The 72089-nt window shown below is 29.6% G+C and overlaps 5 protein-coding genes across 9 annotated transcripts; 4 read left to right on the top strand and 1 right to left on the bottom strand.

Moving 5' to 3' along the window:
* Nucleotides 1–9351: 9351 nt before the first annotated feature.
* LOC113849135 lies at nt 9352–11042 on the top strand. Its single transcript, XM_027478805.1, has 3 exons — nt 9352–9625; nt 9718–10605; nt 10719–11042. Exons 1-2 carry the CDS (start codon nt 9484–9486, stop codon nt 10176–10178), a joined length of 603 nt encoding a protein of 200 aa, XP_027334606.1. The 5' UTR covers nt 9352–9483; the 3' UTR covers nt 10179–10605; nt 10719–11042.
* A 15796-nt stretch (nt 11043–26838) lies between these two features.
* Nucleotides 26839–28150, bottom strand: LOC113852988. Its single transcript, XM_027483417.1, has 2 exons — nt 27910–28150; nt 26839–27111 (listed from the first exon to the last, which is right to left on the bottom strand). The coding sequence occupies exons 1-2, from the start codon at nt 28051–28053 to the stop codon at nt 26956–26958; spliced, it is 300 nt and encodes a 99-aa protein (XP_027339218.1). The 5' UTR covers nt 28054–28150; the 3' UTR covers nt 26839–26955.
* A 13819-nt stretch (nt 28151–41969) lies between these two features.
* LOC113851061 (C2 and GRAM domain-containing protein At5g50170) lies at nt 41970–46615 on the top strand. The gene is made up of 9 exons (XM_027481551.1): nt 41970–42324; nt 42649–43836; nt 43939–44121; nt 44223–44506; nt 44723–44839; nt 45057–45319; nt 45415–45583; nt 46046–46318; nt 46406–46615. The coding sequence occupies exons 1-9, from the start codon at nt 41970–41972 to the stop codon at nt 46613–46615; spliced, it is 3042 nt and encodes a 1013-aa protein (XP_027337352.1).
* A 2043-nt stretch (nt 46616–48658) lies between these two features.
* LOC113848717 (plant intracellular Ras-group-related LRR protein 9-like) lies at nt 48659–52088 on the top strand. Its single transcript, XM_027478186.1, has 3 exons — nt 48659–49592; nt 50343–50509; nt 51043–52088. The coding sequence occupies exons 1-3, from the start codon at nt 48873–48875 to the stop codon at nt 51698–51700; spliced, it is 1545 nt and encodes a 514-aa protein (XP_027333987.1). The 5' UTR covers nt 48659–48872; the 3' UTR covers nt 51701–52088.
* A 9531-nt stretch (nt 52089–61619) lies between these two features.
* Nucleotides 61620–65771, top strand: LOC113870636 (serine/threonine-protein kinase STY13-like). Of its 5 annotated transcripts, XM_027507100.1 has the most exons (7): nt 61629–61915; nt 62159–62196; nt 62744–62876; nt 63055–63250; nt 64322–64446; nt 64534–64692; nt 64800–65771. In XM_027507100.1, the coding sequence occupies exons 3-7, from the start codon at nt 62841–62843 to the stop codon at nt 65109–65111; spliced, it is 828 nt and encodes a 275-aa protein (XP_027362901.1). In that variant the 5' UTR covers nt 61629–61915; nt 62159–62196; nt 62744–62840; the 3' UTR covers nt 65112–65771. The 5 variants fall into 5 exon arrangements, with proteins under 5 accessions (XP_027362899.1, XP_027362898.1, XP_027362901.1 ...); XM_027507098.1 differs by having other exon boundaries at nt 61620–62196; nt 64534–64707; XM_027507097.1 differs by having other exon boundaries at nt 61628–62196.
* The last annotated feature ends 6318 nt before the right edge of the window (nt 65772–72089 follow it).

The following is a 72089-nucleotide window of genomic DNA, read 5'->3' as shown; positions in this document are numbered from 1 at the left end:
ACTCAAAATCACTCGAACCGAATACCCCTCCGGTATATTCAAATTCACTCTAACCGAATACCCCCCTCAGTATAGTCAAAGACATCTTAACCGACTACCTATTGTAGCCTTAACACTGATATTTAAAGCTCTCGCTTCGTACCTCTTCGGGCTTGGGGGGCTAGTGTACTGGATAAAGATCAACTTGGTCCTACTTGTAGGAAAAAGAAACCGAGTACCTATTCAGCATAATAGGCCGGATACCCCTTGTCAGGATTAAAAGGTAATTAACCCAATTAAGGTAATAATCAAGATATTATTTACTTTAAATAAAGGGCTAAAATGAAGACTAGCTCGATAGGCCCATTGGGCCCATTACAGTGCCTATATAAGGAAGGTAAAAGCACAGGTAAAGGGTTGACTTTTCATTATTAAATAGCATTTATTGCTCAGAACCGAATCCTGACTTCAGCATCGAAATGCTTTTTGCAGGTACCCTCCCACATCAGCAACAGTTAGAGAAACGTCAATACGTCAGAGCAGAGATTTGAAGACCTGTGCTACCTTAACAGGAACAGATGTCAAATTCATATTCAAGTTCAAATGATTTTGCGATTTCCATGATCGTATTAGAAATTGTGACATTTTTGCAAAATTTATTGTTTTGCTAAATAACTTTACTTTGGTTTTAGAGTGAAGGTTATAAATGGAATCATGGACTGATCGTATAAAAGTAATCCATTTAATTAATAATAACAATGCTAACTTTTCATAAGTATGATGCTATTATTAGACAAATTTAAAGTTTTCTCTACAAAGATTGAAAATTTGCATTTATCATACACTTAAATAAGATAATGTGTATGTTAATTCTTTATTGAAGTTTTAGGTGTTTAAAACTAACAAACTATGTTCTTAGACACTCCTCAGTTAATGATGAATAATTGACTCTTTATTAACATATCTTTAATCTTCTTTATTAAGATTTAGCATTTATTTTCTCTCTTTTTGTAACAAAGAAAAGTCACTAATTAAAATATGTAATTTTATTTTATATTAAAAGGTGACACATTTTTTTATCTTTGAAACCTTAACCTTATATTATATAAATTATTTTAAATTTGATCAAATTTTCATTTTAAGCCTTTTAAACATTATATATCTCAACTTCTATTTACAAGCCTATAATTATTTGAATAATAAAATAGATATAAAAGTTACAAAAAAATATAAGTACCAAATAATAACAATTTGAAAAATTTAGGAGATTCATTTAAAATGTTATGGAATTGAAATTGTACATAAATCATAATAAAAAAATATTTAAAACAAAATCTATAGTGTAGTTCGTTAGTTACTTCACTTATAATGTCAATGTTAGTGTATGCACTAGAAGTGTATATTTTAAAAATATATTTATATTGTATTTATTTAATAAAGGTAAGTACTTCAATTTAATATTTTATTTAGAAGAATATATTAATAACTTTAAAATAATAAATGTAATTTTGTATAAAGTTAAGTAGTGACTTAACCATGATATTTTATAAAATAATATTCTTAAATACTTCCTAGTTGAGTAATTAATATTAAGATAAATTCTTAAACATTAATCACTAATATTATTATCTAAATTAGTTTGCCAAAACCTAGAAAAATAATTTGTTCGGCTGTGAGATTTAACAATTAATATAACACTTTAAAGTTAGTTAATGAATTTTTTTTAAAACTATTTAATTATTGACTTTAAATTTCGCAACTAATATGACACTTTAAAGTTAGTTAAGACTTTAGAATTGTTTATTACTACAAATAATTTAGACATAATTTTTAACATAGAAAAAGTAGTAGATATACATAAAAAAATTAATTAACACGTTACATTATAAATTTTCTTCATTATGTAATTTGTGTGAGATCCAATGATTAATTAAATATATTTCATTTTTTAATTTTATCTTATTATTTTTCAATTTCAACTAATACCTAGTTTTTTATATCTTAAAGTTAGATCTATCAAATTAACTCATTTAATTCAACTCAATTCTAACTCATAAATAATGCATTAATCCTAAAAGTTCATAATATAGAAACTCGTAAATTATAAAAAAAAAAAAAAAACCTCGTAAAGCTAGAAGGACTAAAAAATGTATTAATTGACTTGATTTAAAGGCTAAATACTTAATCTTAATTTTTTCTTTCATTAAATTATTTTTTCTCTCTTTATAAACTCTTTCCCTATCTCTAAAAGTTTTATTTTTCTAAAAAATAATTTCTCTCTTATAATTTTTCATTCTAAACTTTAAATTTCTCATTGAAATTTTCTTAAATTTTCTTTCTCTAAATTTATTCTCTCTCCATAAAAAGTTTCTCTTTAAATTCTTTCTAACTTTTTTCTCTATTTTTTTATATAAATTATTTTTCTCAAGTTCTTTCTCTTCCTCAAAATTTCTTTCTGTCTTTAGTTAATTTTTTTTGTCTTTAATTTATCTTTCTAAATTACTTTATTTATCTATATAAAATTTATTTTTCTCTCTATCTTCTTTTTTTTCTATTTAATAAACCAGAGAGAAGAAAAAAATTGGACAAAAAAATAATTAGAGAAAAAACTTCACAAAGAAAAAAAAATTTAGGGAGAAATTTTTCTCTCTCCCATTTTTCAAAATTTTCCCCCTTAATTGTTATATATATATCTCTCTCTCTTTTTATATATATATATATAATTTTTTCTTTTTCTCAAACTCCCTCTATCTTCTTTTTATAATTTTTTTTATTCTTTAAATGATTTGTATTTCATTTTAAATCTTTATTAAATATATTTAAAACTTTAATTATATTATAATATATTTAAATTTTTAAAATAAATATAATCAATTTAAAATGATAAATTTTAAACAAATTTCACTTTATAATTATAACCGTGACAATATAATGCTTACATGGGAAACAAATTTAACACAATTCAATTTATTATATTAATTATTTTTATTTTAATGTTAATTATCTTATTTTAGAATTTTTTGGTGATATGTATGAAGCATTTTCAATCATAAAATTAAACGAGCCACGATAATATAATTATTACAAAATATTAACAATGATTTTTTAAAATTCGGCAAGATTTTCAAAACTCTATACAATATATATTTTTATAATCTATGTAATGTTAAAATGATAATAAGTTATTGATGTACTGTGTGGATCAAGATTCAAAAGCTCATATAATTAATTTTATAGATTGTAAAACATAAAACTAGGATCCAAGGCTAAATGGGTTGAGTCATAGCCCAAAGGCCTAATTGACAATTCTACTTAAAGTAACTTTTCCATCGTCAATTGTTTTAGTTGACCAGAAAAAAAAAATAAAAAATAATATATATATATATATATATATATATATATATATATATATATATATATACTTTATCCAATAGAGTTCTTTTTTAGTGTAAGCATGATATGTGGATTAGACAAATCCAAACAATTGAGTTTAGTCAATTTTAGTGAAAAATAAATGTTAAATTATAACATTGGAAATGACTTCATTTCATTGTTATTCTTAAAAGTTAGTCACACAGCCCTACATTTAAAATTGAAACAAAATAAAATCGTCAAAAGCTTGTAGAATTAAAGTCTCTATTTGAAGCTATTATATATACCGAGCATAAAACTCAATTACTAGTGAGATTATGTATACCATATTTGATTATGGAAATGATAAAACGATTTTAGATCTTAAATAGTTAAATAGAGTATTTGATAAAATTAGTAGATAAGATAGTCAAAAGTTGAAATATTAATCGAAAGCTACAAGATAAATGTTAACAAAATCACTTGTTTTAATTGAAAGTGTTTTAAAAAAATTAACTATTAACCTAACTAATAATTATAAAATAATAGATAAAGACATAATTACATAATGAACTAGAGCTCAAAATTTGATTAGATATATATATTTTAAATTTTTATTTATAAATATTTATATTAAATGAAATGAGATAAACACATTTGTATTATTATTTTGGCAATTTTATTTATAAATAAGTAAAATTTAATAATTTTATTAATTATTTTCAAGACATTAGCATTATGACCTTTTGATTTTTCTTTTTACCTCTTTTATCATCCTTCCAAAAGTTTTACATTCAATAAATCTTATCATTTATGCCAGCTCATCCCTCTACTTTTTATGCATAAATCAACATATTTAAATATTTAAAAAATATATATATAATCTAATAATAATAATAATAATAATAATAATAATATCTATTTTATTTTAAAAAAAAAGCTTTAGCTAACAGCTTTGCTTACCTTACATTCAACCTAGGCTAAGCCCAAGTCTTCGAAGAATAGTTTGACCTATTTTTAGCCTTATCTTAAATTTAAATTAATATTATTTCTCTTTATTAAATCTCTTCATATCTTGTAACCAATGTTCTTTTTCAGCTTATTATTTGTAGGCATATTGGAGTACATTTTAAATGGTAATTTTTCGAAGGCTTTCAAAATGATTGTGTTTGATAACACATGTTTACAATTTTATTTTAAAAAAACTAGTAAAGTTAGTTCATAACCACAATATAAAAGGAGCTTATAATTGTTAAAAACCAATTTTTAGAAATCTTTTTAAAGTATCATTCACCTTATATTTTGACTACTAATAATTTTATCTTATTAATTTTGTTATTATATTAATATAATATAATACATTTTAGCATTTTTATTAAAAACCTTTAATTCAATTAGCTATTTATAAACTACATGCTTTCAATTATTTTGTCTGCTAAAAGTTCTAATCTTTCATCTAATTTCATCAAATAAACCATATATAAGTAAATACTTTTTTATTAAATTCAGATCATATAATTAAAAAAGTATTTTTTTTATTCAGACCATTAGAGATTGATATAGTTATGATGATTTTTCAAAGTTTTGCTGTAAAAAATAGTTTATAAGTCTTCTAGTCCTGTTAAATTATTTTCTTTCATCAAACATAAAAAACAAATTAAATGGTGATTGGCTTTTCAAATCCACAAGAAAGTGAAAAAAGGGAAGATGCTGGCATGTTCAAATTAAAATTTAAAAGAAAAGAAATTGAAGCGTGATTGGCGTCACTTGGTTTTATGTCAAGTCAAAATAAACCTAAACTGAACCAACTTAAGCAATAAAAATTCACATAATCTTCTGGTTTGTGAGTGACGCACTTAATATTTTTTTCACCCGCAATGAAGCAGCACCTCATAATTTTTGAGTTAAAAAGCCCAACTGTAAATAAAAACACTTTATATACAAAATTTATTTTAAAATGTGATATTACAATAACTATTTTTCAATCCACTTTCATATTTACGATTTTATTTTTTATATATATTATTGTTTATAAATTTTTTTTGTTATCATTATTTTGAAATTTAATTGATGAATACGATAAATTTATCAATAAATATGGTGAGGGAGAATATAATAAAACTCATTGACAGTTTAGAAAATAAAATATTTATTTTATTTTAAAATAAACATATATAAAACTATTTTTCAACCCATTTTTATATTTATGATTTTATTTTTCATATATATATATAGGAGAGGCTAAAAGCTCAATCAAGAAACACAACTAGCAGTTAATAGTCCAAATAAAAGTAAAGAAAGAGAGAACTATCTAAACAAATATAGGGAGCTTAACTTTCAGTCCCAAACTTAACAAGTCACTCATCATATTGATTGACTTCTTTATAAGTATAGTTAAATCTAACAAATTTAATATGTTTAAGTAAAGATCTAATGTCAGAAAGAAGGGAAGCCAAGGAGTTGAAACACAATTGAATATTTAAGACAAGAGATAGAACTTACTTGGAGTCCCCTTCAATCCAAATATATTAAAATTGCTTATGGATGACTAGCTTGATTTTCCAAAAAAAATGTCCATTACTCAGCAACCAGAGGAACACAAGGAGGAATGCTTTCGTAGAATCTAGCAATGAAGTTCCCCTTGTAATCTCTTATGAGGCCACTATATCTAGCAGATCTCTTATCATAGGGGATTGAGCCATCCACATTGAGTTCAAAATGTCCATAGCTAGGAGAAACCCATTTTATCTAAATATGTTGATCAACAAAACCAGAAACAAGTTTAGTATTCTTCCTATAAAAGCAATTAAAGTAATCAAAATCCCATATCATTTTTTGAACCAACTAATTAGGAAAGATGGAAAATAAAAGTATTTTTATCTCTCCATAAGTACCAAATCACAAAACCAAACAAACTATTCCACTCAGAAAATTTACTAGGATAATGTTTGAAAAGGTTGCTATAATCCAATTATAAATACTACTGCTAAAGAACATATATCAGTTATTACAAAAAATAAAATGCTTCCACACTTGTCTAACATAGAAACAATCACGAAAGACATGAATAATAAATTTAGTATCCTCCCCACACCTAGGCATTACACCAGAAAGAGATATGAGAGCAGTTTTATTTTAAATTAGATAGTATTTAGAATTACTCTAAAATCTCGTGCTATCTAATGTGTTATATTTAAGAGAGCGATTAAACAACTGCTCTCAAATGTTAAGATTGGAGAGCCGTTCCATATGAAACCGTTCTCCAAAGTATAGGTGTTAAGATTGGAGAGTGGTCCCACAACTACATGAACCAAACACAAGTAAGCAGAGAAAAGAAAAATAAATTAGTAGGATGCGTTAATAAAAAAAAAAAAGGAAAGAGAGAATGAATGATTCACTGATAATAAAAAAAAAGAATGGAGAGAACTGTAAAAAAGGTAAAGACTTTGTTAGCAACTTACAAAACTTACAGAAGTAAAATAGACTAACTTTGTTAGCAAGATGAAGAGATTCATGAGTTGAGTGTGCTTCATTTATAAAAGTTAAAGACTTTGGAGAGCGATTCTCTATTAACCGCTCTTTAAGAGTAATTTTAGAGAGTTGTTCTTTATTTAGAAGTATAAATCTGAGAACGATTCAATACTAATATCTCTCTAAATGTATTATTACAAAACAATTTCTACTAACTGCTATCTAAGTTAGTGTTCCAAAAGCTTATTTCTGACGTAGTGAGGGCAGGTAGGAAAGGTTGTCATCCCCCTATCAAATCTTTCTAAATTAGTCAGTAGCCTACTATGGTCAATTTTCCATAAAAACATATTGATTTTAAGGAGCTTTCCATTTCCAAATCAACTTAAAAGAATAAGTGAAAGGTGCAGGTTCCAAGAGAGCCTCAGATAAGAGAAAATAAGCAAATTTTATAGAAATTTTTTTATTATTAGTTAAGTTCCAAAAAAAATAGATCCTAATCTCTAGAAGTAGAAAGAAAATTCATATTATTAATTAAGTTACACAATTGAATAGGAAGAGAAGTTTTAACATTAAAAAGGGTCACAAATTTGTCTAAATCAGATTCAGATACAGGGAAGATGAATAATTAAAAAGAGAATCATGGTTAGAGATCCATATATCAATACAAAATTTTATAGTTGAACCATCTCCTTAAATTTATCCTAAACCTATTTTTCATATATCTATATATATATATATTATTGTTTATAAATTTTGTTGTCATTATTTTGAAATTTAATTAATGAATATGATAAATTTATCAATAAATAGTGAAGAAGAATGTAATAAAATTTGTTGGGAGATTAGAAAATGAAACATTATATATATATATATATATATATATATCTAATTTAATAATTAAACATTAAAATTTTATAAACATGAAATATTATAATATAATATAAAGATAAAAAGACATAAAAATTAATAAATTTTATTTATAAAATTAATCAAATATAACACGTTAATAAAAATTAGATCAATGATGTATAACTCAATAAAAGAATAAAAGTATAATTTATATATATTATGTTTTAAAAAATATATATGTTAAAAAGTATACACATTTTATATGTTTAATAATGTAATAGTATGAGAAGAATAAAAAATAATTTAATGTTAAAATAAATTATTATAATTAACTAAAAAAATCATAAAATATAATATTTGCAATTGTATAACTTTTGAGAAATAAATAAATAAATAAAATAATAAACTCTACATATGATTTTATTTATTATATTTACTAAAATTTATATTTTTTATTATTATGATTTTGTGTAGTATTTGTCTAATTTTAATGTTCAACATTTATATTTTAAACAAGTGAGCATACTTTTTTGAAAAAAAAAAGCTATTTTTATAAATTTTTATTTTTAACCAAAAAGTCATCTTTATATAAATAAAATACATTTTATTACTATTTTATTTTAATTTTTAACATAAAAATATTTATTAACTAAAAAATTAATAAATTTTTTTTCAAAAAATATAAAAAAACTATAAGCAATTAACGAATCAAATTTGAATTTTAAAATTATTAATCAAATCAAACTCAAATTAAATAATTTAAATAAAATTTAAACATTTTTTCAATTTCACCAATCAATCTTGAACTCTAAATACTTAACTGATTTACGCCTTACCTAATCTATAAATAACTTCTTAAAATACAAATATGGAAACGATTAAAATAATGGTCTACCCGATCTTGACCCCATTGTGACTCCAAATTTTGGAATCGCGTGGGCCACGAAGCGGGGCTTATCACTACACCACAATGGGCCACACATCCCAACTTCATTGGGTACTCGCGCAGCCACGCTCCTACCTTTTAATTCCTTTCCAGACCTAAATAATCACTTCCTTTCCTTTTTATTTTTTTTATTTTTTTATTATTATTATAAATATTTTATTTTTAATCTGAACTTTGGCTTTGGCTTTCCTTCAACTAAAGCAAAAAGAAAAGAATATCCGCATTTATGGGAATAGTCCGAATTGACCGTCATTGCTTGTTATGCACTTAACAAACACACCAACTTGGTTCCCACTTTTATTTTTATTTCACCAGTACTATTAATTGACCAACATTTTTAAGATATTAATTAAGTAAATAAGCATAAAAAATACCTACTCAAAATATGACCTTATTAAAAATATATTAAATTAAATACTTATTAACTGCTATTTGTCTCTTTGTAGTGAGATAACTTAAAAAAATTTAACCAACCAAAGATAAAAAAATGTTAATTTTAATACTTATGAGTAAATTAGACATCTAAAAATTATAAATTTTAATATAATAAATAAATTTTTAATAAAATTTAATAATTTTATATTCTTAAACTCAATTTAAGTACCGAAGTTAACTAAATCTGAAAATTAAATACTTGTTAACTACTGTCAACAACCTTATTATTACGTCATTAGGAAAAAGATAGTGTTAACGCGTGGTACTGGTCTCCGAATTCCGCCTATAAATACACCTCAAAATCACAGCCCAGAGTTTTCAAGCCCTAACCCTCTAACGCCGGAGGAGCCCGAGTTCCTTCCTATCTCTTCTGTTCTCCCTTTCTAGAATCTTCTAAACCTTCTTTTATTTCCACACAACTCACTCAACTCACTGAGTAGCGGGAACGAGTCATGGAATCCAAACCGTGTCATACTATAAAGCTCCTCTGTAGCTACGGCGGCAAGATCCTTCCCCGTGCCACCGACGGCGAACTCCGCTACGTCGGCGGCCACACAAGAGTTCTCACCGTCGATCGTTCCATTTCGTTTTCAGGTTTTTTCCTTAGCCTTTGTTTCCGTATATTTTTATTTGTTTTTATCTTCCTATGTTTTGTTCGTTAATCGATTTGTTGCGTTGTTGTGCAGAATTGATGGTGAAGCTTGGAGAGTTGTGTGGTTCGTCTGTGACATTGAGGTGTCAATTGCCCAAGGGAGACTTGGAGACCTTGATCTCCGTCACCAACGACGAAGATTTGGCGAACATAATCGAGGAATACGATCGTGCCTCATTGAAATTGGCTCATCCGTTGAAGATCAGAGCCGTTCTTTCGCCGCCGAAGTCTCTTAACAAAATTTCTTCTGCTACATCGTCGTCTTCGTCCAGCGCCAGTCACTCTCCGTCCAGATCGCCTCACACTTCAGCTGAATCATTGCCGTACGCCGCGGCGTATCGCCTCGTCCGTCGCAATAGAACGCCGCCGGCAACAATTGCATGTCCGATCGGCGTCCGTAACGGCTCGGCGAAAACTTGTTGCTACACAGGCCAGTTCGACGGAAGCCCTAGGTTCCTGTATTATGGACCTCACTGCAATAATTACTGTCACTGAGGAGAACAAATAAAATATACACAGTAAATATAAGGAACAAAAAAACGCGAATACGAAGCCGATTCAGTATATGATGACGAAAAATATGAAAGGACACAAAAAAAAAATAAAAAGTAGAGAGATAAGTGGATTATGAAATACGATGGTTCTTTAATTTTGATGAATTTTAGATGTGGTTGAGTTGAGGTTCTAATTTTGAATTGAGCCTGATTTTCTTGTTGGACATGGTGGTTGCCTTTGCCTGGGACTCTCTTTTTTAACAGTTAGGGTTCCGTTAACCGTCGTACGAGATGTCGACATAATTTCCGTGACGTGTCCTATGCGTGCCGCTTTTGGTGGGTTTGATTCCGTTAACTCAAGTCAGACGTCGTTTCTTGTGTTAACTGTGGACTTGCGTTCGTCACTTGATTATATGATTATTGGGTTGGTACGTATGTTTTCCTTAAATTTTTTTAATGAAATTATTATAATTGATTTTCATTATTATCGTACTAATCTTTTTGTATAAATTGGTGGTCTATTATTTTTTTCAATTTGCAGGTCAATAAAAGGGGACCGAGACATTATTTTGGAATTGGTGGAGTAGGGATTCTCTGAAGCCAGAGAGAAGAAAAAAACCCTCTTATCATTTTTTTTTTAAATTAAAAAATTAAAAATATAAAAAAGATAAAGATAAATCATTTATGACAGTGCAGGAAACCGGATCCCATTTTATAGTAATGTGTGGCTTGTGGGACTCGGGGAAGAGGACAAAACGTCTGAACCTTCGTGATATTGGGCTACAGGTTAAGTGGATTAAGGAAATTGAATATATTATGGAAGACACGTGGCATGAATGATTGAATGTGGAGACCAGCTCAGAAGGGAGACAATATAACTATACTTAAAATTAAATAAAAAATATATAATTTTCAAATAATTCTCCTTAAAAGAAAAATTCAATAATGAAGAGTATTAAAAATAAATGTAATAATGAAATTAAGGACCGAAACAGAGAACCGCGGGTGGAGTAGTCGGCAAGTTGTTTAGTTGACAATGACATTATTGAGGCATATTTTTGGTGGCTTCTGCCTTCTGGTCGGTTCAACAGCTTACCTTTATCTTGTTGGATAGAGTCGAGGAATACTTGAAAAATACACAGATGTTTGGAAGAAAGAATCAACCCCACCACTGGAATGGAAGAGAAGATCCCAATTTAACCATAAAAAAGGGGGAAACACACATGGAGAACAAAATAAAATCAATCCTGGCCCAATAATCCACGAGGGTCGTGAATATTGAATTTGGGCTCAGAGAAATTTGGCAGAGGTAATCAAATTAACTGTATATATCATTATTTTTCATGACCATATATATATATATATAACTAAAATTATAAGGTGCTTCTACATTTTTCTAGTGTAGTATTAATTTAAGTTTGAAACCGAATGGATTCTGGCTACAGAATTATACATAATGTTATATTAAAACTGTTAAGGTGATAATGAATATTATTAAATTTGGCTTATGACTAATTCAATAGAAATACTAAATGATTTTTCTAATAATATATTTAAAGATATACAATAAAAAGTTATGTAAAGTAAATGTTTATTAAAAATCAAATGATTTAATACATTGATAATATTATAATTTTTAAAAAACTATTATTCATTAATTTTTTATTGTGTAAAAAATATTAAATTACAAATAGTTAGACATAGCAGTCTTGATTGATACGAAAATAAAAAAAAACTTCTGATAAAGGATATAACAAAAAGAAATAGTTTAGTTATGAATGCAAACTTAGGTCAAGTGGAATGAACATGATAAGTTAATCTTACGGCTGTTGCTTTGAAGTTGGGGATATTCTTTGTGTGGAAGGGAACACTCCAAAAAAACATGGAATATCAAGTCTTTAGGACGAAAGAAAGAACGTATCTTCTAAGAAACTCCAATTGCTTGATGTTAAAATTTGCAAATGCGTGTTCTCTCAAAAGTGTTGATAATTCTCTTAGACAATAATGACATGTTTTCTGGAACACAACACGAATGGAATCAAATTTGGCTGAAATTGAATTCCTTTTAGTTTATAATATTGTTAAGTCATTTTCTAGAATGCACTGCACATTGGCTTGAATTTTTATTAGTTTTGCCTTCAAATTTATCGACTCACTTACTTTTTTAAGTTGGTGTTAGTTTTAGTAAAAGAAAAAGAATATGTTTATTAATTATTTAGTTAAGTACAATGTGATCTCTGTAGTTATATAGAAATGGAATAATATTTTTCAATAGTGTTTTGGACGAGAGAGAAGTCTTAAATTCTATTATGTTGAGGTCCTTGAAATGACTATCATTTATTAGTAAGGGATAAGTTATTCTGTTAGCTCATTGATATCTAAATCCACAAAATTGTATCTGTCTTAACTTTATATAAATATATTTTTGCTTTTTATTTTTTTGAGTAAGTATTAGTTTTTTTTTTTTTTTTTTGTATATGAGTTTTGAGTTTCCTTTAAATTCTCTCTAATAATATATGTTTTGTCTATAAAAAAATAAATTATTTTTGTTCTATTAAAATTTTAAATTAAGATAATGCTTGTTTTTATGTAAAGTAAAATAAAGACCACAAACTCAAGCAAGGTTTTATGGCAAGGTTATATTTATCCATTAAAGATTTATCTTTAAATTAAACTCTTTTATTTCTAATTTTTTTTTTACTTTGAAGAAGCAGAATCCTGATAGAGTCAAATTTTTTAACGACACATGAATTAAAATTTCATATTAAAGATATAAAAAGTTTAAATAATAAAAAAATTTAAAATAAAAGATTGACTTTCTCACGTTACAGTGTTTGATAATAATTAACATTGTGTATAAAAGTAGAATAAAAATTGTTTGACACGTGAGAATGATAAATTAAATGTACATCATATTTTAAATAAGGTGATTTTAACAAAACTTGAGCAACTTATTTGTTTTATAATAAATTATTATTCTATCATTTTATTTATAAGATTTTATTTGTTTTTGTAATTATATTTGTTAATTCTTAAAATATCTTTTTTATTAGTATTGCTAAATGGTCCTTTGATTTTAAATTTAAAAGTTATTATTATCTTGTAACTTCTTCTTTTTAAATCTAAAAGAAGATTTCAAACTCTATTTTTTTTTCAATGCTACACATTAACGGATCACAATTTGTGGGATTGAATTGGACCCTTTATTTTTTTCCCCTCATGGTTCTTTAGTAGTGAAATGGCAGTGGAAAGACATAAATTTAGTTAATCATTGTGGCAAGGAGAGGAACCTAATGAAAGAATGAAAACTCTTTGGGAGCATAACAGAGAAAGTTCATCATTGCATGTTCTTGACTGTCTTTTTTCAATGCTTCATGTTCTTGTATACTCGTTAATCTTGTCTTGATTTAAAAAACATTGGGTCAACGTTTTTGTGGCATAACACTTGATGAGAGTGGGCAAGGATGGTTAAAGAATGGTTTTGGGAACATAAATTTTTTTAAGGACTTATTTATAATAAAAATAAAATTTTAATTAATTAAACCAATAATATTAATACATGTGGAGAAGCATATGAGATGTCTCTTTAAATATGAGAGTACAAAAATAAGCACTGTGTTTGTAAGCACAAAAAAAAGGGGGAGGGGGAGTTCTCCCAATTTTAAGGTTTAATTACATTTTTGGTCTCCTAATTTTTAATCATGCAATTTTTTTCCCTATTTTATAATTAAGCAAATTTTAATTAATTAAACCAATAATATTAATACATGTGGTGGAGCATATGAGATACTTCTTTAAATATGAGAGCACAAAAACAAGCACCATGTTTGTAAGCACAAAAAAGGGACGGGGAGGGGGAGTTCTCCTAATTTTAATGTTTAATTACATTTTTGGTCTCCCAATTTTCATATTTATTCAATATTAGTCTCCTAATTTTTAATTATACAATTTTAGTTCCCCTATTTTATAATTAAGCAAATTTCGTCATTTTGTTAAGTTGTCATCCAATTTTCAAAGACAACTATACAAATTATCTTCTTCCTTCCTTCCCTTAGCCCAAATCTGCAACAATTGTTGATACAAAACTTTTCCTCCTCCTCTCCCCTTACTTGAACTCCATCATTATGGACAAAGCTTTTCTTCCTCCTTTCCTTTAACTAAACTCCTCTACTTCTCTCTCTATCACTGTCAACAACCACTGCTATATTTACTGAATCTTTGACATCTTTTGTGTCACACCGTTCTACATTGCACCTCATCGTCCTTAAAGGGATAAAAGAAAAATAGAAGATGGAGATAGGATAGAGATGGAGAGAATCGTGAAAGAATATTGAGTATATTGAATGATAAAAAAGGTATGTGATACAAAGGAGAGGAATGTATATAAAGGGAAATTAGCTTAGTAACAAAAACTAACAGAAGTTAGTTATACAACTGTACAGACTTAAAATACCCAAGTTATCACAATAGATAAGAGGCTTGATCTACAATGGAATTCACTATTCATGCAACAAATTCATTAACCAAGTTAACTCTGCAGTTACAACAGCAAGACTTCTATATTTTGCTTCTGTACTGCTTCGAGAGATAGCATGTTGCTTTCTTGAAGACCAAGATATAGGATTAGTGCTATGAAAAACACAATAACCTGTGGTTGACTTCTTTGTCATATGCCTCTACCCTAATCTGCATCATAAAATGTAGTGACTTAAAATTATGGTGATTTTGTCAAAGTAATTCCATAGGTTGAAGTACCACATAGATATCAAAGATTTCATTTTACTACTTGCGAATGAGGCTCTCTAGGGGTTTGCATAAATTGGCATACTTTATTTACATAATAAGTAATCTTGGGTCTTGTAATTATAATGTACTGGAGGTTGTCGAAAATAAATTTGTACAATGTAAGATTTTCAACTTTAGTGCCTTCTATAGTACTCAGCCACAAATCAGCATACATAGGTGGTTTGACACTTTTGGCATTTAGCATATTGACTTTCTTTAGAAGATCAATGATATATTTTGTCTGAGACAGAATGAGTGAGTCATCATTTTGAGGATTAACTTGAATGCTAAGGAAGTAATTAGGATATCCAAGGTTTTTGATAGGAAATTATGATTGGAGATGCGGAATAAGACTTTCAATAGAATAGGTAGATGACCCACAACTGATAAGATCATCTACATGCACTAGAATATAGGTTATATGATCCTTGTGAAATCTGAAAAATAAAGAGGAATCACTCTTAGTTGATAAAAAACTCAAGTTTAGGTACTGATACAACTTTTCAAATCATGCTCTAGGTGTAACATCCTCATTTTCTTCATTCAAATAAATAAATTTTTTAGGCAAATGGAAAATGAATTTATTTCTATTCATAAACTTAATAGTAAGATAAAGGCAAAATTTGTATTTTCCTCTTATGAAAGTTTAAGAGCATTCCAATTAGAGTCAAAACTTCCAAGGGTAAAACTTTAAAACTTTGGGGTAATTGAATAAAGCTTAACTCTACTTTTAACAAAGCATTTAGTTCATTTCAAATACATATAAATTTAGGATTTTCACTGAGAATATTTTCAAAGTATTCATTCCAACGAAATTGGCCCAAGTATCATAAATTCTAAAATCTGACGTTTAAAATCATTTATAAAATTTAGTCATCACAAGATACAAATTGAATAAAGTAATACATTTTATCAAATGGTCCTAGTCCCTACAGAACAATCTTCCTTCCAATACCCTTGGATTATGATCCCAGGACGAACCAGATATCTTTATTTTGTTCACTTTCATTACCTGAAAATTTTTAGTAAGGGTGTGTATCTCTCGTTCTACTAAATCTCTTGTTAATATAAGCAAAATAATTACTTGTATATGCAATACTAGAAATATTACTTAACAGGAATTTTAATTAGCAATAACACTCAAATTACCCAAGTTGCAATCACAAAGGAGTACACACCAAACAAGCAATCAATCATGTTTACCACCTTCATAACAAGCATCTTTCTACTAATATGCACGTCATGATACATGTATTATATCACATCAATCGATATGTCACAATACATGTGTCCTAATTACATCTGTCGATGTATTACAACACATATATCATAACAACATCAATTGATATGTTTCAATGCATATATTATGATCATACAATTTCTATAGTATTTCATATAACCACGCTTTCACATTTATTTCACTTTCGTATTCAATGCCCTTGGGATCTCTTGAGGACTTCACAGCTTAGATAGTTGCTGGTTAGCCGCAGCAATACGGATACACGTATGCTCCACCGGCCCTTTTTAGCAAAGGTATAGTCAGGAGTCTCGTTAGAAAATGAGTGTGTGGCCTGTGAATGCTTTCACTTTTAGCAAATCATTATGCACTTATTCATAGTTAGCATTCACCACCCTCATTTTTCTAAGATTTTTCAAATCTTCTCCGGACTCTATATCCCAGTGTATCGCTGTAGCTATCTAAACTCACCACCAACATTTCTCATTCTTTTCCACACCCTTTTTATAGGGCAACATATTATAATACGTGAGTCTTGACCACATAACTTGATGTATTACAATACATATATTATGAGTACACCCTTTGGGTTGTACCACAATACCTGTATTGCAATCACATCTATTCATCTATTCCGACTCTTGTATTATAATCACTTTTTTCAGCATTTCATTCAATTAACTCACATGTGCGCTCACTGCACTTAGCCACGTTCACTGTGGCATTATAATCACATTACACAAAAAACCTTTTCTTTATTTAAGAATAGTCAAACACTTGTATCAATAATATGGTTTCACTCATTTGATATACCTCAATTATCAAACAGCAAAAATTTATCATTCTTCACAAGTTGTCATCAATTAATCTCAACATACCTCAATCATCAACAACATTCATCCAATCATAGAAATCACCAATCACTTCACACATCACACAATCAATATAATATGCCGAAGGTCAGACACTCTGGACTCAGCCCAATCGAACAATCCATCACCCACATTTTCTCAATAATAGTAATAGGGTCATCTATCCTAAGATTTGACATTATCCTTTATTAATAACAAGTCCACTATTACAATATTACATTTAGATAGTTATCAAAATAGTTAAGGGCTTCCCATTTTAAGCTACCCAAGAGAGGTTAAGGTTTGATATTAACTCTCCTTACCTTGGAATGAAGACTCTTCATGAATTTATGATAGAATAGCTCCCCACACGAATTTTCATCCATAAAATATGGAAATCCTCCATAAGAAACCGAATACACAAGAAAGAAGGACAAGAAATCGAAAACTCTAACTCATAAACTCACCTCTAAGCGTCCCAAACTCGATTTCAACCTTTAATCTAGCTTCCAAACGATTTTGGAGGTAATTTAATCGGTAAGAACAAGTTGGGAATAGAGAGAATCAAAATGATTCAAAAGGAAAGGATGAGAATGAATTTCTCAAACCCTAAACTCTTCAAATAACCCTCTAATCGTGACACACTCGCTATAGTGAGACACTCTTGCTGCAGGCAATGCCTCTTGTCACAACAGCAAAAATCTCAGAAAAAACTGGACCCTGATTTCTGTATAATCTCACTACGGCGAGACTTTCTCGCTATAGCGAGATTACACCTAGAAATGCATCATTCATTGTCGCTCTCTCGCTACAACAAGAAGACGACAGTCTAAAACTCCTTTCGCTACAACGAGACTGTCTTGCAATTTACCCTCATCCTATATTCTTGACCATTCTCAGTCAAACCAAGTCAACACTCACATATATTTATATATACATACTCACTTTAACGATTAATTTATTATTACCAAATTCAGAGTGTTACACTAGGAGCCTATTTTCACCTATAAAATGGCTTTGGTAATTTACAAACAAGTGTAGAGTTGTCTTGAATAAACCCTAGAGGTTGGGATATATATCTTCATGTAAATCTCAATTCAAAAAGGCATTTGCTATGTCAATTTTTCTTACATTCCAGCCTCTTGAAATTGCAATAGATAGGACATTTTTTATAGTATTAGGCTTCACAATAGGATTAAAGGCCTCTGAGAAATCAAAACCATCCCTTCAATGAAAGTCTTGGCCTATAAGCCTAGCTTTGTACTTATTTAAAGAACCATTTGAGTTAGTTTTTACCTTAAAAACCCACCTTCATCTAATCTAATGTCTTCCTACAAGTAAAGTTGTAAGACTCAATGTGTTAATGCAACATACTCATCTTCCACGGCCTTCTTCCAATGAGGTATAGTGAGAGCTTCTTTGCCAGATTTGGGTTCATAAAAGTGGTTAAAGGTGGTATTTTTGGTTGTTACAAAAAGGATTTTGGTTTATATATTCCAAATTTGGCTCTAGTTTGCATAGGGTGAGTAATGTTGGTATTAGGAGGTGGTACTTGAAGTTGTGGTTCAAGAATAATTGAAGCAGTCCAATTGATGAAAAACATATGTATCCTTTGTAAGATGGCTTTTAGCCTATGAGAAACACATTCTTCTGATCTAAAATTTAATTTATGTTTATTATAATAAGATCTTAGGTAAGAAAATGTACAACTAAAGACCTTCAAATTAATGTACTCAAGTCTCTTGTTAAACAAAATTTCTAGAGGAGATTTAAAATCTAAAATAAGTATAGAGAGCCTATTAATGATGTAAACAACAGATTGAAAGGCCTCACCCCAAAATTTTAAAGGCATAGAAGCTTAAGCTAGTAAGGACAACCCCATTTTAGCAATGTGTCAATGCTTCCTTTCAGTTGAGTCATTCTACTAATGAGTATAAGAACAACTGATTCTATGCATAATACCATTTTCTTGGAAAAGTTTAGATAAGGCAAAGTATTCCTTACTATGATATGTTTGAAGACATTTGATTATCCTTTCTAATTAGTTCTCAATCATATATTTTAAAATAAATAAAGTACTGTAAGGCCTGTGATTTGTTAGCAATAAAATAAATCCATGTAAACTTAGAAAAGACATTGATAAAGTGAATGTAGTACTTGCTTTCTGTAGAGGATGTTATAGGGGTTGGGGCCCATATGTCAGAATAAATAAGCTAAAAAGGAGTATTATAAACAGAAGTAGAACTTGTAACGCCCTGTATTTTGTAATAATATTAGATTATTAATATAAGTATGAGTATTGTTATTTGAATGACATATCTGAATTATTTTGATGGTGCGATTGTGCATATATGTGAATGTATGTAGATAGATATGTATATATATGAGTATATATGGAAATGTTGACTTATGGTTAGATTAAAAATGCCTGAGAGTACAGACTGATGTGTGCTCTAGGGATATTCTCGTTGTAGCGAGAAGGTCCTAGGTAAGTTGACCTGTCTCTATTGTGTTCTCACTGTAGTGAAAGGGCAACAGAGAGGGGGGTGTTTTCTGGGTTTAGTCTCATTGTAACAAGATTATGCAGAAAATAAAGTGTAGATTTGTCTGATATTTTTGCTATAGTGAGAGATGTCTCGCTGCAGCGAGAATATCGTGACTCTTAGGGAATTTGAGAGGTTTAGGGTTTAGAAAAACATAATTTTCACTTTTCTTTCATCTCTCATTCAATTCTCTTAACCCCTCACCTTATTTCGTTAATTAAATTGCCTCCAAAGCCTTTGTGCCATAGATTAAATGTAGAGATTGTGTTTTGGATGTTTGGAGGTACATTTTCTAAGCTAGGGTTTTCATTTTCACCCTTTCTTCGTTCTCCTTAGTTTCTCATGGATTATTCCATGTATTTAGGACATAAATCCATGAGAGGAAAATGTTCTAACGTTGATTTCATTGTGGGTCTTCATTCTGAGGTAAAGGAGACTCTACCTTATCTCTTTGTGCTTAGAATTCGTTTATATTGTTATGTATTAGAATGTGATTGATTAGAACATAAGAAGATGTGTGTTTCGATAAAAATGATTTGATTGTAGTGAGATTTTGATGGAAAGTTTGTGAGAAATATAATGTGGTTGATGTTGAATAGTGTGTGTGATGAAAATGGTCAAACGTGAGTATACGTGCCACGATTAAGAATATGGGTGAATGTGTGTGGATGACATGTTGATTTTGATTGTGGATGTGTTTGAAGTTGTTGGAAACTATGAATGGTTACAACAATACACTAGAGGTGTGGAAGATGGGGTGATAGGAATACCTTAGGAAAAAAGGAGTGGTGGTGACACCATTCCAAAGGCCACACACTCTTCTCTTGACTCGACTTCTGACCAATACCTTTGCTAAAAGGCCCGTAATCGCATACGTTGTATCCGTGAGGTGGGGGATAACTGGTGACCATCCATGGTGTGAAACTGAAAAAGTCCCTGAGGTTGAGGGAATCAGGAAAACTATGATCACAGTGAGCATGACTAATGTGCAATGACCACATGTATGTGTGTAGATTGGTTAAAGGTGCAATGAGCGCACCCGTATATGAATTGATGTGAACGATTGATGTATAAATATGTTGTGTACATTGTTGGAATGAATCGATTAATACTTACTTAGATGTATGATTTAATTCTATTAGAAAATGTTTGAATGTGCAAAGTGAGTTTTCATGTCGTGTTTGTAATAGTGTAGAGGACTTACGCTTACATTTATTTTTCAAGTGACCAAGACGATCACCACCAAACTTAGTAAATGGGATGGATGACACTACTGTAAGACTTAGAAAATTATTTTTAAAAATTGTGATGTATTAAATAGGTTCTGTAGCATTTATCTTGATTCAAACTTGTAACTCATCCTATATTTTGAAATACTTTATTGAAACCCTGTATCTTGGAACTATTCGAAATGGAATTTTATCATTCTTATTTTAATACAAAAATGTATTATTGAAAATTATTAAAAAATAAATTAAGGTGTTATAGAACTAGAGAATAGTTGTTTATAAGATTTACCAAAGCAACATGCCTTACAAACAGAGAGTGTAGAGTTTTTAGAAATAGAAATAATACATTTATTGAGAACATTTTAAATAACCTTATAATTAGCATGATCGAAACGAGCATACCGCCAGGTTCTATACAATTGAGATTTATGACAACTTGTTGAATTATTACATACATTTGTTTGCAAAGAAACATTATTTCACAAATTACTAGAAATATCTTTAGGTTGAACATAGATATTGTTAAAAGCATACAACCCTTTCCTTATATGTCCATGCAAAATAGGTTGGTTAGTGTCCTAACATTTAACACAACATGTTTCAAGATAAAATTCAAAGAACAAATTATTATCATAGGCAAACTAAGATACACTTAGTAAATTTTTGCAAATAGATGGAAATGCAACAATTTATTGAGATAGAGAGGTTTTAATGATTTAGATGGAAAAAAGATAGAATTACCAATATTCTTGATGATAGAGGACTCACCATTGGACATTTTGAGTTTAGCATTACCTATGTAAGGAGTCTTAGTCATCAGATTTGATGAACTAGCAGTGATATGGTTGGTGGCACCCATGTCAGGGTATCAAGAGGGATCATAGAAGGTTTCTGGGATAGTTATCAATTCTATCATGCTAGATTGATCATTCAGAAATGCCTCAACCATCATTGCTTTAATGGTTGAGTCATTGTAATTTGATGCTTGTTGAGAAGAAGTATCTTAATACTTAGGATTCAACCTGTGATAGCAATTAAGAGCTACGTGTCCAAGTTTGTTGCAAACCTGACACTGAGATCTACTGTGGCTTTTCTTAGTGCCACGAGTATTGCCTTTAAAACCTTTATGACCTTAAAACTTACCTTGTGCTTTGCCTCTGAAATTGTTTTTCCCTTTGCCTCTATAGAAACCTTAATGCTTTCCTTTGTAATTATTCTGAAATTAAGCATAATGGGCCTGCATATTGATATTTTTTTGTTCCTTATGTTGTTGTCTTTCAAGTCTATCCTCCAAAGTAGTTAATAGCATTTCAATCTCAATAATAGAGTAAGGGTCCATTCTTGAGATTATGGACGTGACCAAAGAATTATATTCACTGGAAGACGTTCAAGAATGATTTGGATGTGCTCACTCGAATCAATGGAAGAACTCATAGTTGCAAGAGTATTGACAATCTTCTTTTTCACAGGAAGATAGTTATTCAAAGAACCAGTCTTCTTAATCCTTTTCAACTAAATCTTGAGTTGAGAAATGCATGCACAAGTTTGAATCTCAAAGTAAAGATGTAACGCTTTCCAAATTTCATAGATGCAAGAAGCCACATAAAGACTATTTGATCTTGTATCTCCCAAGTAGAATATTCATTGCAGAATTTATCTTCAACCTTGTCATCCTCATTTTTGTATTTTGATTATATCTATCCATGATTGGCATGATCAACATACTTCTGTAATTTGAATGATTTCAAAGCGCTAGTAGCTTGCATTTTTCAAATGAGGAAATTATCATCATCGAGCTTCATCGAAACTGGAATCATCGATTGCATAACATTGGATTGAGTCTTGGCTGCCATTGGTGGATCGTGAGCTTCTGATACTATAAAGGTATTAGAGGAACAGCGGAAGAGGGAGATAGGATAGAGATAGAGAGAATTGTGAAAGAATATTGAATGATAAAAAAAGGTAAGTGATATAAAGGAGAGTAATGTTTATAAAGGGAAATTAGCCTAGTAATAGAAACTACCAGAAGTTAATTATACAAATGTACAGACTTAAAATAGAGGAATTTAAATGCTTAAGTTCTCTCTTATAATCCTTCACCCTATTTCATTATCCTTTGTTGGCACAAACTGGAAATTTTATTTACAAATCTCAAACTATGAATTCAACACTCGCATCATTCAAAAATTCATGGAAACCTTTGTTGACAATAAACTCCTTAATTGTCTTCTCCTTCTCCTCGTGAAAGTCTTCCCTATCTAATTTTTTAAGACATTGTAGACAATGTTTTACCTTCAGCGACATTTGCATAATTGTGTTTGGCTTAGATTGCTAGTATTTTTGTTATTTCCTCCCTAAAACTCCCTTCGCAATGGCCTTCAATGATGACAAGAGAATAATTAACATTGTGTTCCTTTTGTTCTCTAAAACAAAGAATCTCTTGAATGTAATGAGTGGTGGAGAGGTGGTAGAGATAGAGAATTTTGGCAATGACAAAGAACTCTTCATAATGGAACTTTAACCAAGAGGAAAGGAGGAAGAAGAGTTCCAACGATAATGGTATAGTCTAATTAGGAGGAAAGGGAGAAGAAGAACTTTGTAAACAATGGCAGAATTTGGCTAAGGAGAGAGGAAGAGAATGAGCTCCATCAACAATGGCATTCGATTAGGGAAGAGGAGGAAGAAAATCATTGCATATTTAAAAATTAGATGACAATTTAACAAAAAATACTTAATTAAAAAATACGAGAACTAAAATTACACAATTACAAATTAATAAACTAAAATTGAAGAATAAAAAAATACAATTAAGCTAATTTTTAACTTAACTATCCTTCAAGAGCAATGTTAATTATTTGGTTCATAACGATAATTCTTTACTTTTTAAGGTGGGAGGCTACATATTTTGAACAATAATTTTATGGATTCAATGCTAAATTTAAAATTTTAATGTAAGTTTAAATTGAGATTCATTAAAGTTAGGTAATAATATTTGAAAAAAATAGCTTAATTAAATTTTTGGTTGTAAATTTTTTTTATTTTTCATTTAATTTTTTTTATCAATTTTTTTTGGACAAGTCCTTCATATTGTTTTATCAAGTAGTTCACTTGTAATTTTTTTTATTTGGTCTCCTTAATTATTATAAAGTTTTTATTTGATCTCTCTAACCATCACATTTTTCATTTTCTTATCATAAATATCGTGAATTTTTTAATTGATTCCTAGAAAATGAGAGAGTAAATGAAATTCCATAATATTTAAAAGAATCAAATGAAAAAAATAAACCAAAGAGATTATTTTGTACCAAAAAATATTTTACGAAATATTTATTTAGAAAAACATTAAATTAAGGTACCAAATAAAAAAAATTATAATTTTTTTGGAGACCAAAAACTTAATTAAATAAAAATATATGAAATAAAAAAAATAAGATAGGCAAGAAAAGTCAATAACTCAATGAAGAGGATAATTCTAAAAGATTTTTTCATTTAAAAATGAATACTTAATTTTATAATATAGAACTAGACGCATTTTTTATATACATACGTGCATAATTTAGTTTCTTGTAATTATGGAAGCATTTGAATTAATTGTACGACATAAATAATAAGATAAGAATGAATGATAAGATTTAGCTTTTCTCGTTTAAATTTCAATCATCTTCTATGAGAGGTGATTCTATTTAAGTTAAATTATTTATAGAATGGTAAAGTTAACTCATACTAAAATTGATTATTATTATTTTTTACATAAAATCTCGAATAAAATAATTTATTTAAAGAAAATCTGTCATATACTGTTTAAACTAAGTACTTGATGAAAAATAATAATTGTTACTTTATTTTAAATTTTGTCGACCCTCAGAATATGTAACAACGCATTCCTGACCTTTCAAATGCTGGATTGTATGAATGTTCGGTGAATCAAGTTTGATATTCAACGATAATTTAACAGCTATAAATATAATTAACATGGAATTTGAGTTATGATTTAATGGCATTTTTTATTTTTCTTTTTAGTTTTTTTGTTAGAATTGATTAAGCAAATGCGCTACAAGTCATTAAAGCCGATTTGGTTCTTTGTATCAAGTGTATGTAACTTTCTGTCTTGCCAACTATGAATCAACGCAATGATCTTGGATTCATATTCCTCGAATATGTTTCTCATTTACTATTTTTTAATATTTTAAAAGTCGAATCATTCGTTGAATTGGTGAAGATGTTGACTCATCGTTCATTTTTTTTTTATTTAACTGAGGTTAAACCAGTGAATATATATATATATATATATATATATATATCAAATTAAATAAAATATCATATTATATATTTTATTAGATAAAAAATCACAAAAATAATTATATAATAATATATAAATAGACTTCATATACAAGTTTTATTGATTTAAAAAATATTTTAAAATTAAAATATTAAAAAATGATTTTTGACGATTTGTGTTCAATTTGACTGCTGCTTGAGCCATTTTTTGCAGCTATAATTTTCAGGCTATTTATTTAGACCGGCAATCTTACTAGTTCTCAGGCCAACGAGTCTGGTCCAATTTTTAAAACTGCACTTTTTTCTATTTTAAGGCTTTTTCATTAAAGCAACTGTATTTTTCTTCTTCTTTTTTTCTTTATTGTAAGTGGAGAATAACCTTTACCCAGATGAACCGTGCAGCAAAATTGAATTATAGTTATCCATGGTCTATTTATCTATCTGTTCGATCCAATTGTAACACACCTATAAGCTGATTAGCACCTCGTCCAAATTTGTCTATGCTATATCGCAATCCGATTGTTTGATATGAATAGAATAACAGGATAATAAGATTCCACAATTGTTTTAAAATCAAAACTTTTAATATTTTTGTATTACTGATAGTTTGACAATCAATGATGGATAATATATAACCAGTATTCAACGGATATAAGTAATTGGGTTCATCGAAACTCTGAGTTTGATGCGTCATTGACTGCAATATTTTGCAGGTAAGTCTTCGCCCATGACTTTTTTCGCAAGTCAAAGTTTCCTTATACAAAGAGTGAAGCTCGTTAATTTTACGTTTTTTTTAGAAGGAAAAACTATTTCTTAATGTAAAAGTATATTTTTAGATTATGATGATGATGATTGTTCAATTGTGGATTAATTGGTACAGCTGAATAGACTACTCTGCGGTGGGAAGTAGCAGAAGAATAGTAAAGATGCAGGTACAAAGACACTTGGATTCCTGAGTAAGATAATGATGAATGTGATTAAGTAGAAGATTAGAAGTGCTTACCGAGTGATCATTGAAACATACAAACGTATGAATAGCTGAGTATGAGAGATAAGGCTTAAGTGTAGTAGCTATATGTGGGATCATGGGCACCAGATGCAGCTAGCAGCCATGTTCCTAAAGCTGCAACTGCAATAGAAGCAGTCATGCTTGGTGTGGCTAGCCGAGTCTCCGTTGCGTTGAAGACAAATTATTTACACGAAATCAGAAATGATAACAAAATGCTCATGACATTGCTCACGTAATTAAGATAAAAAAACAAGATCAGAGGTAGATGATAAGGAAAAAAATATAAAAAGGCAGGGAAAGGAACATCACTGTAGTTACATTAAGAAGCTCAGAGTAGGAACGGCTGTTACAAGAGTCACTTTTCGTCTAAAGGCAAAGTGCCCTGTATTTTCTTGTCTTTGTCTGAACTCTTGAACTGGTTGAACTTAAACTGCTCTCTCTTCCTTTTCATAGGCCAAATTGATACTTGGCTCAGAAAAGGAGGCACTGTGGGAAAGAGGTGATAATTAAGGATCTGTTTAGTTTTAGAAAACATTTTCCCTTTTTCTACTTTTAATTATAAAAATGTTACCTTAATTTCTGTTTTCAAATATTTGTTTTCACTATTCCTATATAAATATTTAAAAACATGAATGAAAATGGAAAAACAGTAAATGACTTTTGAAACAAAAGATATATAGCATTTTTTCACTACTTGAAGGTTATAAGTATTTGATTAAGCACAAGAAAGAGCATATATAACAGAAAAGTATGATATGAACGAGGAATCAATACTCAATACAAAGATTTGGCACGGGAGTTCAACCATACTAACAAAATATGAGTGGGATCTAATATGCAGCTTCCTCAACTAGTTTCTTGCTCAAACTCTTCCCCCTCGGATTCCTCTGCGTTGTCAGCATCATCATCATCTGCCTCATTGTCAAAGTCTTCCTTATCATTTTCGTTGGTGGTTTTCCCTATCACAGTCAGGTTGCTGTTCATCTTCCTGATTTCATTGCACTGCAAGGATTCGGGCCAACATTAACAGGGAAAAGTAAGAAGCATGGAACAATAAGAGTGATTCAAAGAGCATTGGTTTGCAACTTGAAGCCTATTATCCTCAGCACTGAACATTTAGAAATATATAGTATTACATGCATACAGATACATAAGCACTACCTCACTTCAGGTATGTGAGTAACTACTTTATATATCTGACAACTGGGTTCTAAATAATCAAATCCATGCAGCTAAGTTCAAACAAACGGCTAAATGCTAATGTGGCAAACTAATAGCTTTTCTATGAGAAGAGAATTAAATACTTATTCAATAAACTTTTATAACAGAAAGGTTTATGGCATAAATTTGATGACAAAACTTGTTGAAATAAGCTAAGAAAGCTAACTCTGATAAATCATATCAAGAAGCTTATCAGAAAAAAGTTAAAAGGAGCACATGTGAGCTATAAGCTATTTTCATAAGCTGCCCGTAAACTCTTCAAAATGCCCCCTTTATTCTTGTCTGATGAACTAACTTTAATCTTCCTAAACATACATATGCGCACATAAAAAAAATAAAATAAATAAATAAATAAATAAATATATGCCATAAAAATCAAGGAATGCAAAATTGAAATATTTAACAATCAGAATCATATAATCGAATCCCAGCAACACCAAACCTAGAAGAATAAATATATGCAAATAATGGCTAGAAATGAACGAGGTTCAATTTAATTAGTCAAGTGAACGAAAAGCTAACGATGCCGTTTTGAATGAAGAATTGAGAAGGTAAGAAGAGACGAAGGTCGGAGAGTACCTTTTCTTCGAAATCAGACTCTTCAATAGCGAGAAGAAGTTCTTCGTTGTGGGGTTGGGGCCACTGAGAGGGTAACAGAAACGACGTCGGAATGGTCCTCGTCGACAATGGGTACTGGGTCATATAAGCGGGGAACTGCAACATATTTTCTTCGCCTTCACTGAGACACCGACCACACTACCACACTCACTTCACGCTCAGAACATAAACACGAAGCTTTTGTTTGGTCTCGTGCTTTACTTTGGCCCGGTTTTAAATCCTATAAATATTAGAAACGATGCCCAATGCCCAATGTTTTTTTTTTATTTTTTATTTTTTATCAACGCTGATGTAAAGATTTCAATCAACAAATATTTAAATTAATTTTATGAAAATTTACATCATCAATTTGAATACTTTTTTTTATAATCAATGAGTTAAAACAAGCCTATAAAAAGAATAAACTTAACAAATTTTTATAAAAATATAAATTTTTATATCATTCTCTCTTAAAAAAGGTCCAAGTCGGGGCGAGGGTAATCCAATAAAATTTCATCCGTAATCATTTGAAAAGTTTAATTACTAAAAAAATATATTATGTAGTTAGTAGGATGGAGTAACGGATGGATTCAGTTTTGAAGGCTTAGAACCGACCAAAATTAAGGACAATAATATTTTAGACTAAGGTTGAGTTAAGTTCATTAGATTGATTAGAGTTAAAAAAAAAAGTTTAATCAAGTTAGTTATTACAGTTTAACTTTATTTATTTTTTAAATTTGAAAAGAAAAAATATACTTAACTTCCTTGAATATTTAGTCATATATAACTTAGACAATAACTTTTGAAACTGGGCAAACGCACTCAATATTTTTGAAAATGTGGAAAAAGTTCTTTTATTACTTAAATGTTTAATTTTTTTTGTTACTTGGACAAAAATATTCCTATCCGGACATGCATTTTTTTGGATAATTTTATTCAAAAAATAGAGAAATTAGAGGTCTAAGTAACATAAGGGTTTCTTTACACACTTTAAAAAACATAAAGTATCACATTACACACTTTCACAAGTTAGGGTGTAAATTGCATATAATCAAACATACAACACTTTCACATGTTAGGGTGTAAATTGCATATAATCAAACATACAAAGGGATAACATGAGTTTTTCCTTATGAAAATAGTTCTTTACTATATCTTGATCTCTATTTGAAAACTTTAACTTATATTTCTAGTAAGCTCAAGTAAACAAATCACACATGTACCTATCAGTACGTATGTATTTCAATTGTTTATAAATTTACAACTCCATGTGCATAACAACTAATAGACAATTAATTGTTTTGGCTAAGTTAATTAAAATAAGTTATAAGGATTTTAAATAATATATCTATTATTCAATAATATCTGATGATCATGACATCAATTAAATAAAAAAGGTTTTAAAATATTCAAAATAAACTTGTTTCCTCTAACTCTAACAATGAGTCAAAATTGAGAATATGCCTGTTATGAATCCTGTGATGAGTTTAGAGTTAGGAACTAATGACTAAACTTTGTAAAAGAATACAAAACTAATTAGAAATAAAAAAAAAAGTACTTGCAAATTAAAATTTATTCAAAGCAAAAATTGTAAAGTTCTCTAGAAGATAAATTTAAACTTATTTTTCATGCCTTTTTAGTGTGGAAATTGCAAATAAAGCAATTTTTAAATCTACCAATTGCACAAGGCTATAATAATAATAAATAAAATTATCAATTCAACAACATAAATGCCATAAAAGAAGTTATCTTAGAATTACAAAATGTTTACAGTCAAGTAATTATTTTAGTATTCAAACTATTAATTTCATTATATAATTAAATTGATGGTATGCACTTCAAACTACTAATTTTATTATATAATTAAGTTGATAGTATGCATTATTATCGTAGCATCAATTTCACAAACATCATTCATAAGAAACAATTTCTAAGTTCTATATAAAGAAATGATATGAAAAAAAATATAGAAATCTTGCTTAAGTTGCCAGTAATATAAGCTCTTTTATATTGTCATTATGTCACATAATAACTACTCATAATAACCTTCACTGCAAATATGTAAATATGACTTTAAAAAATTATAATTGAAAATACAAAAATGATGTAATTTTAATTATTATATTTTATAAATTATCCAAAAATAGTCAAGTAATAAGGTTGACAATAAAGCTAAAAGGTTGAGTACTCTTACATATATTGTCAAATACAATAATAGTTTACAACTACACATATCAAATAACTAAAATTAAATTTGCATACATCAATAATACATTAAAATAAAAAATTAAATTTAGAAATAACTCACAAAATAAATTATTAGTTGGTATTCTAACATGTCATTTATGTGAATATTCAAAAAATATAAACATGTCTAAACTTATAAATATACAATTAAATTTATAAATACATAATGTATAATTGCTACATTAAATGAGAAAATTAGAGTCAGACTAGCTCACAAAAAATTAGATCAGTTGGGTATTTCACCTAATGATCATATATTTAGATATTGAACTTGTAGATTCAAGTCCACTAACATTAGAAGACTTGTTTCAAATTTTTTGATTTTGTTGCAATAAAAATAATTAATTAGAAACAGAAAAGTGTATAAATTGATATGGAATGCCTAAATCAATTTTAACACAAATAAGTGTATAAGTCATTTTAGGGAGTAATGAACTTCTAAATATGTCAAATATCCTACCCTTAGTGCTAAATTCACTTTTAGAAGTCACAGTGGAAACATGTGTAGCTAACACATCCTTTACCATAGATGATAAAATAGAAAAATGTGAGAAATTATGTTTCCACCATAAAAGCAAGTGGAAATTCTCATCCTTATTAACATAACCTTCAACAAAGCATCTATCAAGTTCATTCGTTTGGTCAATAGAATCTTTTGCCTTCAATGTTGTTTAAAAACATTTGTTCTAGCCAAATCTATTGCAAGTATGACTAGACTAGATATTTGACCCTGTGAAAAGCCTTCCATCAAAACAAACGAAGGTTGTACCACCTTATTTTGTTGCTCATAAGCTGTAGCATGCCAATTATATAATCTACACAGACTTTTACACACTACGGGCTAATTCATTAGAAAAACTAATGTCATCAGAATACACGCATTAAAACACCACTCAACATACTTCAACTTGGGGGTTAAGAATAATTCCAAAATATAGAAGATGATTTATGTTTAGAACATTACCCTAATATTTCTCATATTTTCTTTTCATAACTTATCCCATTGAGGCTATAATAAAATTTAGATTCATAGATGATTGTTTCAATTCATACAAAATCAAAGCTAATTGGTAAAAAGTAACATGTATAGTGACTTGAATAGAAGTAGAAAAAATATTTGTTGCACCATAAAATATAATAAAATCTTTAACATTCTCGCAGTCAATGCTTATAAGGGGACTAGTAGCCCCAAAATAGTTCAAATATCCCGCATCTTCAAATTCTAGCTTCTCAAAAATAATTTGTAATTTCTCAGTATAATCTAACACTAAATATGTTGAGTTTCATCTCACTAGAACATTAAAGGCATACTATTTTTTTTTAAAGAAATTTTAGCAAAATCAATGCATTCTTTAAATTTAGTTAGTCTTTGATCTCACTGGAACATTAAAGGCATACTATTTTTTTAAAAGAAATTTTAGCAAAACCAATGCATTCTTTAAATTTAGTTAGTCTTTAAGGTGAAGACTTCACAAATCTAACAACATCATGAATGCTTGTTATGAAAGCATGCATGTCCTTTAAGCCATCATTAACAACCAAATTTAAACTGTGTGCACAACATCTCATATGCAAGAATTCACCATCCAAAAAGAACTCATCCAAAAAGAATTCTCAGTATAAGACCTCAATCCCTTAAGATGTCCTCATTATGCTTTCCTATGATTTCAGTTTTATGATTGGGAACCACTGAAGAAGAAGCTTATGGAGCACAAACTTGGATAATGGTAATACAAATTGCTCTCTAATAAGACATTTAGAGAACAGTTAGTATTGAAACACTTTCTAATGTCTACTTCTGAGAGCGGTTTAATGGAAATCATTCTCCAAATATTACTTGGATAGCAGTTATTAAATAACTGCCTTCAAATGTTGTTATTTAAGACAATGGTTGACATATGAACTGTTGCAGGTGACCCATGGATTTGCTCTCAGAATTGAAGATTGGAGAGCGATTATTGCCTAATAAATCTTTTAAGTATAATTTCAAATTAAACCCTAACCCTTTTTCCCTTTCCCTCTTATTCGCTTGTATATTTTTTCCTGTTCTTGTTCTTTATGTGAAATTTGCCCTGTGTCATTGTGTCTACCATTGATATTGTGTTAGAGCTTCCAACTCCCTCCTATATTGTCAATGATAACATACATTGATGTTCTGTTAAAAGTTGCATATAATTGAAATAAATGATTGTTTTGCACTTGACAAAAATTTAACTAGTAATTTTGGTAATTCCGTATATATGTATTGAATTTGTCCCAAAATATGTGGCTACCCCTATATAGCTACTCCAGCCATGAATTCAATCAAGATGGCCTTAGGTAGAAAAAGAATAAGGTAATTATAACAAGTCACATAATTATTAATATTGCAAAAGAATTAAAAATAATTGATAAAAGGGAAGTGATTTCCTTATGACAAACTATGGAATAAATAAATATAGCTACAAAGTCTCACAATTGGAGGAAGACTTGTAAGTTTAGCATAACTATGTCCTTAAATGAAAATTGCATAATTGAATAAGAGAAGCAAATTAAAATTGGTAAACAATTTCATGACTAAGGCAGAGAACTTAATGACAAACATGTGGGATAACTAAGCTAGCAATAGTGAGGCCAACAATAAGGTCATATTTAAAGAGTTTGAAGTTGTATTTAGGACCAAGAACTAGTTTAAATGTTTTATCACTATGTATTTAGGCCAACAATAAGGGAATTTATGACAAAGATAAAATAATTTTCACATTTGGACATTATTGATAAGTCTATTTCAAGCACTCTGTTGAGTGAGTTAACTACTAACAAATTTGAATCACGGTCTATTCATAATCATGTGACTAAAATGGTTAATCAAGCAACAAAGCTGAAATCAATAGGTATAGAAGTGAGTGAGTTCTTTTTAGTACAATTCATCATGAACTCACTTCGTCCTAAGTTTGACCAATTCTAAGTATTATAACATTCTTAAAGAGAAATAGAACTTTCAAGAAATTAAGGCCATATTGGTTCAAGAGAAAATGAGGTTGATAAAGATGAAAGATTACTCTCTCAATCTCACATTTCATAATGGGCTACTAGTAGTAAGACTAACCCAGGTAAAAAGGACATGAAAGGTGAAGTTTCATTGAATGTTTGTGAAGGTCGAATCCAAAAAGATCAGAAATGACATTTCTTCAATAATAATGGTCACAAAAAAAGATTGTCCAAAAAGAAAGAGTTGATTCAAAAAGAAAGGTAAATACTATGTTTCAGTATGTTTTGTGTAACATCCTTAATTTTTAATTACCATGATAAGGGTATAAATTCAAAATAAAATGGAAAATAAGTTAAATTATATTAATGGTTAAATATGATAATGTAATAATTGTATATTCCATTCACTTTTCTCACAAACATAAGAGCTTGAAAAATAAAACCATAATAATTTTAAATAACTTAAGAAAAGTTCAAAATAACATGATCCTATTTTGTTCTCATAATATCTAAAAATATTTCATTATTTACAAATATTCATAATAGTTATCGAAATATATTAGGACTATTTGCTAACATTTACAAATATACAAAATGATGTCAGTCCTAATGAGCAGCCTGTCCATCACATGACCAAGTAGCACTAGTCATTCCCGTGCTAACCTTCTATCATCGCTAAGTCCTTAGAATCCAGGTCGTCATCTGATCCAAGATACAGATTACCTAGATCTGCAGTGACCTGGGTACCCGTAATTTGCTCAAATATCCATCGCGATGGTCTCCTGAAGTGATCATGGTCGTGATATGTGACCAGATAAGTCACTGCTGCTGGAGTCCTCACAGTACCAGGGAAGATATATATACAAAGAGTATGATGGATTCTATGTACAGGGAAATCAAAAGAAACACTAAAGGCTAGTTCAATTTTCATCATAACCATCTCACTAGGTACCTCACTATCATATACAATAATTCTAAAGAAACTAAGTCTCTAGTATTCGTTAAATATATAATTCAACATTTTTGTTACAAAACTATCTACTAATCTAATGTTCTCGAGTGGTGCTGTCATCTGAATTCCCTGAAAGGTTTACGTAAGGATGAGTCTCTATTCATATTACCAAGCATACATTCACAATTTGTCACATAGTAAAACAAAGATCATACAACAATCAATCATGTTACAAAATCATATTCATATACATGCAATAATCTCTAAGTGTTTGATTTATTACTTTTCATCTCTCTCTTAATACTCAGAGTTCTCATTTCACTTTCATTGCCCCTAGAATCTCTCGAGGTCTTCCTTAGCATATATAGTCGCTGGATAGCCGCAGCTACATGAATACAACGTGTGCCGACCTGGCCCCTTTTAGCAAAAACATGGTCAAGAGTATTAGTCAGGAAATGAGTGTGGGGCCTGTGGTACTCTTACTCTCATTTGTGTTACGCAATTCAAGAGGAGCATTCACCACCCTCATTTCTCCAAGACTTCTCAGTCTCCTCCCTCTTCCACACTCGCAGTGTACCTCTGAACTATCTATACTCGTCCTTATCATATTCCTTTGTCATTTCCCTTTATCTGTATTTTTCCATTTCATCTCTATATTTTTCATTCTCTGTTTCCTAATATATTATTCACACTTTTATTTCTCTATTTTACTCTAGTTTCATTATTATATCATACATCATTTAATCATTGCCGAGAGTTAGTCCCCTCAGACTCAGTCCACCATATATATGCATATACACTCAAATCAATGATAATACACTTCATTAAACACTACAAAACATGCTTCAAACATAACAAAAACACGTTCTCATCCAAAATACACTCAAAATCATATATTTCATCACAACTTTTTCATGAATACAAACATAACATTTTATTGGTAACAAAATAGAACTCTCCTTACCTTGAAATGGAGGTTTAGAAAAGGGTTTTTGAGGGTTCTTGCTCAAAATGTGAGGTTCTTCCTAATATCACAAGAGACCTTATTTAGAGAAGGAGAATCAAGAAAATAACCAAAGGAATGGAGAACCAAGCTTTAAAAACTTACTAAAGAACAAAGAAAGTGAACTTCTAAGCTTTGATCAGAGAAGAGTTGGAGTTTTCCAAGGATTTGCTGAGAAAATGAGGAGAGAAGTCAGAGAGAACACATGGGAGTCGTGACTTGGATTATAATCCAAGTTTCTAAACTTGAAAACTCTTAAATACCCCTCAGCTCGTGACATTCTCGGTACAGCGAGCCAATTCTCGCTACAACGAAAAAAACAGATAAAATTGCACTTTGCTATCTGTTATTCTAACTACAACGAGAGTTCCTCGCTACAGTGAGAAAATTCTAGAATGCTTGTTTTTGGATGCTGATTTCTCGCTATAGCGAGACACATCTCGCTACAGTAAAAAATCCTGCAACTCACACATCTAAAATTCTCCTAATTTCAAGCAACATGCATTAACAACTCACATCAAGTATAAAATTATTAATTAATAAAGTAGGGATGTTACATTTTGAATCAAATATCATTGAAGTACCTAATAATACCTAGTAATTAGATTCTTGTGCAATTACTTATGTGTCACATGTAATGCATGAATTCTTTTCGATTTAATCCATAAGCAGAATTGAAACATTCTTATACATGAGGAAGAAAATGAAGGCACACATAGAAGGAATCAAGACAGATAGATTGATCTTAGACAATGGTTTTGTATAGATATAGAAAAGTGTCTTTATATTTCTATATATGCTAGGAATTTAGTTTTTGTTGCAAAGTCAAATGATATAGGGTTTAACTTTAGGATTGAAAATGGCATGTTTTCTTTATATAAACATATGTACTATTTTGTGGATGGTTTATATAATTTCAATCTTAATGTTAAATTTGTTGAATCTTTATTTCATGTGAAGCATAGTATTGGTAGTAAGATAAATGTACGTAATAAATGTTCTGGTTTCTTATGGCATCTTACATATCCAAAGAAATATGTTGAGGTTAATGAAAAATGAAATATTTCCTCAATTACATTTTGTTGACTGTGATGTATATGTTAATTGTATCAAAGGAAAATAAATTAAACATATATCAAATAATCAAGTCACAAGAAGCAATCAACTCTTTGAGTTAATATACACTGACATTTGTGATTTTTTTGACATCCCATCTTAAAGTGATGAAAAGTATTTTATCACTTTTATTGTTGACTTTTCACAATATTTTTTTATCTACATATTTTGCATGAAAATTCTCAATCAGTTGAAATATTACATGTGTGTTCATTGATGAGGTAGAAAAATAATTAGATCAAAAAGTAAAAGTTGTAAGGTTAAACAGAGGTGATGAATGTTATGATAAATCTAATGAAAGTACACAATTTTCAGGTCTATTTGCAAAATATCTAGAATGTTGAGGCATATGTGCACAATATACAATGTCTGGTACACCACAACAAAATAATGTAGCTAAAAAGCATAATCATACTCTTACGGAAATAGTTAGAACTATGTTAAGTTATAGTTCTGTACCTAAACTCAATTTAAGGCATCTTCATGTTTGGGGTTGTCTGATAGAAATAAAAATATATAATGCGTATGTAAAGAAGCTTGATGTGAGAACGATTAATAGTTAATTCATTGGTTACCTGAAAAATCAAATGGATACAAATTTTACTGTCAAAATCATAATATGAGAATAGTTGAGTTTGATAATGCTTGGTTCATTGAAAATGGTCAATTTAGTGGGAGTGAGGAATCACAAAATATGAAAATTAAAGAAACACATGTGGAGACTCCTACACCTTGTATCTCTTCTTAAGTTATTATTCTTCTTGTTATATCATAGTCGCACAACATGTCAAGACAACAAATTAATATTTTAAACTCACAAGAACAACACATATATGATGAGTCACCTAACAATCTTCAAGTTACAAATGAGCAAGTAGTAGATGAGTCATAAGAAATGACTTAAGTAGTAATGAGGATCCAACCTAATTTAAGCAAGCCATGAAATGTAATGATTATGAAAATGGTTCAATTCCATGAAAGAAGAGTTATAATCAATGGATGACAACAAAGTGTGGGAGCTAGTGGAGTTTTCTAAAGGTTCAAAATGAGTCGATTGTAAATGGGTCTTTAAGATCAAACGAGACTCAAAAGGTAATATTGAAAGGTACAAGGATGAATTTGTTGCCAAAGGGTACACTAAAAAAGATAGCATTTACTATAAAGAGACTTTCTTTCCAATTTTAAAGAAGGATTTTTTAATAATTGTTATGACTTTGATGGCTCATTATGACCTAGAACTTCACCAAATGGATTTAAAGACTGTCTTTCTAAATAATAACTTGGAAGAAGAAGTTTATATAAACCAACCAAATAGTTTCTTAACCACAGGAAAATAAAATCTCGACAATGATATTTTAAGTTCAATGATACCATTGCATTATATGATTTTGTAGAGAAAACTATTGACTGATGTATCTATATGAAGGTTATTGGGAACATGATAAGTTCATATTTTGATATATTTTATGACTTATATTTATACACTTAAACTCTATTATATATATACACACATTATATGTGTGTGTGTATATATATATATATATATATATATACACACACACACACTAATTATGTTATTAATTATTATAGTTTAGCTGAAAGTTGTTATTAGTGCATTATAGAGATATTCTGGATAAAAATTATATATTTTTAGCCTTTGGCAGTGCTATGTGAAGTTGAGTTTAAATTTTAAATTTTAAATTTAAACTTTGATATGAAGATTTGGAGCGATTCTGATTGTGGATAAAACGAATTTGAAAAGATAGAGCTCAATCGATTGGAAACTCAAGACACAACCTATATAAAGAGGCCTTATGTTCTACACTTGAGACACTTTCACTTCTCTACACATCTTATTCCTCTTCTTAGTTCTAACCAAACTCATCTTTGAGAGTCATTGGAGACCATTGACAAGGACAACAAGCTTTTTCTTAGAGTCTAAGCAAGTGATTGAGCGCCCCTTCAGAGAACAAGAACTCTCTTCATCTATTATTTTTTTGAGATTCTTTTGTTTGAGTTTTTCTTTGTGTTTATGGGTTTCTTTATCACGTTCTTTGTAGTTTATTTTGTTATGAGTAACTAAACTCATAGCTAAAGTTATGACGGATCCTACTTCAAACTTTGTGTGATTTTTACTTTTAATATTGGTATTGATTTTCCTTTAATGTTTGGTTTTATTCTATTGAAATGTATTGTGTATGTTAAAATTTGATCATTCTTAGCATTCCATAGTTAGTTACATTGTAGGCAGTCGTGCCACGTATAATTAACGGAACTATAGGATAAAACGAGACAGAAAGTTAGGTTAATCACACTTAATTCCTTTCTTTCAGGCGTTATTAAATTAACAAACTCATAGGATCTTCACGCTTTCTTGACCAATTACCTTGCATGATCATTGGGAGTGTTTACTCAAGAAAAAGAATATTGAAGTTGCATAATCATTAGGTGTTAATAGAATTGATTATGACTGGTTGACAAATATTTGGATACCAACATCAGGATTAAATTAATTAGAACATAAAGAAGTGTAGTAGGTGAACTTATAAGTCATAAGCTCATTTCATCTTATCTATCTCATACATTGTATTACTGTTCTTTTAATTTATTGTTAATATTAAGCTATATTTTTGGTCTATTACAATCCTATTACATTTAAACAATCAAATCAAACTATTCTTGATACTTGAAAATAATTTCTGTGGGACAATAACTTAAAAACTGTTTTAGAAAATCCTTTATTACTTTTTAACAGGTACACTTGTCCACGAACAGAACACATTTATTATTTTGGTCCTATATAGTGATGACATTCTTCTTACTACTAATGATATTGGCGTGTTGCATAATGTAAATGAATTTCTCTTTAAGAACTTTGAGATGAAAGATATAGGTGAGACATCTTATGTGAAAGAAATAGAAATATTTTGTAATATATCACAAGGATTGTTAGGATTGTCTCAAAAAGGTTATATCAACAAAGTCTTGGAGAGATTTACAATGAAAAAAAAATGCTCATGAGAGATAGTTCCAATTCAAAAGGGAGACAGGTTTAGTGAAATACAATGTTCCAAAAAGAGTTAGAACATAAATCAATGGAATTTATTTCCTATGCAGTAGTGGTTGGAAGTTTGATATATACTCAGACATGCACTCAACCAGATATTAGTTTTGTTGTTGGAATATTAGGTAAATATCAAAGCAATCTCAAAATGGACCATTGGAAGGATGCAAAGAAAGTCCTTGGGTATTCATAAGGGACTAAGGACTACATGCTCAAATACAGAAGATTTGATCACCTTGAAGTGATTGACTACTCAGATTCAAACTATGTTGAGTATGTAAACTCAAAGAAATTCACTTTTGGTTACATTTTTCTACTAGTTGGAAGTGGAATTTCATGAAAGAGTGAAAAAGAGTCCATTATTGCTACGTCTACTATCAAGGCAGAATTTGTAGCATGCTTTGATGTCATTGTTCATTCATTATAATTGTGAAACTTTGTCTTAGAGCTTGGTATTATTGTTGACAATACAAAAAGTCACTAAAAATATATTGTGATAATTTTGTAACTATTTTCTTCTCTAAGAATAATAAGTACTTAAATGATGCAAAACACATAAACTTGACGTACTTATTAGTCAATGATGAAGTGTAGAAATATAAATTTTCTATTGAACATATTGGTACTAATATGATAGTAACGGATCCGTAAACTAAGAGATTGTCACCCAAAATATTTTCTGACCATGTTAAAAGAATAAACATTATAGAAAAGTCCTTGTTAATATGATAATACGATTTATATATATGTATAAATTATATTTCTCGTATTATTGTGACACTTGTGAATTCAATTAAGAGTAGTGTTTATGCTTGTTTACTTGTTATTGAGATTGTGTTATGTACATATATTATTTTAGTGTGATAACAAATTGAGTATTAGAAACTCATTAAAGTCATAATTTGTAGTAAAATTGATTTAAGTTATTTGATTTGAGTTGATTATGTAATGCTTGGAAGAAATTATGTCGTTGGATAATTTGTGACCACTATCATTCAATTATTTCAAATCGATTAAAGTTAATGACTTGATAATTTCAATGTATAGTATACACTTATAGTTTATTGAATCCTTAAATTTTCATATAAGTCAAGTAGAAGATTGTTAAATTATTTTAATAATTTATTTAATGACTCGTATAACTTATAGTCTGACTCTAATTAAAAAATTTAATGTGATAATTGTTAATTATAAAAAATAGAATGAATGGGGATTTTAATTTTAATTTTGAAAGAAACACAACAGGGCTATAGATCTTGATAAATCTTTTTAACATCTTATTGTGTGTGAGAATCATAAAATTTAAGATCTTATGAGATTGTAAAATTTTTCAAAAACTTTTTAACACCTTAAACAAACATAATTTTAGGAGAACAGTGTCATGTGTTAGTGCTAGACTAGTGGCTCATAATGAACAAACGCTACTCATTGTGGTGTTGCCATATGTCAAGGCTAGATGTGTTGCTTTAGGTAAAAGAGCCCTACTCCTTAAAATATGCCGTGCATTTTTATATAGTTAATTGTACCTCTTCATTTTGCACTGATGCAAACATTTACATATATCCCTTTCTTTCTCTTATTTTTTATTTTAAAATTTATTTTTTGTTGTTGGAATAAAATAGTTATAATATAAAATTAAAAAAACATACTTTATACATGTTATACTGAAAATTTGATGAAAATACCTCTTTCTCTGTGTTGGTCCCCTCTCTTGGTCCATCTTCCTTCGCAAAACTAGAAAAAAAAAAAACCATTTCTCAATCCCTCTTTGTCAAATGTTAGAAAAAAAGAATCTTGTTATTCTCTCACTAAGCTAAAAAAAGAAATTGGCTTGTTTAAATTCAAAACATTCTGTTCATAACTTACACACGGCAAAAGAAGGAAGGGTGACCTTATCTCACCTGAGCTGCTCTACATGCATGACACATGTCACATGCAAAGCAAATGTGGCTGTCCCATGGAAGTCACTTTGCATGCATGTCATGGGTCAGTGGTACTTGTTGACTTCGAACTAACCAATCTGGTGTAACCCGTGTCCAACTTTACTATTTATTTTGTCCATCGGTTAAATTGTTTCAAAACAACCTTATTCCCATAACGGTGAAAAAAGAATGAAGGAACTAGATTAGTGATGAAAAGAGGTAAATTAGAACACACATTCTCAACCCGGCATGTAGAATATTGGTCACCGATAACAAGCGATACTTTAACGAGGAAAGTGATGAGAATCCCGTGACAATACTTATCCCATAGTGCCCGCCACTGCTAGTTTCCCATCCCCTCTCAAAACCGTTTTAGCACCGCCAACACAATACAATACACACACGAAAACAAAGGTTTAGGGTTAAGGAAACTTCGGTCCCATAAAATAACAACCAAAGCTGACACGTGACTGACATCAATCATGAATTTTGAGGAAACCATCTTCGATAAGTAATGACTAGCAGTAACTCATGAGTTTCCATTTGCAAGCGAACCGCACATTCTATTCGCTCAGGCACGCGTGTCATTTTCCTTCAACGTCCATGTATTCCTCTTACACATGACATGTCTTCCCCTCTTCACTCCCACCGAATAATAATAAAAAGAAACCGATCTTTTCCTTTTACGGTAAAACCCATTTACACTCTTTTCTCCATGTCACCATGCTTGTGTTACAAGGATTAAAGACCCAAGTTTTATTATAAGCTATGTTGCTGAGAGTTTTCGTGTGTGTATTGCAAGCCAAGGACCTGCCCGTGAAGGACTCATGTGTGAAGCTTAAACTTGGCAAGTTTAAGTGCAAAACTAGGACATTGAGGAACACGTCTAACCCTGTTTGGAACAAAGAGTTTGGTTTCAAGGTGCATGATGCGAAGGACGTGCTTCTTGTGTCTGTTGCTAATCATAGTGATGAGTGGAGGGTGAGCAATGGTTGTGTGAATTTTGTAGGTGAGGTACGGATTCCGGTAGGTTCAGTAGCTTTTGAGGATAAGCAAACCTTGCTGCCCACGTGGTTTTCTCTTGAAAGTCCCAGGAGTGGCAAATTTTTCAATAAATTTTGTGGTTTGTTTTCCTCGTCTTTCATCAACACTATGTTATGCTGCTTCTGAAATCTGAACTTCAAATGCGTATTGCTTGAGTAATTTGTTATTAGTCATTGAATTGAGAACATTTTTAAAAAAAATATTATGAAAATTTGGAAATTGTGAACTTCATTAGTTTGTTGAATCAATTATTTACGGAAGGAAGCCTACACTAATCATTTATGTCATTACCTTATACACCATTTTGTTTCTCACAAATTAAACAACTTTTTTTTTATTTCCTTTGCAATTTTGGAGCTACAATTATCGAACTGAATTTTAGCATAATGTCTCGTATGATCAGGGAAAATTCTCCTTACCATTTCCCTTCATGGTAAAGGCCGTGCTTCTTTTATCAATCATAAGTATTCTCCAAATTCAATTAGTGCAATTGAGGACTCAAGAGATTTGGAAGCTTTGCATATTTCATCTCAGGCACATTGTCGTAAAATGGGTGAAGGCAAACACTTGTTAAAGGTTATTGCTAATCGTCTGGATAGGATTTTCAATAAGAAAGGAAGCTCGAAACCTGTGGATTTTTCAGAGCCATCCAATTCATTATCTGATGATGAAGATAGTGTGCAGAAAAATTCACCTCCTAGTAGCTTTGAAGAAGCCATTGCACTAATGGAGTCAAGAGATAAGAAACCAGAAATGCCTGAAAATTTGCAGGGTGGTATTCTAGTAGATCAGTTTTATGTAGTGTCTCCAAATGACCTTAATGTGTTTCTTTTTGCACCCAATTCACAGTTTAGGAAAGATTTGGAAGAACTACAAGGAACAACAAATGTGCAAGAGGGGCCTTGGACATGGAAACACGGAGACATGTCATGTTTAACAAGAGTTGTTTCTTATACAAAAGCTGCTACAAAATTAGTTAAGGCAGTTAATGCCTTTGAGGAGCAAACCTACATTAGAGTGTGCAAAAAGGAATTTGCTATACTTGTTAGTGTAAGAACACCAGAGGTCCCATACGGAAATACATTTAGGACTGAATTACTTTACAAGATAATGCCTGGAGGAGAGGCATCTTGTGGAGAGGAATGTTCCCACCTTGTTGTATCATGGGGCATTGTCTTTCTCCAAAGCACAATGATGAAAGGCATGATAGAAGGTGGTGCAAGACAAGGATTGAAGGAGAGTTTTAACAAGTTCTCCACCAAGCTTGCTCAGAATTTTAAGGTGCTAGATATGCCAGATTTGTCAGAAAAGGAACATTTGTTGGCTACTTTGCAAACAGAAGACCAGTGGAATTGGTGGCAGGCAATTAAGTACTTTTGGAATTTGACAGTGGTTTCTACCATTTTTATGTTTTTGTATGTGTTGGTGCATATTTTAAGGTGTGGTCCAAGTCAACCTCAGGGCTTGGAATTTAGGGGGATTGAATTGCCAGATAGTTTTGGAGAGCTGATTACAAGTGGAGTTTTGATCATCCAGTTGCAGCGTGTTTATAATATGGTGTCTCACTTTGTGCAAGCTAGATTTCAAATGGGTAAAGCGTATTATTTGAAATTTTAGCATACTTTTAAGCTTGTTATTACTACCAACTGATTTCAACACAACATTTAGTTTTTACTTCATTTTCTTCTCACAGGAACTGACCATGGCCTCAAAGCTCATGGTGATGGATGGGTTCTTACCGTGGCTTTAATTGAGGGGGTTGACTTGGCCTCCTTGGAGTCAGAAGGGTTGTCAGATCCCTATGTGGTTTTCACCTGTAATGGACAAATAAGGTCAAGTTCTGTCAAGCTTCAAACATCTGACCCTCAATGGAACGGTTTGATCTTCTAACTTGTTGACAGTTAGCTGCAATAATTTTGCTTTTATATGAATATATCTTTAAAATTATTCTCTATTGGAATTTATACCAATATGCAGAGATATTAGAGTTTGATGCTATGGAAGAACCACCATCAGTTTTAGATGTGGAAGTTTTTGATTTTGATGGTCCATTTGACCAGGATGTTTCACTCGGACATGCTGAGATCAATTTCCTAAAGCACACATCAACAGAACTGGCAGACATGTGGATCATGCTTGAAGGAAAGCTGGCTCAGTCTTCTCAGTCAAAGTTGCATTTGAGAATTTTCTTGGACAATAATAAAGGAGTTGAAACAATTAAGGAATATTTGGAGAAGATGGAAAAGGAAGTTGGTAAAAAGGTAAGCATTATGAATCTGTCTTGCTCCCTTCTCCTTGCCCCATGCATATGCATTTCTCGCTCACAACATGTATATATATATATGCGAATGACTTTAATTGTTTTTGTTTCTCCTGCACTGTACTATTCAGTTCAACCAATTTTATTTTTCCTATGTTTGTGTCATAGAACATTTAGAACTATTTATTATATCTAACTGTGAATAGCTTGTTGGCAGTTGAATCTTAGATCACCTCAAAGGAATTCTACATTCCAGAAATTGTTTGGGTTGCCTCCGGAAGAATTTCTAATCAAAGATTTCACTTGTTATCTGAAGAGAAAAATGCCTTTACAGGTACTACATGTGATTGACATGTTTAAACACATTTTTTATGATAGTGGCTGACTATATAATATATCAAAGTAGAGATATATTCGAATAATCTCCATAAACACCATATAAAACATAACATTTTTTACAATGTGATATTGAACTAGCATATAGTAATTTACTTGGTGATGTTTAAGTAATAAACTTCATATATTAAATAAAGGATGCCTTCCTGCTTTAGGGTCGTCTGTTTCTTTCAGCAAGGATTCTGGGGTTTTATGCCAATCTGTTTGGACATAAAACCAAGTTTTTCTTCCTTTGGGAAGATATTGAAGAAATACAAGTGCTTCCTCCATCATTGGCATCAGTAGGAAGCCCTACATTGGTCATAATTCTGCGACAAGGACGAGGTCTTGATGCAAGGCATGGTGCAAAGACTCAAGATGAACAAGGAAGACTTAGGTTTCATTTTCAATCATTTGTTTCGTTTAGTGCTGCCTCCAGGTATGAGTTGAGCATGCCTACAATTTAAATATTATCTAATGAGTTGATATAATTTTTTCGCATTCACATGACATCAAATTTTGTTTCTATAAAAGAACAATAAAGGCCTTGTGGAGAACAAGAATACTGAATCCCTATCAGAAAGAACAAATTACAGAAGAGCATGAAGATCAAGAAGGCTTGGTAATTCCAGAAGACTCTGGATCTATCCTAGAGGATGAAGCAAAAATGTCCAAAATTTTCTCAGCAGAACTTCCAATTAAGGTAAGCAATAAATTACCAAATTAAATATAAATTTACTCTCACTTTTGGTAGACCGAAGATTTGCAAACCATAAATCGTAGGATTTTGTCACTTAAATATTATTCAACTTTTCATTTTTATCTAAAGTGAGATTTCTTCACTAACACTACCTTAAGACTTCATTCCAAAAGAAAGAGGAGGCTAGTTGTGCAAGTTGTCTTGCAGTTTCATTAACAAGTTCAGAAATGCTGCTAACAACACGCTCTGCAGCACACTCCTAATTATTAACTAAAATTTATTGAAAGAGTTGAACCCACTTGATTTTTCTAGTTTTCAGTAGCATTCCTCTTAACAAGTTAGTTATAACTATATATCGTATTTGGGAGACATGAAAAAGGAAATTTCCTGAGTAGATAAATTAAGAATTAGCATTCATGGTATAAAGTTTATGTAGCTTTGATGTGTTGTGATACTCTTGCCCAGATGAGATCTGTGATGGGAATTTTTTATGGAGGGAACCTGGAGCATAAAATTATGCAGAGAACTGGATGTTTGAATTATGAAACCACAGCATGGGAACTAGTAAAGCCTGATGTCTTTGAAAGGCGTGTTTCATATCAATTCAATCGGCACGTGTCAGCTTTTGGTGGTGAAGTTACATGTACACAACAAAAGTTTCCAAATGCAAACACTGGAGGTTGGACTGTGATTGAAGTTATGGCTCTTCACGGTGTCCCATTTGCTGATCACTTCCATGTATGCTAAACTTGAAACTTAAGTTTTAGTTCATTTGTGATAAATCTAGTTCAACTTGTTAGGACCTCTGATTTTGTATGTCTGCAGATTCATTTCAGGTTCGAAATTGAGAAATCCTCTCTTGGTGACTGTGCTTGCAAGTGTGATGCTTACATTGGTATTATGTGGCTTAAGAGCTCTAAGTTTCAGCAAAGGATCAACCGGAACATAACAGCCAAGTTTAGCTTTCGACTGAAGGAAATATTTGAATTGGTTCAGAAAGAGATTTTGTTAATGTCTCAGAACTCACATGGATGAGGTTAATTGGATAAGAAGTGCATAGGCAGATAAAAGTGTTAGGCAAATGAAAAATGACTTTTCTGTAGAGCAATTAACTTTCTCAATTTGTTCAAACAAATAATACTTATATATAAAAAAAAAATTATCTGCGTACCTAAAACACAGCTAACTGTAAAAGAAAGAGAATATAATTTAGTTTAACATACAGGAATAGTTTGTGTTAACTTTTCACGACTCGATATAATAAGGTACATAATTTTTTTTCGGTGCACCTTACAAATTTGCAATTTTAAGTATATATTTGGCATAGCTTTTGGTTACAAGTTTAGGTCTTTTTCTTTGTTCTGTGAGCGTTGTAATGTTTCATAACCTTAGTTTCTTATGATAGGCATTTTAATCTGTGCGATATAAAAGTAATGCAAGAAGTGTGTCAAACAACTCTATTTATATTAGGTTATTATGTATGTGTCTGCTTTAGTTTTGAACCACTATGAATTCACTGGTAATTGCTAACTGGTCAATAAGTTATTTTAATAAATTTAAAATATAGTATTATCACAATTAAAATTTAAACACGAGAGGGATTTTCGGTAATGCACAGAGCTAAACCAAACAAACCATTAGTCTGCGATTAAATGGGCAAACCTTTGTGATTCGTAAGGACCCCTTGTGGGGTTTCTCATACAGTTAACTCATCAATTGTTTTAGTTAAAGGACTACTTCAAAATTTGGACATGGTTAAAAGCACGAATTTGATGTAGGAAAAGTTGAAAAATGTGAATCAATTTACAAAGAAAAAGTACGAATCTGATTTATAATATTTTTCTTAGAAATGAAGTTTTCACTAAGACCCTTTAGTGTATGGTCATAAATACTCAAAACTGGTAAAAATGACTCATTTGTAACTTTTTATAACTATATTTTAGGGCTATTAATTTGATATTACTCTGCTTTGACTTTAGAAGTTTGAATTTGAAATATTTTCTAGTTTGAAAATTGAAATCTCAATCTAAACTTGATAATTCTAATTTACTCTTCAAGTTTGTATTTATAGATTTACTTTAGATATTGAAATTAGGTGTAGTTGTTAAAATATAAAATTTTATTTTATTTTTAAATAGGAATAGCCACTTCGTTCGGGATGTTTGAATGCCCACAAAAGAGTAACATAGATCAGGAGTTGCTTTCTGCACCTCATTATTTTTACACTTTATTAATTTTTTAAAAAAATGTCTTTATCAATAATTTATTTTACTATTTTTTTATTTTTTTTAAATAACTTTTTTTTTCTTTAGAACTTCACTTAACGTTTCATTTTGTCTTTCACTGCTTCAAGTTTAGTTGTCCTTCTATTATCACAAGTATATTATATAATATTTATTTTTCCTTTCATTGTTTTGAATGTATTATAAAAAGTTCTATTTATTGTAAAAAATATCATTTTCATCAAGCTTAGTCAATTTGTGAACCTGAGCACTCTTCTGGAAATAAGCTGTTAGAAACAAGATTCTACAATTCCAGAAATAAGTTTCCAGAATTAGGTTTTCACATTTTTAAAAGTTAATATATAAAATTATTAATTCTTTCTAGAAATGATTTTTCTAAATTATGATTCTACACTTTCGAAATTAAGTTTTCATGAATATTTTACACTTTCAAACATTAATTTCTAGAATTTTTAATCATTTCTTGAAAAAAAGTTCAGAACTAGGATTCTATACTTCCGAAAATCAATTTCTAGAAGATAAAATTTTAATTCCAGAAATTTATTCCTAGAAATAATTAATAATTTCGAAAATTAATTTATAAAAGTATAAAAATATAATATATAAAATATTTGAGAAGATATTTTATTATTATAAAGGATATTTAAAAAAATAATGTTTTAACAGGAATGTGAAAAGAAAAAAAAATCCTACAAATTAAATATCAACCCATTTAGCGGAACTATGTTTTTTCTTGGGCTAAACTAACTGGGGTGGAAGTTTGATAGGCCCATTGAGACATGATTATTACTACTTGGTACTTGCTACTTACTAGTTACCACTTACGAGTAGCATTGACCACCTTATCACTAATCAGTATTCAGAGGGGCGATTCCATTCTCCACTTCCACGCTAATTACCGGCGCCGAATTGTCACTATCCCACTCCTCTCGTAACTAAGAAACAACCAAAAGCAAAGCGATATTCTCAACGGTGCATTGATTCGATATCATCACAATTCGTCACCATCGCCATCACAATTCACAACTTCCCAAACCTCTCGCCTCGCCATGGATCCAAACCCGGGAACCTTTCCGCTTCTCTCCTACGTCATGTCTCGTCTCCCTTCCCTCACGCCCAGAACCGCCACAACTCCTTCCGATTCCGACCAATTCGATATCGAACAGCCTCGCGCTCCGGAAATCGTGGGACAAATGCCGCACCTCGCTGACCCGGAGTTGGTAGCCTCCATGGCCCGGGCCATATCCGACGTGGAGCAGGCCCGGTCGGTGCTGAAGCTGATTGGGGAGAGGCCCACTCACGAAGAAGTGGACCACGCTCGAGCCCAGTTGGCGGAGATGGAAGCCCAGCTGTCGAGACAGCTGGAGGAGATCGTGATGCAGGCGAGGCCCGCGGAGATGGAGATCCACGTGTGGCGGGCCCAGCAGGCCCAGAAGGAGAGGGAATGCAGGGAGTGGGCCGAGAAGGAGAAGCAAATTTGGAAATCGGTGTTGCAGCTGGACGAGATGCACGAGGCGTACGAGAAGCTTCTGAAGGACGCTGAGAAGCGCTTGGTGAGAATGTACGAGTCTGCTGAAGATGGAGATGGTGATGGAGAAAAAACCGCTTGTGAGGAAGTGAACGAAGAGGTTGTGGGAATACTGCAAGAGGCCTATGGCAAAGGAATGGAGCGAGTGAATCTTTCTGGTCGCCAATTGAAGCTCTTGCCTGATGCTTTTGGTCGGATTCCTGGCTTGCTCGTGCTTGATCTTTCAAGCAATCAGTTTTCGGTGAAGTGCTATTTTGTTTACTCATTATTTTCAATGAATAATTTGTTTTTCCGAAGTTGCTGATGTTAAATTATATTAATAATAATTTTAATAACTTATGAACATGGAGTAGGATTTTGGAAGTGGGATTTTGGTTTGAAATTTTGACCAGCTATTTGACCACATATCGAAGAAATATGTCTGGTATTGTTCTTATTTCATTTGTGCTAAGTTCATTTGTAGTTGTTGATCACGAGGCATGAAAAATAAATATTTAAAGCAAAATAGTTATTCAAACTTTTATGCGATGCACTATTTTATCCTTAGCGTTACTGCATTTGGAAGCTATTTCTCACTCTCTCTACGGATTTTTAGACCAGCTCAACAAAATAATCCATTCCATTTCCGCAGATGAACTTTCTTGTTTCATCCATGATGTATTTTAATGGGCTTAGCCTGAAATTATTATAGTCACATTATTGTATTTTAGCTATAGAATATAATCAATTAGTCATTATTTCCCTATTATAGCAGATACACGACACGTTTTTGTGCAAAAATTAATAAGTATGCTCAGTTCTACTGTTATTCCAGAAATCTACATCTTCCTGTGACAGAAAATTATAGTTAATGTCACCTTTCATTTTCAATGCGTGTATGCTTCTTGGTGCTCCATTGATATGCTTAAAACCGTGTTGCAAGTACTGATTTGCTTTGAATGATATAGCATTTCCTATTATTTTATACTAATATATTTGTGCATCACAATAGGCAATTCCTGACTCAATAGCTGGATTGCAAAACCTCGAGGAGCTTAATCTCACTTCAAATCTTTTGGAATCACTGCCAGATTCAATTGGATTGTTACAAAAATTGAAATTGCTCAATGTCTCTGGAAACAAGCTGACTGCCCTTCCTGATCCCATCTGCCAATGCAGGTAAGTGAGAAATTCATAAGAGCAACAATTTTTATATTCTTATCATGGTTACCAATTTGAGTCCTTGTGGTTTGGGATCCCTACGAAATTTATTTTGGACACTAACATCCACGTGTTTTAAGAATTAATGGTTAACTTTAGTCGAGAACCTCATATGAGTATTTTGTAAGCCATATTTATATACTATTACTACTACTAATATTATTATTATTATTATTATTATTTAGCTTATTATTTGTTATACTATCATATTTAAAAAATATATGAAACTTCAACCGTTTGTTTTGAAACAACAAATGCAACAATTTTTTTTTTGTCATTTTATTTCCAGGTCTTTAAGTCTTAAAAATCGACATTGAAGTGTTTAAACACTATAATTTGTAAAGTGTCCCACTATGAATTCCATGTAGTATGTGCGTATATCATGTTATTGTTTTTAAACCATGGCTGGAAAACATACTCAAGTCATTTAGGAATTAGAATAAGTTCAAACTATAAATAATGATCACTGATCAAACCCCATAAATGAACAGGTCATTGGTGGAGTTGGATGTAAGCTTTAACAATCTATCATATTTGCCAACAAACATTGGGTATGAATTACCGAACTTAAAGAAACTCATGATTCAGTTGAACAAGATTCGATCTCTTCCCTCATCTATTTGTGAGTTGAAGTCCTTGCGCTATTTGGATGCTCACTTTAATGAGCTACATGGGCTTCCAATTGCAATTGGGAGACTGACTAATCTCGAAGTTCTCAATCTGAGCAGTAACTTCAGTGACCTTAAGGAACTTCCTGAGACATTTGGTGATTTGACTAACCTCAGAGAATTGGATCTCAGCAATAATCAAATTCATGCGCTTCCTGATACATTTGGTCGCCTTGATAATTTGACCAAGCTAAACTTGGAGCAGAATCCTCTTGAATTGCCACCAATGGAGATTGTAAATCAAGGGGTGGAAGCCATAAAGAATTTTATGGCCAAGAGGTGGATTGATATATTGATGGAGGAAGAAAGGAAAAGCAATCAAGAAATGCAAGAACAAGAACAAGAACAGGGTGGTTGGTTAACACGAAGCACCTCCTGGTTGAAAAATATGTCTGGAAATGTAATTGGTTATCTTGGAACGGCCGTTGGATCTCCTACACCCAAATCTCCCAGAGATGCTTATCTTGATCAGCAGTTATGAGGTGATGGTCCAATGCATATTGGGACTGTCAGAGTTGTATTTTAGAGCAATATTATAGATACTATCTTCTGCTTAACAATTCCCTGCTACTACTCCCAGGTGAGCCCAACCCAAGGCAGGGTGGGAGATACTATGCCTACAGATATTTTTGTTTAGCTTGTGCTATTTGGACTGATAAAAAAGATGAATTTTGTGGAATGAAATGAACAATGCAAGGTTCCATGTTTTATATACTAACCTCCGTTGATTCTTTCTTCTTCTCTTAATCAGTCTGATATATTCACTCGTCATCACATCATATATCAAAATATAATTTTAAAATAGTGGAATATCATGTCTGACAGCATTTTTGTTTCTGTAAAAGTAATCTTAACCAAATAATATATTTAAATTAAATCAGATAATTATTTATAAATTTATATGCAAAAAAAGTATATATGAAAGCATAAATGCAGGGTTTTGAATCGTGATTAGGTAAACCTCCATGCTTCAAAACATTATTTTAATTGCCCAATATCAATGGTAAAACAAACGAGCAACAGAAATATAGTGTGCAATTAAATCTCTGATTGGCAATTGCTAACAATCATTTTCTTTATTATCACATATGTTTTAATGTAAATTCTACGATTATTTTAATTTTGTTTAAATATTTACAATTAAATTTAGTAAAAATTATTTTTATCCCACTTTAAAATAAATGGATATTTAGTGTTTTGTTAAACGTTTATAGAATTTTTCTTAATTACAAGTGAATTTTGAAGTAAAGTGATTTATGTTTTAAATTTTCTTTAAGGTAAAGTTTGTGAACAAAATTCAAAATAAAAACAAAACTCAAAATAAAAAAAAATATAAGATAATGGGTAAATTTTTTTGGAAGATTAAATATTGGATAAAAATCGATTCTGAAAAAAAAAAATCATAGATAATAGTTATTCTCATAGGTTAGGTGAGTAGATAAAAATTAATTGGATGCCATCAGGAAAAAGGGGGTGGGGAAGATGATGGATATTTTTAAAATTAAAAAAAAATCAAGAGGAGGTATAAAATAAGGAGTTCTCCTCATTAAAAAAAAAGAAAGAAAGAAAATAAAGAGGAGAGGCTACACTTAGCATACATTCTCAAAAAAAAAAAAAAAACATTATTAAAAATAAATTGAGAGAAAAAAAGCTACACTTGTAAACTAATTAAGCCAATAAAAAGAAAGAATAGAAGAGAAAAAATAGAGATAAAGCAAAAGTACCTAATAAAAGCATATCAAACCAAATTATTTTATCTCTTTATATTCTTTTTTACACTTTCATTTTTATTTTATTATTTTTTTCTAAGCACGATAATAAATTCTAAATCACAAAGCACATCAATTAACTCTTTTGATCGTGTAATTTTTCTCATATTGTGTTTTGACATTGTTTCATACTAATTTATTCTCTGTTATTTCTTCTTTTTGTAATATAATAATAAACCTTAAATCACAAACCATAACAAAAGTTCATTAAGTAACTCTGCATTGTGTGATTTTTCTTATGTTGTGTTTTGACATTTTTTCATCCACATTTTTCTTTTGTTGGATCTTTTTCTAAGCATAAAAAAAATAATATAAAGACTTTTTCCATTAAAAAAACAAATTCTTTCAAGAAACAAATAAAATATTTTTGTTATTATTAAATTACTAATCTCTCTAAACTCATTCTAATATTTTCTAATAATCATTATGTGCTGTCATATTATTACCTTTTTCGAGAATCTTTACTTCTTTGTCTGTAGATGTGCATTTTAGAATTTGTTCATATTATTTACTTTTAATTTATTTTTGTTTTGATAATAATATATAATAGTTAAATCTTAATGGGTTACATTTGAGTTAATCATATAATAAATTTTATGAATTTTATATTTTTGAAATTTTGAGTCCAATGTCAATTTAAAATTTTAAAAAAAGTTTAAAAGAAGAATGTTTGATTTCGGCTCTTTTAGAGTTTTATTTTTAAATGTTTTGAAAAACATTATACCTATATATACACATATTTTTATTTTTTAAAATTAAAATATTTTTAATTTTGTTTTTCATAAAATTTATTCACATAATTTATTACAAGATATAGAAAACAATAATAATGATGAAATATAACAATAACAAATATAGAAATAAATCAATCTATACAATATATCAATTATTTACAGATTTTTTGACTTTTATATTATTATTATTATTATTATTATTATTAAAGAATCAAAAACAAAGGGGAAAAACATTCAAACATAAACCCTAAAAGAGACAAAAACAAACTTTTTTTTTTCAAACTTTTTTTTTATTTTAAATTGATATTGGACTCAAATTTTCAAAAATATAAAGTTAAAAATTTTTATTATATGATTGACTTGAATATAATCTATTAAGATTCAACTATCATTTATCATTATTAAAGTAAAAATAAATTAAAAAGAAAAAGCATTAACTAATTCTTAAATGCACATCTACCAACAAAGATGCATCGGCATATAAAAGATATTAAAGTGAGTTTTGAGAGATTATTGGGTCAATAATAACAAAAAAATTTATTTGATTCTTGAAATTATTTTTTTAATGGAAAAACTTTTTGTATTTTTTTTATGCTTAAAAAAAGATCCATCAAAGTAAAAATGTGAGTGAAAATATCAAAACATAACATAAGAAAAATCACATGATCAAGAGTTACTTGATAATTTTTGCTAGGATTTGTGATTTAAGATTTATTTTTGTGTTTGGAAAAAATTAACAAAAAATAGAAATAATGGTGTGAAGTCATACAATCAAAAGAGTTACTTTATGTACTTTGTAATTTAAGGTTTAATAATACCCTATTTTTATTATTGATGTATTTTATTACAGTTTATTTTTAAAATAGAAAATTTTAAAAAATTTAAAATTATAGGAGATCTCGCTTAAGTGAGACTGGTTATTCTGGATCACTTACTGCAGAACATTTTCACTTAGGCGAGATAAATCTCATCCAAGCGAGAACAGATAATATCGCCCCAATAGTCTCCTCATCCAAGCAAGAAGGCATAGGAAAAATGAGAGCTTTTTGGACTAGGTTTCGCTTAGGCGAGAAGGCTTCACGCTCAAGCGAAATTAAAAGAAAATTGAGTAAATTTTTTCTTCTAGTATTCTCGTCCAAGCAAGAATGCATCTCACTCAAGCAAGAATCCATTTGCTCAAGCGAGAAGCTGTAGGCCAAAAAATATTTAAGGAACTTCATGTTTTAAAACTTTTATTTCAAGTCAAGTGACATTTCCTTACTTTTCTCTGTGTTCTCTCTCTTCCCTTTCTCAGAGAAAATTCATTTGAACTCTGAGTCTCTTTCAAGTCCAATCTTGAACGTTTCTTCCTCTTAATTCTAAGAAGAACTTAGTCTTTCAGATGATATCTTCCATGAAACTCTTCGCAAATCATCTCCTTAAGATAAGGAGAGTTCTATATCATCATTTAAAGCTTTAACTGCAAAACTTCCTTCCATTTTCATACACATGCTTTGTTCAGTATGTGGTTATATGATATTTATTTCAAAAAAAAATAATCTAAACTTAAAAATGAATTCTTTAGGATGTCAAACCTTAATATTCAACTCAAGGGTTATTTGAATTAGATTTTTCTAGAGAAAGTTATGAGTAAACACGATTTAAGTTATTTTCTTGAGTTAGATAAAATTTGAAATGGATGATTGCATGATATCTTGTGTTCTAAGAAGTTTGCATGGGATATATAAAGAATACATAGTATAAAATAATTATATAGTGATGTACTTCAAACCCTAGCATTGAAGATTTATATTTTAAAGTAATTACAACATGTAAATGCGATTGGAATTGAGTCCAGAGGTATTCGACCTCAAGCAAATTGTTTGATGATGTAACTATATTTAAATGACATGATATCATGATTATGGATCTTTGTTTGAAAGTTGATGTATATTTGATTATTCTTTGAAGGATATGAAAATATGATTTTTGAAAATATACAATTCAAACTGAGTTCAGAGGTGTTTAACCTTCAACATGATTGATGATTTTATGATGAAAAATTATTAAAGTTGTGCTATGATGAAAGGTGATAGAAATACATATAAATAGTTACAGAGATACACTAGGGGTATATGAGTATAGAGTTCGGAGACGATTTGGAGAAATCTGAAGGAAATAAGGGCGATGAATGATGTTCATAGTAAGTGCACATAAATTAATGAAAGCGAAAGCATCACAAGCCTTACACTCATTTCTTGACTAAACTTCTGATTATATATCTTTTGCTAAAAGGGACTGTGTTGGCACACATTGTATCAATATTGCTAAGGCTAATTGATTGTATGATTAATATATATATATATATGTGTGTGTGTGTGTGTGTTATAACATATTGATTAGAGTGATTATAATGTATTTGTTATAATATATCAACCGGTGTGATTATAATACATGTGTTATAACATATTGATTAGTGTGATTATAATATATATATTATGACATATTGATTGGTGTAAACATATGTTAAATAATATGATCTTAGTGTATGTTTTAAAATATTACTAATATGATTAACTTAGTGTTTGATTTGTTGCAAATTTGTTAAATCATTATTTCAGTGATTTTAGTGAGAAGGAGAAGACTCATCCTTATATTTTTAAGAAATAGAGTATGACCATTCTAAGAAGACTGGTCAAATTGATCTAGACTAGGATTATATTCTTTAAGTTTTTGTGTACGAATGATCCGCTCAATAGAATCTAATATATTATATTTTTCTTCTTTTTATAATTATTTAACTTAAGTTTTAATTTATTTTGATCATAATTTGTAAATATTGTATTTATGTATTTCAGTAGTATAAATAAAGTAATTGATTGATGTTGTTCAAATTTTATTTATTATTATATTATGATGAGAAATGTTTAATTACATTTAAATTTGTTATTTTAAATAATTATTAAATTTTTAAGTATTAACTGATAAAAGATAAAAGTTTTAAATTTTTGTAAGTTCTTACACGTTACAATTAAAAAAAAAATGAAATAGTATTATAATTAATATTTAAATTTTTTATAAATTATCACAAAATATTTTATAAAAATAGGAAGATCACACTTATAACAAAAAAACAACAAAAAATACAAATAAAGGTATTAAAAAACAACATAAGAACAAATTATATTTATATATATTATACCAATCAAATATAATGTAAATCGAGCCTTTCATATAGTATACTAATACAATTTTATTAGAGATTAAAATCTATTTTTATTTTTGTCTCTAATGATATGGTATTATGATTGAATTCTTTTTTATAAACAAATTATTTAAAGAAATTAGATTTAGTCAATAAAATTTCCTAATTCTCTCCTTTTTTTTTTCCACTACTAGTTATATTATATGCATCCAATAAAAAAAATATTATGCTCTCTCTCTCTCATGATGTTTTGAGATATGTGTTCTAAAAATAGGGATTTTTCTTAAAATTTATATTTTTCTCCAACTATTTCCTCCTTTTCTTGAGGACACCTCTCTTCTATCTATATCTCTTTTTAATTTTTTATTTATTTTAAAAAGTTTCCATCATTTATTTCATTCTCTTGTTAATTGATAATCACCCAATTAGTTTTTATCCACCATATTATTCATTCACATAATTTTCCAAAATATTTACCCATTATCTTTCATTTTTTCTAAAATATTTTGCAATTGGTTTTTTATCTACCATTTTATCCACTCATGTAACTTTAAAAAAAAAACTTGCCCATTATTTTTAAATTTAAAATTTTGAATTTTGTTTATTATTATTATTATTATTTAGTAAACCATATAAAATTGGCTATTTAAGTCATCCTAAAAGACATGTTTAGCAACTGCTAAACCCATAAAGAAAACTAACTATTTTGTAGAAAGATATTACAGAATGGTATAGTTTTAAATTTTTTACTTATTTTATTTATAAATTATCCTATTTATTAAATCAAAAATATTAAATTATTTTGTTTTAAAAAAATAAGAAATGCATATAAATTTTTATTTAATACAATTTATAAAGTAAAAAATATAAAAAAAATTATTAAAGACACAACAAAGCTCTAATTAGAATAAAACTGTCAAGTCTTACCAGTTGTTCTAGAATTGCTATGATTTTCAAAGTACTATAATATTGGAAGTAAAGAATTTGTAGGAATAGACCCTATATCATAAATTTTTAATAGTTTAATTAATTTTTCATCATTATAAAAATAATAAATTTTGAGATAAGTTCTTTAAAAAAAATTATTAGAATTTAATCCCTACAATTAATTGTCATTTGTTAAGTGATGAGTTGGATAACAAAAATTCATCTCATCACTACCATGTGGGGAATCTCTAACATGTAACATATCTTTGTTGGAATTAAAGAATAAGATTTGAAGAAAAAAAGATTACAAAAGAATTACCATCCTAATTTGTAATGGTACTTTGTCCTCTTCTCTTCCTAGCAAATAAAAGAAGGAGAAAAGCTCCAAATAAAAGTTGATGACAAGAAATTTGCGAACTAATAGGTCTTAATTGGCAGTGTTGAAGCCTTCACGATGGAGTGTGAAGAAATGATGGTGTCACTAACATCTAGTAGCAAGAATAATCCTAGAAAGGCATTTTGAAGATGTCTTAATTGGAAATAAGTAAAAATAGTTTCCTTCATCAACATAGTACTTTATTGTATTGTTTTTTAATTTTTTTTTGTTACATCGGATGTGATGAGCAATTGAGAGATTCTTGTGACTTTTTTGAATGGATTTATAAAGGAGTTTATAAGGAAGTGAAATGCATATGTTTAAATGAGGCTGCATCTGTCATTGAAAATCACATGCGTAAGATTGGAAAGCTAGAAAGAAACTTGTCCTCATAAGAAGATAAAAGGACTAATTCTGTCTTGCATAGATAGAGTTTCATATGCCGTCACATTTTTGTTGTTAACGTACGTTGCTATGAAAGATTAACAAATTGAGAATGTGTGATTTTTTGTGGTTATTGTAATGTGAAATTAAAATTGGTGTAATGTAAGTAGGTTAAAGATTTAGTCATTAGGAGATTTAATGGTTAAATATGTGTTTTGATGTGGCTAGACTCATACCAAAATTTGTGATCAATAAAATGGTGTTTTGTTTAGCAAAAAAATGATTATTTATTATGGAGTATAAGCTTAATTAACTAATTTCGTTTTAATCCAATTACAAATTTATTATGTAATATCAACTTAATTTAGTATGCAACAATTAGTGGTGAAATAAATAACATTTATAGCACACAATTTAGTTATAACATTGCAATATGACAGCAAATTTTTTTCATCATGTTCAATAAATACATCCAAAATAAGAGGAACTTAATCTATTCCATCATTTGTCATAAACACATCCAAAATAATAGTAACCTAATAAAACTAAACTAAGTTAATTGTATCAAATTGACTTGCAATTGGATTGATAACCATAGATGCAGATCGGCTTGTTGTAAGTACTAATGTTCGTAATCCAAGTTCAGTGGTGGTTGAACTAACTTGTATTCTCCTTCCTTTGTCCTCTTTTGCTCCCTTTGCCTCTTGCTATCCCTCTTCCAACATCAAGATTTGATGGTTCCTATAGATAAAAAATGAGATTGGGAAAGTATTTAATGTGAAAAAAATAATAATTAATTATTCTGTGATCATAGTGATAAGTTATTTACTAGTGTGTTTAGGTTAATTTGAGCATTAGACAGTGTTTGGTCAATTGTTATGATTTCCTATTTTAGACATAAAATTCAATAAATAATTATTTATAGTGTGTTGTGATTTAACCAATAACAAATATAGATCTTACCTAATGAACGGGGAGTTTGGACCAGTAGCCGTGTATGTCCAAAGCTCATACTAGCATTACACTCAATAGCCCTAAAATTTGGTGAATACTCATTTTACCTGGTTGCAGTAGTTACATCATATTTTGATTTTGTCCATCTTATCGTTGCTCAATGCCACACCTTGTATAAAGCCCATAATCACACCAAATTCAGGTTTATACTTACAATTAGGCTTGATTTTACTCTTTACTCCAGATATTATTTCAAGTTCAGGCTTATTATTAAAGTATTTTTAATCTAACAAGGTATTTCAAAGAAAAAAAAAAGGATTTGATATCTTAAAAAATATATAATAATATTAAATATTATATTTTTTAATAAAAATTATTATTTATTAATTTTATATTATGTGCTTCTATACACACATTAATTTTTTTTTAAAATATATTTAGATGAATATGTTTTCATTCATCCTTTATTTGAATAATGGTTGAAATAGAAATGATTAAAATAAGAAGGACATAAATAGAAAAGAAATAAAATAAAAATATGTATTATTTGAATGAATAAAAATTGAAAATAAAAAAGTAAAAAATAAAATAAAATAAATAATATAAAAATACTTTTTAAATAATTTAAAAATAAATTTAACTTAAAAAATCTCAACTTTTATTATATATTTTTATCTTAATATAAAAATATTTATTATTTATTAGTTATAAAATATTAATTTTTATTTTTTTAAACTGCAACCATGAACAACTGTAATTTTTTTCCTCAAAAGCAAGAATTTAGTGGAAGACCCACTAAAATTATATCATTTCAATCCTGTATTTTACCCATATCAAATCAAGAAGACGTACAAAATTAATGCATTACTTCCTTTACAATTTCAATCCTTCTATTTCTTAAAAATAAACACACCATCAATCTTCATCCAACTACTCAGATTAAGTGATTAACCTAGCATTAAGTCTTAACTACATATTAAGCATGACTCAGTTTAGTGTGTTTAAAAATAAGTTAACAGATTTATAAACATAAATTTAACGTAGAGCTATAACTAGTAATAGGTTTATGCTCATTCAAATGTGAATCCAACTATATTATTAAACTATTGAATAAAAATATAAAAATATATGATTTTGAAAAAAGAGTTAACCTTAGGTTTTAGAATAAAGTTTAAACAATTAAATTTTATTAAAACATAAACATTTATTACGTTTTATATCTTTAATGAAATAAATCTATTGTTTAAAGAAAAATCTACTATTAAAATACATAAATTTAAGCTTTAAAACTAAAGTTAAGAAAATCATTCTTTCAACTGTATCCCACCGTGCATCATGGGCACTAAATCCAAATCCATTCAATAAAGGAGGGGACTCTAATTTCTTTTTAATCTCTGTTTCTCTTTACAATGATCATTGTTGGAAAAGAAAAAAAAGAAACAGAGGAAAATCCATTCAGTTGAACCTTTGTCCGTGTGTGTTTCGCTTATGTAAGAGGTAGTCCCATGCTGACATGGTCAGTCTCCATGTGCTCTTCATTGGTTCATGGCTCCCACACTCTTTATTACACCCTTCCCTTCTTTCTTTTCCTCCACACAAATTATAAAAGAAAAGAAAAGAAAAAAGCTTCTTCTGTCTTCTTTCTTATTCTTTAATTTTTAAGTAATGCATAGCTTACCAAAAACAAATTAATTAATGCATAATGCATCGTCTCAATCCTTTTCGTGGATCATGATTCTGTCTGCAGATCAAGAGTAACGCAATGTGCCCACTCTGATCATTAAATACAATGTTGCTAAGATCAACTTTTAGAAATGACTTTAAATATCTAAATATAATGATTATTTATATATTTATTGTACTTTTAAATATTTAAACTCCCTCCCAAATGCTAAAATTAACAAAATTTTATTTAAATAAACCAAAACCCATTAAACCCTTATCATCATCAACCACTTTAATAACAAACAAAATCATTATTAGCATTTAATTCCCTGTTTCTCTTTCATTTTAGTACTAGAAAAACACAGGAATTTTCGTAGGCAGAGAGAGAGAGAGAGAGAGAGAGAGAGGTTTTTAGTTTTTACTGAAGGGCTCGGTGATTGGTTCTTTTCCTTGTTCCCCTTTCCGGGGATTCTTCTCTTTTCCCCATGAAATTTTAAAATATCTTTTTGGGCTTTGGGCTTTGTGGTCTCTCTCTCTCTTTCTCTCTCTCTCTCTATAACTCAAACTCTATCTCTTTCGAGCATGTGGGTTCCATGCTTTAGGCTCACAAGGAAATGTAAAACATTAAGCTTCTGAGTTTTTGATCTCCGGGCCTGATTCTTTGAGATGTGGTTCTGAGCCTCAGAAAGCACAGTACTGCAGAGTATGTCTAGTTTTGTTCTCTGTTTCATGTCAGCATATCCATATCAAGCCTTCTAGGGTTCCCTTCTCTCTCATTTCAGTCTGCCAAGGTGGATACTCTTAACTGCCTCATGTAGGATTTCACCATTTAGTCAAAAAACAAACAGAAAAAATGGAATCTGGAGGTAGATTCTATTCAGTTGATGAGTTCAGATTGGACCCCAAGTGGCTCATTGATCCTAAACTTCTCTTTGTTGGGCCACAGATTGGCGAGGGAGCTCATGCAAGAGTCTATGAGGGAAAGTATGATTTTTTCTTGAAACCCCATTTGCTATTTGGTTTGCATAAGGTTAAATGTTCTATCTTTACTTAATGGGCAATTGCATAGTGAGACATGCTGTTTAGTTTTGGAATCATTTGCTCTTGGATTTGTGATTATTGATTTTTTGTTTGTTTGTAAGAATTAGTGTGGGCTCGATGTTAAGTGTGTTTGGAAACTCACTGTAATCATGTTGTACCACGATTTAACGTGAAAGTTATAACTTGAAGCGACTGAATGGATCTGTGTTGGGTTTGAGTGAATTTCACGCCGATCCAAATACTCCATGTGGCATCATACTATAATTTATTTTTTATATTGTAGCATCGAAAACTGGTTGATTTGTAAGGTATCGAGCTTTAGGATGCATGTTGCTTAGTTGGATTGAAGTTTGGCTTAATTTAAGCATCATTTGCTGCAACAATCACTAATGGGCCTGAATTAAGCTTCACTGATATGAGTAATTTTTTTTTTATGAAGTTTGTAGTTATGTCAATCCCCTGCTTAGTTCTTTTGCTGGGATTGTTTCAGATATAAAAACCAAACTGTTGCTATTAAAATTGTACATAAAGGAGAAACTACAGAAGATATAGCCAAGAGAGAAGGACGCTTTGCAAGGGAGGTGGCAATGTTGTCTAGAGTGCAACATAAGAACTTGGTGAAGGTGAGAATTTGGTTTAGGCTCTCGCTGATTCTTGTGCATTTTGTATGCTGTATGTTATTGAAGCGAAAACAGGTATATAATATGACAACTTGACAAGGAGTCAAGGACTACTTATTAGTTGTTATATGCCAAGTTTCCAACAGCTGACAATATATATTGCCACTCTGCTTCTCGACAGTTTATTGGTGCTTGTAAAGAGCCAGTAATGGTTATAGTCACTGAGCTGTTATTAGGAGGAACGTTGCGTAAGTATTTGCTTAACATGCGCCCCAAATGCTTGGATACACATGTTGCCGTTGGTTTTGCACTTGATATTGCACGCGCTATGGAGTGCCTACATTCTCATGGGATCATCCACCGTGATCTTAAACCTGGTAAATAAATTGGTTTGCCTTTTTTCCCCTTTAAAATATCTTAAATCATGTTCAGTAAATGTAGGTTTGTATGCTTTGTAGTTTACATTACTGTTGCTTTCCTGTGAAAAATATGAGTGGTAAATCAACAGTGTTCTTTTTGACCAGATTTCTAATATCTTCTTTTGACTTTTTTCCAATATAAATTCTATAATGTATCATTCATTTTATATGAAATTGGCCAAGCCCATTTTTTTTTATCTTTATTTTTCTTCTCTTTTAAATCTGGTTATATTTACAGATTACATAACCTCTTGTTAGCAGAGCAGAATTTAAATGCAAAAGAATATCACATTGTGGTTTCAAATCATTTTTGTCCCAAAAATGGTTGTCGCTTGTCACTTATGCATACTTGCCTACCAGTTTATGGAACTAGATGCCACTATCAAATACTCAAGTATTTCTTAATACTTGTCCATGAGTCAGCATTTTTTATTGGAAGAAAAATGAACTTGGACAGAGGACTGATTTGGAATATTTCTTGCAAATCAGTTTTTTAAGGAGGATAATGCTAAGTATGTTCACTATGAGTGATAGAATTTAGATCTTTAAGGAATAAACTTAGGTTATTTGTTTTATTTTACAGAACAGTTAAAGTAAACATGAAAAAACTTTAAAGACTCATGTTTTTCTTCATATACGTTTGTGTTTACTGGCATTGAAATGATCAGTTGTTATCTACATATGCAATAAGATTTGGCATCTTCTTTGGGACTAAAGATTTAAATCAAGTTAAAATCGTTTCAACAGTACATGATGATGACTGTCACTGTAACATGAATAGCTTATTGTTTGATTATAATATACCTCAACATGTCCATTAAAGGGGGTTAGAGTCGTTAGACTAGTGTACTGTTTCTGTTTTTATATGCATAATTGACCTTGGGAAAAAATTTATGTATGATAGCATTGTTCATATGCTATTAATTGTTCAGTGCTGAAGCTTCCTTTCTCTGCTCAACTGTATAACTTGCCCAAGTGTGAAACATCTAAATAATGAATATGAAGATTCTTCTTGTTTCCTTTATACAGATAACTTGCTATTGACTGAAGATCAGAAAACAGTCAAGCTAGCAGATTTTGGTTTAGCTAGAGAGGAATCGTTGACCGAGATGATGACTGCTGAAACGGGAACTTACCGTTGGATGGCTCCCGAGGTATATTGATGAATAGATGTGCTTTCTCTGTCTTCCCTTCATATTGTGAGCACCTGTGGATTGATTACAGTGACAAAATAACTGCAGTTGTATAGTACTGTCACACTGATGCAAGGGGAGAAGAAGCACTACAACCATAAGGTTGATGCTTATAGTTTTGCAATCGTGTTGTGGGAGCTCTTACATAACAAAGTTCCTTTTGAAGGCATGTCAAACCTTCAGGCAGCATATGCTGCAGCCTTTAAGGTTAAAAGACCCTCCGTATTACATCTTGTCATCTAATGTTTCTGAAGTCAATCCATCTTATACTGTTACATATAGGTAATAACTTGAAGTGCTTCTTTTGGTTTCAGAATGTAAGGCCAAGCGCAGAGAATCTTCCTGAGGAATTGGCTGTAATTCTTACTTCATGCTGGCAAGAGGACCCAAATGCTCGAGCCAACTTCACCCAGATAATCCAAATGCTCTTAAACTATCTTTACACTGTTTCACCACCCGAACCCATGATTCCTTCAAGAATATTCACTTCTGAGAACACAGTCTTGCCTCCAGAGTCCCCTGGCACTAGCTCCTTGATGGCAAAACGAGATGACACAGGCGATACACCCAGAACGAAGGACGACAAGCCCAATGGTTTTCTTTGCTGTTTCAGTCAGTGTTATTAACACCATCAAGTCTTTAAAGTTGAAAATGTGATAAAAAAATGTTAGATAGAATCTAGTCCAAAGTGATCCTTTTGACAACTCGGTAAATGTTCAGATTAATACCTTTGCATTTCCAGTAAAATTTAGTTCTTTTTTCTGCAACTCCACCTAGCATGCTTTTTCATCTGACATATATGCATGCTAGCATATAGTCTGCTCAAGTTGTCTAATCATATAGCATTGTCGGGATTTGCACCTTGAATTTCTTAGAAGTTGGATTATATCTTGATACCTTGAATTTTGTTCATGTCAACCCAAAGGGTCACATAAGATTAGCAGCCACTTGGTTTTACATTCGAATTGCAGGCAATTTCTCAGTTAACAGGCATTACAGGGAGCCAAGCACTAAACATTGGCCAGACAATAATGAACAAAACTTTAGTATGATACTCATGGATAATTTGTACTCCCGCCGCTGGGAGGGGTGTTGTTAAGTTCCTTTTACAAATTGCTTAAGAAACGATTAATTAATTAAATATCTATCTTCTTGGTAACCTATGTTTCTATAGATGGATTATGAGTTATTACCCCCCTCCCTTTCGGTATTTTTGGCCACATCATAGTACTAACAAACTGAAACAATGTCACAGTTCTTCGGTCTTCTCAAATATAAAATGGTGACGCCACAATATATGTTTGGGTTTACAAGTAACCATAGGTGGATCATGCCACCTACTGCGAGTGTCATTGGAATTAATTTGTACTATATTTTTTCTTGTACATTTATTATATAATGTTAAGAGAAATTGGAAGAAAGGTCAGCAAGTTGAGTTGAGACAAGTTGGAGGGTGGCGATGGTTAGAGAATGGAAGGCGTTGACAATGATTGATGAAAGTGTTGACGATAGTAAGAGAATGTTAATGATGTTTAACACTAGTTTTAATTGTGACTTCTATTGAAGCAATGGTTGCATGATGTTATTGTTAACGACGTATACGGTGATCGAAGGTTGAGTGACACGATCAATGACCAGAGACAAATTAAGGATATGATAATTTTTAGTGTATGTAATGTAACGGACGAAGACATCATCTTAATTGGATGACAAAAGCAGGGTTGGTGGGATCTATTACAATTAAACAGAGGTCGTGCAATGGGATACAAGAGCATATAATACTCTTTCATTTTTTAGAGCATGTAGAATTTACTTGAAAAGTTAATACATTAGTTGGTTTAATTAAAAATATTTGATAAAACTAATTAAGTAATAGTATTTATGTATATGAATCAAGATTCATTGACACTGAATATCAACGGTTGAATTATTCAATATTATAATCTTTTAAAAGTTATTCAGTAGTTAAGGATTCAAATTTAACACTTAATATTCACAAATACTAACCCTATTTATATAAATAGATTAATTTATGCATAACTATATATAACAACTACATCTTAATAAATTCACATTTAAATTTATTAATCTATCAAGTATATTTTATAAAATTTTAAAATTAAAATAACCAAGTATGCAGATATAATTTATAAGAAAATAAGGTTGTAAATTAGAGGAGAATAAAAAGCTCATTTTCAAAAAATCTGGGGCAAGTTATTTTCTAAAATCATGCATAACTTATAAGTTATACGCTACTTTTTTATTAGCTTATCAAATCACATCATAGTTTTTTTTTTCTTGCGAAACACACAATATCAAAATCAGATTTCTAAATTACAAACTAACATGTTTACTATTAATTTAATTTTGTGATTTTATTAAGGAGATTTTATTAAGGACATATTATCCTATTTTATATTTCTTGATTAAAACTTTTTTAAGAACTAACACCATTATAAATATTAAATTAATAAGATGTATTTTAGATAATAATACCATGAAAAATATAAACTGATATAAAAATTTTACAATTATATATTTGTATAAGTGTTTGAAGTACGATAATTTCATAAATCAATATAGAAAATATTTGTTTATCATTTTAATCTTTAAATTATAATTATATATTATTTATGTCAAATTTTATCAAAATAGAATGTTTATAAGATTATTATTAAAGGGTCTTATTTTCATAATTTTAAAAGTATATAATTATATATTACATTATTTTTATGTATATAAATAAAGTATCAAATAATTTTAAATAAATATCAAATTTTATTTATATAATTCATGTGATTGAAACTTTTAATTTAATAATTAGTTTTGGGATTAAATTATCCAACAAAAACTATTAAACGATACAAGAGTGATTATAACTAATACTAGTGTAATTTTATCTCTCTTTCTCTCTATACACACACAAAAAGAGATTCTACTTTATTCATAAAAATAATTTAATTTTCACTTGCTCTATTTATTTATTTATTTATAATTTAGGCTAACTTAATTCATATTTAAGCATAAAGTGAATTTTAATACAATACATTTTAAATTAATTATTTTTAAGCTAAATTAAAATTATAGTTTCTACACTTAATAACAAATTTTATTTTATTCTTTATATTGAAAATCTAATATTTTGATTCCTATATAAAAAATATTTATAAAATAGTTTTTACGGTTTGTTGTTACTCCAATATTAAATTTAATTTCTACTCTTGATAATGCTTTTACTTTTGTTTAATCATTACATGAAATAAATTTATACTTTTTTATTTTGACAAAAGAAGTTTACATTTTAATCCCTATAATAAGTAACATAATTTTAATTTAATCTCTAAAAAATATTCTAATAACATTAGGTTTTTTTACCTAAATAATGTAAATTAAAAATAATTTATTAAAATAATTTATATGTCTAGGGTAATTTGATGTCAGAAATTGAAATGTTTGAAACTAGTTTTGTATTTTTAATTAAAAAAATTAAAATATAAAAATTTAAGTTTTGTATTTTTAACCATCTAAACATAACACTAAATAAATAATTCAATTTCATAATTAACAATAACATAACAAATTGTAGTTGATAAGAAAAAATTCCGTTCGTAGAACATATATGATACGACACTCATTTCATATAAAAGAAAGAAGAAACTTAAAGGAAGAAGAGTTCTACGTTTTTTTTTAGGAAGAGAGACTCAATCTAAAATGTTCAAAAATAAAATATAAGAAAAAGGAAACATCATTACCATTCTAGTTGATAAGTCCAGAATTAGATCTTTTTTTGTGGTCCATATATTTATGTTTAGTCTTTATTTTAATTGAGTTTTACATTGATTTATATATTAAATGTACAATTTAGTATAAAGAGGCCACAAGTGAATTTTTAGAGCATTTTAGACCCAAATTGATGAAAGATTAAAGTTTCGCAACAGCCAGCACACTTAGACCCTTTCAACAAGGTCTTGCATGACTCATTTTCGGGAAGTTCAATTATAAAGATTTTTTAGGGTTTTTAAACCCTATAAAAGAGATATCTCAGGCATTTTGTTAGACACACCGTTTATATCTTGTCTTTTACTCTTTGATACACTTCTCATCTTGTTTTTTTTCTATGGGATCTTTAGTATACTTTTGGCAGAATTTAGAGTTTTGAAAGATCGTACTTGAAGATCGAGAACTATCTCACACTCTATATATATTTGTATGAATGATTGGTAATCACAAAGAAATTAAATTTAGAGTTAAATGGAAAAATAAAATAAAAGATTGAATGAGAAAATTCATATATCTAGGTTCTTTTCCTATAAGTTCAACCAAGATGTGTATTGTTTTATTTACTTTTATTTATAATTAATTTTATAATTAAATTTTAGTTCTTATTAAATTTCACATCTTTTAGACTCAAACGATTGAATTAAAAAATTCTTAGTAATTGATGATCAATTCTTATGGAACGATATTTTAAAAACTTATTTTAGAATATTTTATTACTTCTCGACGGGTATATTTACCCAACGAATACTACTCAATGCATTTTTTTTATGTTTTTTATTTTTTATTTTCTGTTATAGATTCAAGAGGGTGAATTATTATTGTATTTTTCGTTGTTATAGCATGTTTGTGTGAGAATGGTGTGTAAGCAGCTATAGTTCAATTAAAAAAAAGAAGTAGGTTTAAGTATACATATACCATAAGTTTCACTTTTTTCAGCTTGTGTCATCACTACACATGACTTATAATTTGATAAATCCATAAATTTTGTATGAAATTTATTTTAATAAAATAATTAATAAATTATTTATACTTAATCACATGATGGTTTGTTCATAATTTTCTCCAATATTTACTAGTGGCACCTACAAAACATTTGTGGACTTATAATAGTATTAAACTCAACATACCACTTGAACCTCAAAATCATTTATTATACAACTCACATCTTCATAGCCACATGCTTTCAAGCTATATGTTTTTTAGTGTGACGATCAATTAAAAATCTTACTTTTAAGCTTAAAACAATTTAATTTAAAAAGTTTAAACTTTACATAAATCCTTTTTTTCAACACAGTAAAACTAATAATATTAAGTCTTATTAAAATAACTTTATTGTTATTTTTAAAAATCACTTTTTTTTTCAAATATCTTTTCGTTTGAATACATAAAAATAACGATTTTACTCTTTTTTTAGACACCTTAACATTTCAAAATTTTACTTATTAGATTACATTTAACTAAAATTTTTACCAATCATTTAATTAATATATTTATAAAAATTTACTTCTTTCAATACATTAACAACAATGAACAATTATCACAATATTAAAACTTTATAATTGAATCATGCTAATATTTTTTTATATTGCTAATACTATTAATAATAAACTTTTAAATAAATTTCCTAGAACATCGTAAAATTTATCATTTTGCAATGGATAATTAACGTTTACAAAAATTATTATTTTGATGAATATAATCTATTTTGATGTTTAATTATAATATTAATTATAAAAGAAAAGTGTCTAAGAGTGTTTAAATTATATATTTTTTAATTTTATCTCATTTTAAAAATACTTGTACGATATATAAGAAAATTGTTGATATATATTAAAGTTTTTGGTTACTCCTCTCTTACTTTATTTATCTTTCTCCCTAGATATATATATGACGAAGTCAACATATACAATCAGCAATAAAATATTAATTTTAAATTTTTATCTTAAATACTTAAAATAAAAATTCATGGAGTTAAAACGGTGATAATTAAGGGTAATATAAGTTATTTTTTAATTTAATAAAATTAAACTTAAATTTTAAATTTTAATGTGAATACCGAACGTGCTAATAAAATTAAAACACACAATTCCTGTTATAAGTCTCACGTGCCAAACAAATATTACGTTAATAATATGGTGATAATAGTCATTAAAATTGCCACTTTTTTATAAGAGGAGAGGATGTTTCATTACTTTTATAATAATATATGAATTGGCACGTGTCCTTGGACTCACGTCAAACAGAATCAACTAAGGCTGTTACTTACCTTCCGTTCTCTTCTTTTTCGCTCAGAGAATCTACAAAATAGTAGCATGCGAATTAAAAAGAACTCTCCACTCTCAATGCTTGTGGTAACATACATGAATGTCCATGTTAATATTAAACTATAAATGTTATGTTCTAAACTTTGTCTGCGAATCGTAAATGTGAACTCATCATTCATCAACTTGATTAAAACCTTAAAATGGTATCAAACGTAAAATCATATTATTTTGTGGTTTACTTTTTGTGACACCTATAACTGCATTTTCTGATTTAAGCTTTCTCCCATATATGACTAACACGCGGCTAGAATATATTTCTATGTTCTAGAAGGTCTCATGCATGGTATTTATTCCAAGCAACGTGCGTGAGTTTAGAAAGAACTTGTGAGCTGGCATTTTGAGAATAAAGTTTCTTCAATTTAGTTATGCACCCAAATAATTTCATTCAAGAAAAAATCTTAAATAGGAAAAGTCTACTATAAAAATTCACGTTTTAATCATGTTAAAGACTTTAAATCATATATATATTTCTTAAATAATCTTTATAAATTAATTATTATTTTGAGCATTTTTAATAATCGTCTCTGGATTGCTTCTCCACTTTTCTTTTCCTATGAAATTATTCCCATCTCAGTTATTATGGCCATACAACGAGAAAGATATATCTTTGTTGCATCATCATTAGTTAACCCAAAAACTGATTCGGTGGGCCTACAAATGGTATATGTTTGGTTAGATCAATTTTCATACAAACTCTTCTTATCGTTTGATTTTAGTTTTACTTAAATCTCAAAACTTATTAAAGCAAGTTTATTTTATTTATTTATTTGAATCTCATGTGTCGTGTTTAAGCTCCACAATGATTATTTTTCATTGATATTTTTAATTTAAGTCATGAAAAAAAAACAAAACAGATTAATAAATAAGCAATATTTTAACTTAAGCCAAATTAAATTTTAATATAATTTTTTAAAAATAAAATATAATCTAGTGTATACTTGAAATATATCACACTCGAGTAAAAAAAAATCAATTAATATATTAAAAATAAAAAATAATTGTTTTAGTAAATTACTAAAGTTCATAAAATTACCAACTAAATAACATTTTCTAACCCCTAATGAGCTCTAAATAAAACTCTGAAGAAGGGCTTAAGTTGAAAGACTTACATATTCTAAACAAGGTTTATCTAATAAAACTTTGGTGAAGGATTTTAACATTCCCTTTGGCCTTATGGGTCAGGTCCTCTATACCAAGTATAAATTTAAAATTGGTCAACATCATATAATTAAGAATGGTTTAAAAGACTCTTTTTTGTGGAACAATTTAGTTTTTGTCTGGGAGACCTTTTCCCAAGAGCTTGGTTGGCATATTGAGGATGGAACGACTACTAAATTTTGGTCTAATAATTGGTATAATGAGATTGGTGTTCTGTCTAATTATAGCCTAGTCCCTATAACTGCTATGGATCAAAGAGCTCCTGTTACTTTGTTTTCTAAAGATGGAGATTAGGATTGGGCGAGCCTTACTAAAATTCTTCTTGAGCAGGTTTGTGAAGCA

The sequence above is a fragment of the Abrus precatorius genome, unplaced genomic scaffold, assembly GCF_003935025.1.
Source record: "Abrus precatorius isolate BTA unplaced genomic scaffold, Abrus_2018 Scaffold10, whole genome shotgun sequence".
Lineage (NCBI taxonomy): Eukaryota > Viridiplantae > Streptophyta > Magnoliopsida > Fabales > Fabaceae > Abrus > Abrus precatorius.
Note: the sequence above shows the minus strand (reverse complement) of the source record. Positions and strands in the feature narration are given on the sequence as shown.

Excerpts from the sequence above, each read along its gene's own strand:
- LOC113849135 (XM_027478805.1), top strand. The coding sequence starts at position 9,484 with ATGGAATCCAAACCGTGTCATACTATAAAGCTCCTCTGTAGCTACGGC. Across the intron at positions 9,626-9,717 it reads TCGTTCCATTTCGTTTTCAG|AATTGATGGTGAAGCTTGGA; the intron begins GTTTTTTCCTTA and ends GTTGTTGTGCAG.
- LOC113852988 (XM_027483417.1), bottom strand. The coding sequence starts at position 28,053 with ATGTTGCAGTTCCCCGCTTATATGACCCAGTACCCATTGTCGACGAGG. Across the intron at positions 27,112-27,909 it reads AGTCTGATTTCGAAGAAAAG|TGCAATGAAATCAGGAAGAT; the intron begins GTACTCTCCGAC and ends GAATCCTTGCAG.
- LOC113851061 (XM_027481551.1), top strand. The coding sequence starts at position 41,970 with ATGTTGCTGAGAGTTTTCGTGTGTGTATTGCAAGCCAAGGACCTGCCC. Across the intron at positions 42,325-42,648 it reads ATTTTTCAATAAATTTTGTG|GGAAAATTCTCCTTACCATT; the intron begins GTTTGTTTTCCT and ends TCGTATGATCAG. Across the intron at positions 45,584-46,045 it reads CAGCAGAACTTCCAATTAAG|ATGAGATCTGTGATGGGAAT; the intron begins GTAAGCAATAAA and ends ACTCTTGCCCAG.
- LOC113848717 (XM_027478186.1), top strand. The coding sequence starts at position 48,873 with ATGGATCCAAACCCGGGAACCTTTCCGCTTCTCTCCTACGTCATGTCT. Across the intron at positions 49,593-50,342 it reads TTTCAAGCAATCAGTTTTCG|GCAATTCCTGACTCAATAGC; the intron begins GTGAAGTGCTAT and ends GCATCACAATAG. Across the intron at positions 50,510-51,042 it reads GATCCCATCTGCCAATGCAG|GTCATTGGTGGAGTTGGATG; the intron begins GTAAGTGAGAAA and ends ATAAATGAACAG.
- LOC113870636 (XM_027507098.1), top strand. The coding sequence starts at position 62,066 with ATGGAATCTGGAGGTAGATTCTATTCAGTTGATGAGTTCAGATTGGAC. Across the intron at positions 62,197-62,743 it reads GCAAGAGTCTATGAGGGAAA|ATATAAAAACCAAACTGTTG; the intron begins GTATGATTTTTT and ends GGATTGTTTCAG. Across the intron at positions 64,447-64,533 it reads ACCGTTGGATGGCTCCCGAG|TTGTATAGTACTGTCACACT; the intron begins GTATATTGATGA and ends AAATAACTGCAG.